This window comes from Schistocerca serialis, chromosome 1 (assembly GCF_023864345.2).
Source record: "Schistocerca serialis cubense isolate TAMUIC-IGC-003099 chromosome 1, iqSchSeri2.2, whole genome shotgun sequence".
Taxonomy (NCBI): domain Eukaryota; kingdom Metazoa; phylum Arthropoda; class Insecta; order Orthoptera; family Acrididae; genus Schistocerca; species Schistocerca serialis.
In genome coordinates, this window is record NC_064638.1 from 155,665,560 (window position 1) to 155,737,648 (window position 72,089).

At 40.9% G+C, this 72,089-nt stretch overlaps 2 protein-coding genes across 2 annotated transcripts; both read right to left on the reverse strand.

The window, feature by feature from the left end:
* Window positions 1-539: 539 nt before the first annotated feature.
* Window positions 540-2,538, reverse strand: LOC126464753 (protein YIPF3-like). Its single transcript, XM_050096256.1, has one exon. It carries the CDS (start codon window positions 2,481-2,483, stop codon window positions 1,791-1,793), a length of 693 nt encoding a protein of 230 aa, XP_049952213.1. The 5' UTR covers window positions 2,484-2,538; the 3' UTR covers window positions 540-1,790.
* A 156-nt stretch (window positions 2,539-2,694) lies between these two features.
* LOC126464737 (mediator of RNA polymerase II transcription subunit 9) lies at window positions 2,695-12,587 on the reverse strand. Its single transcript, XM_050096255.1, has 4 exons — window positions 12,368-12,587; window positions 11,699-11,804; window positions 4,753-4,894; window positions 2,695-2,832 (listed from the first exon to the last, which is right to left on the reverse strand). The coding sequence occupies exons 1-3, from the start codon at window positions 12,469-12,471 to the stop codon at window positions 4,757-4,759; spliced, it is 348 nt and encodes a 115-aa protein (XP_049952212.1). The 5' UTR covers window positions 12,472-12,587; the 3' UTR covers window positions 2,695-2,832; window positions 4,753-4,756.
* Between the last annotated feature and the right edge of the window lie 59,502 nt (window positions 12,588-72,089).

Below are 72,089 nucleotides of genomic sequence, written 5' to 3' on the forward strand. Positions count from 1 at the left end.
TATCATCTATAAAGACAGCTTCTGCAGGCCATAGCCCAGTCTGTTTACTGCAGCCAGATACTTTTCGGATGCCGCTCTTACGACCTTTGCTAAAAAAAACCTGTTTATGAACTGAGTATTAATCCTAGCTGAACTTCTGTCAACTCAGTTATCAGCGGTTCAAGTGTATTTTGCTTTGTGTTCAGTAAAATAGTTATTTAATGTAACAAGCATCAAAATATTGGACTTGAACTAACATGGACACACCATGGAATGCAAGTTAACAGCAAATGCATACATTCAAGAATTGCTGTTCATGTCATCAGGAAACCCAATCTTTTTCCTCTTAATGAATGCTGATGAATGAAAATATTTGTGCTATGGTAATCTGATCCTACACAAAAGAAGAAATTTAATAGGAAGAATCTCTTGCCATTTTTTGAGGGGTGGGGAAGGAAGTAGTTGAAATTCTGTACACCTGCCATATTCTTTAAGAGGAAGATTGGAAGGGGAGAACACTTTGCAATTATAACTGCAAATGAACATCTCACTATAGCAAATATGTTATGAATACAACTTCTGTGCTTTTACTGTTCAAAGTACGATTACGAATTAAACAGTTGACGTAATACAGTAATTCGAATAAAATCAAGTAAATTTCTTGTCTTGAAAATATATTGCTAAGATGATCATTTGCCAATCGTTCACAATTCAAAACTGAATGAACATCAAGTTCTGCAAGTATTTTATAACAAATTGATTTGGAATAAAGATGAATGCCTTCAAGAAATTTAGGTACATTACAAGTGCATACATGAAACTCTTGGGCACATTGATTACAATATTTTCAGTCTTGATATATCAACACGAAGTAGTTCTGCTATGCTACTAAGAGGTATTACATGAATCATATTTTTACAGAATTCAATTTTGGGCCAAAACTGTTGATAATACAGTAGACAACAATCTGAACATCAAATCTGTTCGGCTATCATATGCTGCTCTGACCACGTTAGGCACTAATAATGTGCAACGAGTGGTGGTCAGACTGCATATTTTGTCAAATTTAATAATATTCTAAATGTAACAATTAAATGGTCATGAGAATACAAATAAATAGTGGTAATACCGCTTGTAATATGCAACTAATTTCATGGGATCTCTGTACATGAACTTCGGAATACTTCACTGTAATGATTCACCTGTTTGACTAAACAAATCTGTGCATTTTGTGCAGTGATAACTACACAATACTTCAATTTGTTTCCATATTTTACTATAGGGCACAGTCATACCACTTTCAGCACAAGCTAAAACTATCTTCTACATTCATATTTTTCTGATGTAACAACTTATACAATACAATGAAGATATTCCACTAGTTTGGTGGTGGTGGTAACCACCACTACTACTACTCGGGATATAACTGTTCGAAGAGCCACCTTAATACAAGCACATCAGCTTCCAGTCTTTACAAATTGTTCAGCACAAGGCACTATGAAAGAATTATGTAACTTTTTGAAAGCTGAAGTGCATTCCACCACTGACACTTCAGTATCACAATCCTGTGGTCTGTATTGCTAACTAAGATTCTGCTGGGCTCCTTGAAATTATATTAATTACATTTTCAATATTTATGGCAGTGAAATTATCTGTACACACTCCTGGTAACAATGGCCGCTACATGTCAAAGACCCAAGTTACGCTTTAAATGATTTGATTTCAGTTAAAATATGGGAAAATCTGACAGGGCTTCAAATAAAATATTTATTTTATACTCAGGTATGCATAGGGGATTAGCCTTCAACACTTCAGTTTCCACCATACACAAATGTCGTATGCATGTAAACAAAATGCAGGAATACAAGAGAAAGCAAATGTAAAGTTGCTACGAGACTACACACTACTAACCGGGCTGCAGGAATACGTACTGAAACTAGCAGTACAAGTATAATTCTTAAAGAACTGAGCCCTCCAAATACGGTAAGGCACCAAAAGAAGAATATTTCACTTTCTTCTTGGTGAAAGAGAACTGGGATACCCATTGCAAGTATGTGGCCGTAGGAAGCGTAACCCATAAGTGAAATTGTTTCCATCAGTGACAATGTTGATCCTGCTATGCAGACAGAAACATATGCTGCTGCTGGAATCAGGGCTGTGTATAGCAGAAGAGCAAGAATTGGAGATGGTGCAGATGATGCTGTCTGTAATACTTTAGCTGAATGCCCTGTGTGAAGGAGAGCCGCTAAGATAAAAAATGCTAAACCAGGCCCCAAAAGATCTGGAGGGGGCAGGCGTGAAGTTGGAAACAGTGAGTGTAATATACGGGAAATTAGTTCCATTGGAGGCACAATCAAATGTGTTTTCAGCCATTCTTTCAGTGATTTATCATGGTTTTTCTCAAGATTGTCTCGGCCCAAATAAATCACAGAACAGGGCTCCTGTGAGCCCTGCATTCTTCTAGGTCGCATCAACAAGAAGAGAAAAAATGAAAATCCAAGCATACAATGTAGAAGAGAGAGTCACAGACGTGCTGTACAAGGACTGTGTATCATCCCTCACTTTTTATTTTGTTTTTTCAATTCATCAGCCTTTTCTTTAAATTCTTCTTTTGCATCTTTTAGTTCAGCTCGGAATCTAGCAATGAAAGATCGCAGACTATCTTTATTCACATTGTCTGCCACACGAGAGTTCGACGCAGCTAACTTTCCGACATTGAATAGGTACACAACTAGTTGAGCCGCCCTTCTGACAGGGTAGGAGTCTGCTATTCTGTTCACAAGCTGTTCATTGTTGGCCAGGTAACGTATGACCCAGCGTAACACCATTCTCTGGCAACTAAATTGTGTGCACCTGAAAGAAAAGAAAAATTAATTACTTTTACTTACAGAATCATTATTTATTCTCATTCTTCTTACATATAGAGGGTGTTCCATTTATTTGATGAGAGTATGTGCAGGATTTTGTTTGCTGGCCAGTGGAGCTGCCTAGGCTAGTCAGATGGGTCCTGTGTCTCTCTGTTCATGCTGCACTACAAGTCTTTTAGGTAAGTGTCATGCAAACAGTGGGAAAAAAAAGTGAAGTCTGCAAAAGCAACAATGGCAAGACCAAATTATTTCATCCCACAAAAAGTATTTACAATTCATATGTCGGTACGGAGTCAGCTTGTATTGCCCTGAGATTGTTTGGACAAAAGTTTCCAGCTCATTATGAAATTCACAAATTAGTGAATAAAATCCGTGAGACAGAAGATGTTCCTGACAAGAACTGCAAATGACGACTTAAAACAGTGCTCACATAATCTCACCTTGATGACATTGCGTACCGCCTGGAAAATTCCCCTAAAAAGTCTCTTAGCTGCCTTTCACAGCAAATGCAAATTTCTTGCATGTTTGTACAAATTGCTGTTGAGTTACTTGGGCTAAGGCCCTACAAATTAACAGTAGTGAAAGCACTGAAACCTGGTGATCTCGTGTACAGGATTAGACTTTATGCATGAAACTAGTGCACGATGCTGAAATGGATCCTTACCTCATTCTATTTTCAGATGAGGCTTGGTTCTGTTTACATAGGTATATTTATTCCCAAAAATGTCAACACTGGAGTGCCAGTAGACCTATTCTTCTTCACGAGTAACCAATTTCACAATCAGAAAATACGAGTTGTGTGCAGTTAGTGGAGACACAATAATGTGCCCAATCTTTTTACATGATACTGTTAACAGTGAAAGAGAATGAAGCTTAGCATTTCTTCTACAGGATTCGCCGAGGGCTCATATGGCCAATGTTTCTGAAGCAAGTCATGATTTGTTCCTGCTCCATGGCAATCATTGCCAACAATATCTGGGCTGCTCGAATTCCCAAATTTAACCCCGTGTGATTTCTATTTGTGGGAAGCCACTAAAGGATAAAGTGTACACAACATCCGTCACAGGAACTCAGGAATAATATTTGCGAGTCAATGTGATTTCTCCAGGAGAACTACATTGTGCGATTAATAACTTATTCAGTAGATGTCTGAAATGTGTAGAAAATACTGGCAGGCAGTTCCACTATCTCCTTGCAGGGCATAAGTGAATACAAAATTTATTTGCATGTATTTTAATTTAGTACTGCAGCAACAGATGGGTCACACGGCATCAGATTTGCTGGGCAATAGAGTGCTTGCTGCCCAACACATACTGCGCTGAGCGCATGGTCATCAGATAAATGTAAAACCCTGTACAAAGATTTAATGAAAGGTTTAACTGTCATGTTGCATTCATCAAATATGCAGTGCATATCTGCCAATTTGGTAACTATTTCTTAAAATAAATTATTTTCAGAAATGTTTGTTGGAAACCTCAGTTGTATGAAATAGTTCCCATCAACAAATTGCTAGTTTACTGAATAAACTGACAAATGCAACAGCCACTTGGGAACCTAATAATGAAAGAAAGGAAAAAAAATCAACAAATTATTTTATCACTGGCATCCATGCACACAATTTACTATATCTAAAATGTCCTTTTGACATATACTGTCTACAAACTATTCAAGTTTGAATCTCAGATGCCATTACAATTATTTTACAACTGTGGACATGGCAATAACACTAATTTATTTGTATAAAGCATCTGAAAACTAAAAAGCCATACCTGGCAGAAAACTAGAAACATACATGAACTTTGAAGCATCCTACCCAGCAAACTATATATGTATCATCTATACACAGAAACTATTCACATTATGAACTGTTAAATAAAATTCTGTTGTACAGGACAATGGTACTTACACAGTTATTTAGGAATTTCAAAAGTACACATCTCACGGTACTTCCTCAACAAGTCTTTTTTTAATTGCAGCTGCTTACGGAAGGTTTCTAATTTTTTCAATTGCTCCTCTTTGCTATACTCTACTCCTGGCAGGCGCCCAATCTGAAGTAAAAATACACTGTCAACAGTACACAGTTAGAACAAGTTACGCAACTCACTTCTTATGTCATTAATAATGTTAGCAAAGATTTGAAACTTTGCCATTAAATATAAATTTTTAAATTCCAGCTAGAAAATCAACTATGCCATCATGCATATGTCATCATCCTGTCTATGTAATCATTTGTCATCTTTTGACCACTGCTTTGTAATACTGGGTGTATCAATAACATACACAAGCCAAAAGACCTTTCCAACAATTTAAAGTTTACAGCAAATTCTTGGAAAAAATACAAACATAAAGGCAGTTACATATATTTATAGATTTTTTCAATTACCATTTTGTCTTGGTCTTATTTTCATCACAGTGAATTCCTCTCGATTGATTTTTGTGTGTGTGTGTGTGTGTGTGTGTGTGTGTGTGTGTGTGTACGCATGCTCGCTCTCTCTCTCTCAGTTCCCTCCCCCCCCCCCCCCCCACCCTCTCTCCACCTTCCTAGACCTTCCACTATTCCTTCTCAAATCCAATGATTTATTAATAATATCAAATATCTTGAAATAGACTGTCATATTCCAAGTTTTACCTTTTGTTGTTGTGGTCTTCAGTCCTGAGACTGGTTTGATGCAGCTCTCCATGCTACTCTATCCTGTGCAAGCTGCTTCATTTCCCAGTACCTACTGCAACCTACATCCTTCTGAATCTGCTTAGTGTATTCATCTCTTGGTCTCCCTCTACGATTTTTACCCTCCACGCTGCCCTCCAATACTAAATTGGTGATCCCTTGATGCCTCAGAACATGTCCTACCAACCGATCCCATCTTCTGGTCAAGTTGTGCCACAAACTTCTCTTCTCCCCAATCCTATTCAATACTTCCTCATTAGTTATGTGATCTACCTATCTAATCTTCAGCATTCTTCTGTAGCACCACATTTCGAACACACATACCCTGTCTGCAGTACAGGAACTTCCCGAAGTCTCCACATCACAGTACATTAGCATGTTAGAGAATTACAATATGAGTGTCAACTGTAAAAAGGGTCAATTCTGCTAAAAAGGACTAGTCTAATTCTGCTTGATGTGTATTCCATGCTTCATATTACCAAGGATGGATGGCTGGATGTAGGGATGGGTATCTCTATTTTAGCACACGAGGGAACAACTATTAGTTAACTTCCGATTAAATCTAGAACTATTCAGTCAAGAAACTAGAAATAACAAAATATTTAAGTCAACAAATTCCAAAATTTGTTTCTTTTATGTTGCCAGCAGTGTGTGCCAGTGAGTTTATCTCATTTCCAAAAGCAACGATACATTTGCTCCCTGGCAGTTGTCACAGTCTTCACCTAGATCCCTGTAGCCTACATTATTTGAACATTGGTATGTTGGGAGAAGCTCAAAGGAGATAAACATTTCAGTAGAAAAGTGAGAATGTTATTTTTTGTTGTGTTTAGACTGTAAAATTGTTATGAAGCAAACTCTCACTAATTGGTATCTTGAGGCTGACAGTTGTCACTATCCAGCTTGGCGTGAGGGGTACTTTGTATCTTAGATCGTAGGGGCCACCAAGAGTTACCTTTCATCAGCATGGGTATATTTGAGAGACAAATCATATGTCCCCCCCATGAACCATGGACCTTGCCGTTGGTGGGGAGGCTTGCGTGCCTCAGCGATACAGATGGCCGTACCGTAGGTGCAACCACAACGGAGGGGTATCTGTTGAGAGGCCAGACAAACGTGTGGTTCCTGAAGAGGGGCAGCAGCCTTTTCAGTAGTTGCAAGGGCAACAGTCTGGATGATTGACTGATCTGGCCTTTTAACAATAACCAAAACGGCCTTGCTGTGCTGGTACTGCGAACGGCTGAAAGCAAGGGGAAACTACAGCCGTAATTTTTCCCGAGGGCATGCAGCTTTACTGTATGATTACATGATGATGGCGTCCTCTTGGATAAAATATTCCGGAGGTAAAATAGTCCCCCATTCGGATCTCCGGGCGGGGACTGCTCAAGAGGATGTCGTTATCAGGAGAAAGAAAACTGGCGTTCTACGGATCGGAGCGTGGAATGTCAGATCCCTTAATCGGGCAGGTAGGTTAGAAAATTTAAAAAGGGAAATGGATAGGTTGAAGTTAGATATAGTGGGAATTAGTGAAGTTCGGTGGCAGGAGGAACAAGACTTCTGGTCAGGTGACTACAGGGTAATAAACACGAAATCAAATAGGGGTAATGCAGGAGCAGGTTTAATAATGAATAGGAAAATAGGAATGCGGGTAAGCTACTACAAACAGCATAGTGAACGCATTATTGTGGCCAAGATAGATACGAAGCCCACGCCTACTACAGTAGTACAAGTTTATATGCCAACTAGCTCTGCAGATGACGAAGAAATTGAAGAAATGTATGATGAAATAAAAGAAATTATTCAGATTGTGAAGGGAGACGAAAATTTAATAGTCATGGGTGACTGGAATTCGAGTGTAGGAAAAGGGAGAGAAGGAAACATAGTAGGTGAATATGGATTGGGGGACAAAAGGGAGAGAAGGAAACATAGTAGGTGAATATGGATTGGGGGACAGAAATGAAAGAGGAAGCCGCCTGGTCGAATTTTGCACAGAGCACAACATAATCATAACTAACACTTGGTTTAAGAATCATGAAAGAAGGTTGTATACATGGAAGAACCCTGGAGATACTAAAAGGTATCAGATAGATTATATAATGGTAAGACAGAGATTTAGGAACCAGGTTTTAAATTGTAAGACATTTCCAGGGGCAGATGGGGACTCTGACCACAATCTATTGGTTATGACCTGTAGATTAAAACTGAAGAAACTGCAAAAAGGTGGGAATTTAAGGAGATGGGACCTGGATAAACTAAAAGAACCAGAGGTTGTACAGAGATTCAGGGAGAGCATAAGGGGGCAATTGACAGGAATGGGGGAAATAAATACAGTAGAAGAAGAATGGGTAGCTTTGAGGGATGAAGTAGTGAAGGCAGCAGAGGATCAAGTAGGTAAAAAGACGAGGGCTAGTAGAAATCCTTGGGTAACAGAAGAAATATTGAATTTAATTGATGAAAGGAGAAAATATAAAAATGCAGTAAGTGAAACAGGCAAAAAGGAATACAAACGTCTCTAGAGGACAAATGTAAGGATCTAGAGGCCTGTCTCACTAGGGGTAAGATAGATACCGCCTACAGGAAAATTAAAGAGACCTTTGGAGATAAGAGAACGACTTGTATGAATATCAAGAGCTCAGATGGAAACCCAGTTGTAAGCAAAGAAGGGAAAGCAGAAAGGTGGAAGGAGTATATAGAGGGTCTATACAAGGGCGATGTACTTGAGGACAATATTATGGAAATGGAAGAGGATGTAGATGAAGATGAAATGGGAGATATGATACTGCGTGAAGAGTTTGACAGAGCACTGAAAGACCTGAGTCGAAACAAGGCCCCCGGAGTAGACAATATTCCATTGGAACTACTGACGGCCTTGGGAGAGCCAATCCTGACAAAACTCTACCATCTGGTGAGCAAGATGTATGAAACAGGCGAAATACCCTCAGACTTCAAGAAGAATAATAATTCCAATCCCAAAGAAAGCAGGTGTTGACAGATGTGAAAATTACCGAACTATCAGCTTAATAAGTCACAGCTGCAAAATACTAACACGAATTCTTTACAGACGAATGGAAAAACTAGTAGAAGCCAACCTCGGGGAAGATCAGTTTGGATTCCGTAGAAACACTGGAACACGTGAGGCAATACTGACCTTACGACTTATCTTAGAAGAAAGATTAAGGAAAGGCAAACCTACGTTTCTAGCATTTGTAGACTTAGAGAAAGCTTTTGACAATGTTGACTGGAATACTCTCTTTCAAATTCTAAAGGTGGCAGGGGTAAAATACAGAGAGCGAAAGGCTATTTACAATTTGTACAGAAACCAGATGGCAGTTATAAGAGTCGAGGGACATGAAAGGGAAGCAGTGGTTGGGAAGGGAGTAAGACAGGGTTGTAGCCTGTCCCCGACGTTGTTCAATCTGTATATTGAGCAAGCAGTAAAGGAAACAAAAGAAAAATGCGGAGTAGGTATTAAAATTCATGGAGAAGAAATAAAAACTTTGAGGTTCGCCGATGACATTGTAATTCTGTCGGAGACAGCAAAGGACTTGGAAGAGCAGTTGAATGGAATGGACAGTGTCTTGAAAGTAGGATATAAGATGAACATCAACAAAAGCAAAACAAGGATAATGGAATGTAGTCTAATTAAGTCGGGTGATGCTGAGGGAATTAGATTAGGAAATGAGGCACTTAAAGTAGTAAAGGAGTTTTGCTATTTGGGGAGCAAAATAACTGATGATGGTCGAAGTAGAGAGGATATAAAATGTAGGCTGGCAATGGCAAGGAAAGCGTTTCTGAAGAAGAGAAATTTGTTAACATCCAGTATAGATTTAAGTGTCAGGAAGTCATTTCTGAAAGTATTCGTATGGAGTGTAGCCATGTATGGAAGTGAAACATGGACGATAAATAGTTTGGACAAGAAGAGAATAGAAGCTTTCGAAATGTGGTGCTACAGAAGAATGCTGAAGATTAGATAGGTAGATCACATAACTAATGAGGAAGTATTGAATAGGATTGGGGAGAAGAGAAGTTTGTGGCACAACTTGACCAGAAGAAGGGATCAGTTGGTAGGACATGTTCTGAGGCATCAAGGGATCACCAATTTAGTATTGGAGGGCAGCGTGGAGGGTAAAAATCGTAGAGGGAGACCAAGAGATGAATACACTAAGCAGATTCAGAAGGATGTAGGTTGCAGTAGGTACTGGGAGATGAAAAAGCTTGCACAGGATAGAGTAGCATGGAGAGCTGCATCAAACCAGTCTCAGGACTGAAGACCACAACAACAACAACAACAAATCATATGTGCCTTGTGCTATGGTGAATTAGGTGTGTGATGAGTATGACAAGATGGTACTTAAGTCTACAGACTTCTTACCTTCTGCAGGTAGTATTGCAAACAGGATTCTCATAAAATGCCTTTTAACCATGTAAGGCTGGAGCCCTTACAGGGAAGTTAACATTCAATATGCAGATAAAAGTTAAAATTTCACAACTTTTATTAATATATTGCTGAAACAGCAGAAGTTATTGGTGATGCACTTAATACCCATGATTGTAGTTGTTCACACACTGCAGATCACTGGAAGTGGAACAGCAGTAATTGTCATGTAAGTTTCTGTAATTAACCAAAAGATCTGGAGAAATGTTCGCAGACCTTAGCTGTCGGAGACAAAATTCATAGTGTCAAATTCAGATAATTACCGAAATCAACCATATTGTTGAGGACACAGGTCTGATAAATGCCTATCTTTTCAAATATTGAATGTATAACAAAAAAATGAGTGTGTAGATGTGTCCCCTCCATGTGCATGAAGAGAGATAGGAAAAAAGCCCCGCGCGCGCGCGCCCACACACACACACACACACACACACACACACACACACACACACACACACACACACACACACACACACACACACACACACACACACACACACACACACACACACACACGTGTGAAGAGCACAGATGCTAATACTGATGTTAGTTTTAAAAATTATTTCTAAACCTACATTTTTTTTTTTCAAATAAAAGAACTTAATGCCACTTGATTTTTATTGCCTTTCAGAACATAGGAGCTAATGTAGTTCAAACCTCTACATTGCCAGTTGATATTATAGGCACTGTCAAATCTTATTAAGTGCTGTCAAATTAAAATCAAACAGCCGCCATAACGGGAGCAGGCTGTGGTTCCATTCAGATGTAACCACCACACGTTATGACATCTGGATAGATGAGATAATTCCTGTTTCACAGAACACAGTTGGTTGCTGGCAGAGCCACAAATGCACCCACAACTGAAACAGATGTAGGCCTACATGCATATCTTTCTTCAGGCTGCCAAAGGCATGAAAAATTATGCAGTGAAAGATACACTCTGGAAGGAGGATGTTGCAATGTTTTCCAACAAAATCAGTGAAGGGTAGCCTTTGTCCAATTGGCAGAATGACAACAGGAACTACCTTGCAACAGAGTGATCCCATACAACAGCATTCCTGGGCATTTTAACTTTATGGCATGTTTTACTTTCTGCCATGTGTTCATAGTGCTACGATTTGACTGTGGTTCCACACTTCAGGAACTCGACGAGCAGAGGGGCCCTCCACTTGAAGAGGCAGTTCATAGTGACTTACCAGAACTTGTGTGAACAGCTCCGGATTTCTTTGGTGGGACAGTGTGGGAAGTTTCCACTGTTGGCTTTGCTGTTTGCCCCGAGTCTGTCAGATACAAACACGCTGTTGCATAACACCACCTTCCCCCCTCCACCTCCAATTGGATGAAGCCTACACTCCAGCAATTTGGTTGTAAGCTTGGATCCTTCACCATCCGATTTTCACATCTTTGGTGAGCTGAAGGAAGATGTGTGAATGTTGTTTCAGTCAGATGAAGAACTGCAAGGGTGAGTGCAGTTGTGGATTTGTCACCAGCCAGCCATGTTCTACAAACAGAAACTCATCATTGCATCTAGAGATAAATATCTTAACATGGTGTGGTACTTTTGGATGGAACCACTTCATGGTCCCGAGGTGATGGATGTTTGGTTTTCATTTCACTCTCTAAAACATTTACTACAGTGGGTAATTTCAATGTTTTGAAACCATATGCAAAATAATGTCACTAAATACAAGACTATATGAACCCACTTCGACATAAATAACAGTATAAGTTTGCAGAGTGTGTGAAACTTACCTGAGCTCTTGCTTCATCAAACTTCTTATGTAGTTCCAAAATTTTTTGGCTTATATCTTGAGATTCTCTTGTTTTCTGTGTCGAGTCATGAGGATCACGTTCCACACTATAAATGCAACAGGTATTAAATTCACTTCGAATGGTTTTATGGGTCAAAAATGCAAACACTTATAATCAACAACTTTTGCTGTCTGCACGAACATTAAAGTAATGTGTGTTAAGATAGTAAACACTCATTGTAATGAGTTGCAGCATTACCGGTACAACAAACTGCGTTTCCTATGTACAGAGCAGCGTTATTCTCCACAATCTCCGTACATGATTGGAACCGGAAGGAATCCTAACGCGTGGTACCCCTGTAATGCACTTCGCAGGGACTTTGTCGAGTATGTATTTTTATGTTGAAAACATTACGAAACATTAACATAATGTCAACAAACTTCGTTTCTACTAGATGAAAAACACAATTCGAGGTACATTCGTTATTCAACTCAGCTATTACTAAAGATACTTAGCCCTATGCTTAAATCAACAAGAAATTAGCATATAGTATTTTTCCCCACTCAACTGACGCTTTAACATATTAGCCATGTCAACACCTTTAGTAATTATCGCGAAGGCTGAAAAAAATTCTTTTTTTCCGCTTTTGAACAGAAGTGAAAAACTAACCTTCTAATAATATCGTATATAAGTGGTAAGAAATCAACATCAACGTCATCGACTGTCAGGCTAGTTGGAGCTGCAATTGAACCATTTTGCTCTATCGCTTCCATTTCACTTAGTTTTTAAGAAACGAGCCATTATTTAGTACTACTTTCCTTAAACACTTCCAATGTAGCACAGTACGCAGCCAGCCACTATCGCAGACGATAATGTTTTCTCAGATGTTGTTTATAGAATGCACTATGTCAAAGATTACTTTTAGTAATTTTTGTAAACTACACAATTGTCTTTGTTAAGCCCCGTCCACACGCAACGATATGTCTGCGCACATCACATCTGCGCAGACAGATAGTTGCGTGTGGACAGAAGATTTGCACCAACCTGAGGTGTGTGCAAACCTGGAAGTTGGAGTTGGAGGTTTGAGCGAAACCTCTCAAATCTGTGGGTTCAAACCACATCTGCGCAGACGAGTTGGAGCGTGTGGACAGGAGATCGCCGCAAATCTGGCGCGAAACAGCTTTTTGCTCAGTCTAGTGTTTGTATTTGTACGCACAGGGCATTAAAATGGCTGATACTCGTCAGTGTTCCTGAGAGTTTGTAAGTTAATTCATTGAAATATATAGAAACCACCCATGTTTGTGAAAGATTAAAAGTAAAGAATATAGTGACCGAGACAAAAAGACAGCAGTATACAATGCTCTAATTGAAAAATTGCAAACAGAGGAACGGTAATAAAAAAATAAATTCGTTGCGAACTGGCGAAATTATTTGCGGATGGATGTCGAAACTTATAATTATCTCTTAAAGCTTGTAACCCCTCATAAGAAAAAATACTTGTATGAGAAGGGCAATTTGTACTCATGAACGGCTGGCGGTAACATTAAGATTCCTAGCAACAGGAAGGAGCTACAAGGATTTGGAATTTTCAACTGCAGTATCGAAACAAGCGTTGAGTAAAATAATACCCAACACATGTGAAGCTATTTACGCTGTCCTGAAGGATGAGAAGATGAAGGCAAGTAAATTAAGTCTGTCAGCGAACTGTTTACCGAAAAGAGTTATCCAAAGTTCAGAAATCTAGTGTCAGAGTAGATCAAGTATACCAGCCAACGTTATGGTATTTTGATGTGCTTGGCTTTCTTAGTGATCAAGAAACGCCAAGACCAAGCAGGAGTACAATTGAAGATGAAATTGGTGTGTCAATGTGCCAGGAAATGGAACACGAGGTAATGTAAAACAAAACAGGTTCGCCCTGCAACTCTCGCAGTAAAAATGTAGGTGAGAAAACTGCTTTCGCCTTAGCAGCCACTGTCTACACCATTTTGACCGCTTTCTCTGTTTCCTGCGGTTGGTCTGAATGTTTTTTGCAACACAAGTTGCGAACACAGACCTCAACAGAACTTCCTCCATTTCTGTATTTCAAAATAACTGAATTAAATTTTTGACGTTTATGGGGAGCGTAGTCGCTTGACACTGATATTTCTTTTCTACACCGACAGATGGCGGGCGAGTAGTAGATTGGGGTTTGTGTCGTGTGAACACACCACATTTGCAGCGATCTTTTGCATGTACAGACATCTGCGCCAATGTCTGCGCAGACAGATCGTTGCGTGTGGACCGGGCTTTAGTTTATTACGTGACTTTGGTCAACTTAAATTTATTTACTTCTTATGATATTTGTGAAAATAAATTGTGCTAATATTAGATATCTCCTTCAACAGCTTGCTCATTGTTGAAGTACGGCATACTACTTAAATCACAGACATACATATATGTCTATGACTTAAATGCACAAAAGTGTACGTCGGAAATTTCTGTAGCAAGGGCCTCAAACATGAGAGACAGATCGCTTCATAGATGCCACACGTGTGTGGCATATCGCAGAGATGCATCGCGTATCCCATGAAAGTCTGTCATGGGATCCGTGCATGCAGTACAGCTGCCAGGCTGAATCCAATTTGCGTATAAACAATTTTATCATCAGCCTTTGGCAAAATGAGTTTGAAAATGAAAGAGTTTTATAATGAATGCAACTGAAATACTGAAAAATCAACATCAGACTCATTGAAACGACTTGTTAACTACCCAAAGGTTTAGAGAATACTACAAATTAATTTACGAAGATAAAATTGTGTTTTACAACTGGTAATCGATTGTTGCGGATCTAGATGCAACATTAAAACTAAACTGTGACTTGTAAGAATCCATTAAAAAGCACATCCAACAGCTGAATAAAACAAATATTAAAACAGTAATCACTTCTACTTAGCATTAACTGCACATAACACTGCACTTAATGATATTTTCTGTTGAATCGGAGGCGCTGTGCCCAGACTACGTAGCAACTAGTGATGCGACGGTGGTGTGACAACAGAAGCAGAAGTGTAAACAGATGTCAAACGCAAATTTGAACGGAAGCGGATGCAGAACTGTATATATTAAGAAAAAAGTAACAACTCTTCATCAAACACTATTTTTTATTATATTAATGCTAAAAATCCATCAATGGCACATTATATTTAACAAAAAATACTTATGCCGCTTTTTCACCTTGCAATCTATTTAGACTCTCTTCATATATGAGGCCAGCTCCACTGAGTGATTGTGCACAGGCTATGCTACTGGGAGGAGCTGACAAATAGTGGTGAGCTAGTGGTAATAAATAATGTTACGGGCTTGCTTTAGATTTCCACCATATTAGCGGATTATCTTTTAGAGAAAGTCTTCTTTCCTTTTTGTACTGCAGTAGGTTTAATTCTAGCATCAAACGCAGATTGTCGTTTTTGTTATTCGTAGTTGGGTCTTGCTGATATTTGTTCATATTTAATATGAATTACAATGTTTGTAACTATGTTTCTAATTGAGATTCTGTAATTGAGCCACAACTTGTCGAAGGTTGCTTTTCAATTTCAAATAGCTATCTTTTAGAGGTAGTAGGTGTGCAGCCATCTTGCGATGAGTTTGGATCTTTGGCTTTTGTCATCATCAAATTGGGACCCAACTAGCTCTGTGACAGTGCTGTTGAAAATTTTTGACTTGTATTGTGGATCTAAGTACGTCGCAATTGTGTACTTATCGTTTTTGGTCAGTTCTCCAAAACTTATGCTTGAATTCAGTTCATAACGTAATTGTCTTGTAGAATTTTAGAATTGTTCTGAAGTGTCACTTTTTCTTTCTTCTTGCTGTTATGTCGTCACAATAACTTGAATTAGCGATATGACTGATGATACGCTCACTTGAGAACTGCTTAAGTTCCTAGTAATTTCTTCGAATGGTTTCATTACTTCTACAAATTTTTAAACATTTATCCAGTCTTCAGTGGAGATCTTTGTTGATTTACTTATTGATTGATTTATTGATCTATCTTTGGGCATTTTTCATGGAATTGATGTCGTTATTTTACACACATTATATAATTACAAAATAAGTCATACATTTTTAACATTCTGAATGAGTAAATATGTTTTATACTGCACATGTTTAGTAGTCATTAAACATACATGTGTCATGCAGAATGACAAAAGGAGATACTGTATGTGTAACACAATACACATGCTAAGAAAAACATTTTAACAAATATAAATGAGGCAGGCTTCATACATGTTAACCATTGGGGAGAATGCATTATGTAAATAAAGCACAACAGTGTGGTACAATAACATTTTCAGAAGAACTTATGTAATAGGGTGGTCATGTCATACAGCAGTTAACTACTGAGTAAAAATACATTATGTAAATAAAGCACAATCACATGATACAATAACATTTTCAGAAGTGCTCATGTAATATGGTGGTCATGTCATACATCAGTTTTAATAGATTAGATCATTTTTATTACATACTTTAAATTCTTCTATTGTATAGAATGCTTTTTGTCCAAGCCAAGTAATATTTTTGAAGACATTCAGTGATACACTGTGTGCTGTAGGTGGTAGCATGTTAAATAATTGTATCCCTGTGTATGTGTAATTGTTTTGGGTTTTTTAAGCCTATTAACTGGGATGTCCATCATCTGCCTTTGGTGTGTGTCATGGCTATGTACAGACGCGCGTAGTTTATAGCTTTCTTAGTGTTCCTTTATGTGCACTAAGCAACTGAGAATAAACAGTGATGTAAGTGTCAGTATTTTTAACTCTTTGAAATAGTCTCTAAATGATACATGGTTTCTCACTCCAGCAATTCACCTAATGGCCTTTTTCTGCCAAAGAAAAATTCTTTTTGCCCCAGAGGCTTCGCCCCATGACAGCACTGCATACGTGAGGTGGCTATGAAAAAAGGCATAATAGGCTTTTAGCAGTAGCTCATCCATCACACAAGTCCTGAGCTTAGTTAGCAGATAGGTGACTCGGGATAACTTTTTGCATACATAATTGGTGTGAGTTCCCCATGTTAATTTTGGGTCCAGATGAATGCCAAGAAGCTTAACTGAGGAACTACAGTTGTCATTGTTACATAGGCTGAATAGAATGTTTATAGTTAATTTGTAATTCATTTGCTCCGAACCATACACTGGATATTCTGAGTTGTTCTCCACTTTTGTGCTTGAATATGTCCAAGGCCAAATCTACTGTAAGAAAGGTGGTGTCGTCTGCATACAATATGGACTTATAAGGCATCATATTGGACAAATCATTTACATAAATTATGAAAAGCAAGGGTCCACGCACGGACCCTTGTGGCACACCTCGTGTTACACCCAGTGTGTTTGATTTGTTTCTGTTAAAATGTACTATTTGTTTTCTCTCACTCAGATAAAACGTACTCAGGGATAGTACTTTGCCTTCAAAACCATACAAGCAGAGCTTATTTAATAGAATTCTGTGGTTGACAGAATCGAAAGCTTTACTTAGATCTACAAGTGTGGCATTTACAGAAAGTTTGGATTCGAATGCAGACGAAGTGAAAGAAATAATATTTTCCACTGCCTTTACAGTTGATAACATAGGTCTGAATCCATATTGAGAATCAGTAAGGAGGTGGTTGGCAGATAGATGCTTATGGATTTGGAGTTGCATGCAATGCTCTATTACTTTCGATAGAATAGGTGTAAGAGAAATTGGTCGATAATTACTTGGACATGACTTGTCTCCTTTTTTGTGTAGTGGTGTGACCACTGTCATTTATAAACATGTTGGGAAACAACCACTAGTAAACATCCAATTTACAAGTACACAGAGTGGAAATGCTATTATATCTCCAATTTTTTTAATTACAAAATTAGAAAGACCATAAATGTCTTCTGCTCTTGAACTTCTTAACTTTGCAATTGATCTCATGATATCACTTAACTGGACCTCTTTCCATTCATATGTAGGAGGAATGTGTTCCAAGTGTCATAGGAAAGATACAGCTCCTTTAGGTCCTGTTGATGTTTATTATTTGACTCAGCTGCAGCAGAGGAACTTATGTCACAAGCATTAATGAAATAGGCATTGAACTCATCTGGTGTGATATTCACATTACAGTCATCACTTTTACAGTTCTTACTTCTCCCCAGTTCAGTCTTTACAACATTCCGTGCAGCTTTACATTTGTTGTCAGAATTATTAATGTAATTGTCATTTGCCTTACACTTTACTAACCTGATTTCTGATCTGTATTTACTCTTTTACTTAATATAACTAGCTTTGTCTGCATCATGATTTTTATATTTATCATAATAAATCATAACCAATGCTCTAAGTCTCTGCAGAGTGGGTGTGAACCACTTGGGTGTAGAGTCATGTTTTCTGATTGTTGCCATATTTCTTTTCAGAACTTTTGGACAACAGGTCTTAAAAATGTCTGCGAGTATATTGATGAAAACTGTAAATGCATCCTCGACACTTTCACTATCAACTAGGATGTCATTCCATCTAACCATCTGCAACTGTGTCCTGTAGTTGTCAATATTTCGATCATACAGTAGCCTGATATGCTTTGCTTTGGGGCAGTTAGATATAGGTTTATTGATTTTTAATTTTAACCATATCCCCTCATGGTCTGAAAGAAAATAAGTACTGAACAACCCTAGCTAATACAGACCTTTTTCAACATTGGTGATATCATTATTGAGACAAGATAACTGCCTTGTTGGATTGTTATTAATGCAATATAGATCATGTGATCTTAACATATTCTGTAGATAAAGCTGCTTTGATGTCTTTAGTCTTATACCAATGTTTATGTCTCCAAATATTAATATTCTATATTTGCTTAACTTGTCAAAGTGTAAGATCATTTTTTCTAAGACTTGTGTAAATAATTCACTGTCACTATATGGAGTATGGTATACTGACACTATTATGAGTTTTAGTGTTGGAAGTAGCATTGCAGCAGCTTCAAGCACATTCTCTATACTCTATTCAGCAATATTAAAGACACTATATTGCAAATCTAGATCACTACTAATATAAATTGAAACTCCACCACGCTGTTGTGTTTTTCGACAGAATCCTGTAACTAAATCAAAGCCCCATGGTACATACAAATCCAACTGACCTTAACTTAGCCAATGTTCATTAACACATTGTATGGTGGTTTTGTTCTTTCCTAAGAGAATACTCAAGTCATCAATTTTATTTCTTAAAGACATGATATTTATATGTATGAATAAAAGGGATTCATTGTTACATGATGGTAGGTCTAAATTGTTCTGCAATTGTACATCAGTTTGTGAATTTGCCTTGTGAAGTCTTCTGTTACTTGGAGTTGGCTTACTCACACATGCTGCTAACTCCTTGTTGATGCTGGATCCAGGCGCTGGTGATGCAGATTCCCTGGAGCTAACCATAAAAAATCGTTGCTTCTCTTTGGTAGCTTTCTTGCCCTAGAGGACACCTGTACTGCAGTTTGTTTCATGCTACACATGGTCTGGCTGCTTTCTTTTTGCACCACCTCAGCAGAGAATAAAGATGTATCACAGTTAACATTTGCAGGTTGTGTGTTGGCTTTTGCAGACATCCTCCTCTGTTGGGAGTTCTGGCTGGGTAGTAGTCCTACTGCATACCATCAACTGTGTACTTTGCCTCAGATCCGATTTAAACCCATTTTCTGAACTGGGAACTGTTTCATTACCTCTGTTCTATTCCATGTGCATTTACTGAAACAGCAAGGCTTCTACACAAATTAAGTTTTCCTCTTGCATTGAGATGTAACACATGTTTTATGTAATCATACCTCTGTAAAAGATAGTTGATATCCACTACTCGGACTATATCACTCATAACATCCATTAGAATGCTATTGAGATTAAATATAGATTTGTTCAAGTATGGCTTGTCATATCGGTATGGTATTGTTCATAGTATCAGCTGTGCATGGTTCATCACCGAAATTAGCTTCTGAGCAGCAGCACTGAAGTTTCTTCTTTGTTGGTTAATGTCATTAGCACCTGCTACAACAATCACTGAATCATTCATTGTGAAGTCACCAGTGAGTTCAGTTGCTTCCTTCACAACATCTTCAAAACATGCATTTGGTTTAACTATCGCTGATGCTTTGTAGTCCAAGGTTAACATCTCTTTAATGACTGATGCACAGACACGTCCATGGCTATCGGTCAGCATAAGTATTTTATTACTACACTTCCACTTCACTAATTTGTTTGCCATAGTTTTGATATTCTTGGGAGTTCTACTAGTTTTATCCGCAACATTTTTAGTCGTGGTTGTGAAGTGGCCGAAAGTTTTCTCTATCATATCAGCTGTGCGTTTAGCAGCATCGTTTACGTTGTTCGTTGACGTACAGCTATTTTTTTCCTTGGCCAGTTTGAAATTATGCGAGCAATGTTTGGTAGCACCTTGCAAATTACACTTCTTTATTGTTTCACGTTCATTAAGTCCATTTTTCTCCGATAATACGTCATATTTATGATTCAAAACTTCTATCTCATCCAGTAGTATGGAAATGACAATGTTTTTGCTGTCGACATTTTCTAGTTTTAGACCTAAATCATTTTTGCAGCACTGGCGACAGAGCCAGATTTTTCGCTCCGAATTCGCCTTTGCACAGGTCAGATGATAAATGGTCTTGCATTTAATGCACTGAATGCCTTTAGTCGCAGGCTTTGTGCAGTAGCAGTGTTTTGGTTTCAAATCCTGAATTACACACGCTTGATTGTAAAACTACGTGGAAGGTGAGCAGGCAATCTCATCAACGTGTTTTCTTATTTCCGCATAGTTTTCCACTGCTTTTTTAACGATATAATACGATATGCACTTACTGTCGCAATAAACTTTGAGTTTTTCACAAATCACACACATTTTATCACAATTCTCAATCATATTTGTGGAGCTAAGACACTCAAAATTTGTTCCAGCCGCCATATTGAAACCATTAATTTTGTGACTAGATTTGAACATGCATACAAAATTAACGAATCCCCAAGCTTTGAAAATCCTTCCATAATACAGAACATGCTATTCTAGCTGGAAATTAAATTAAGAGATAGGATTTTCATAAAAACAAAACACACAATACTTAGACTAAAGATAAACCATTAAATTAAAATTCATTTATATGTATTATATATTTACCATGTTAGGCAACCCTGAATGACAGATAAAGTATGTTGATTAAGGTGTGCCCTTTGAATTTTTGCCAGATCGGTTTGTACAACCAAGGAATGATTGAAATGGGTGATAACTTTTCTGAATTTAGCAGTAAGTTGTAGGAGCCACTCCTGTGATTCCACAGCAACTCAAATATAAAGTCCTATCTGATGTATTGCACAATTCACATCATCAAAGCCAAACAGCTGCAATGCTTTAAGCATGTTAGATCCATGATCATGAACAATGCAGTGCACTGCTTGGTGATTTATGACCCATTCTTGGAGTATCGTTTCAAATTTTGTCGACATTATGTCACCTGAATGACGTCCAATCATGACTTCAAATTTCAAAATTATAGACATCTTGTGAACATCCTTTGAAGTATGTTGAGAAGTCAAACTAAGTTATGAAGTTACAGACTATAGATCAGACCATATGTCAGTTTTCAAGGGTATTTTCTTCAAATAAATTTTTGATTTCTCTTGCCAACTTATTGTACAAGATATCACTCAAATATGAAGTAAAAAAATCATGACCTTCCAATTTATACTTTGGAAGAGCATAATTCTTTACTCTGTGAAAGCAGGTATCCTTGACAAAATTAAATGGCGAGTTTGGAGGCCAATCATTTCAGCAATCACACAATCGATTTGTTGAGATTTTAGGTGCGAGGAATCCCCATAATCACTGAGCTGCAGACTATGTTGCAATATGAGCTGTTGTTTAGCGTCTTTGGCCAGAGTAAAAGAAACCTATAACAATGACACAATAAAAACAGTAAAATACCCAAGAAATGAAGTGCATAAAAAGTCATACAAAAATAAAATTTCAACTTGTTAAGTAGAGCAAATCAATAATTTGCAGTATGCCATGCTAAAGCGACAATCGTAAAGGAAACGTTTCTGAACCAATTTATAAATCACGCTGCAGTTTCTCAATAGGGTGTTACTTTATAAATATTGAACTTTGTTCTTCATTTTCCATACTAGGTTTTGGTAATTTATTTGCTATCATTAGCATTTATTTTAGAACTGATGATGTAAAGAAGTTATGGTCACATGGTACGCAATATGGAGAATAAAATGCAATAAATAAACATTCTACTGAATGTATGCAATGTGATTGGTATTGGTTCACATTACAAACAATTATGCGAGTACCATCACTCCTTTATAATTAAATGGAAGAATAAAATTCTTAGAAACGTTTTTACATAGAGTATGATAACTTATGAAAGTGCTCACCTCAAATTGGATGAAGGACAGGGACGTAAAAATAGTTTAAATTTCGTGCAGTGCCGCCAACATACACTCGTGTGCAGCTCATGTGCCACATTGGCGTATTTATTCCGTGTCACAGACTTATATGGTTAAATCGGTAAGTGCTGGCAGCAACGAGAAAAGGCACCTTATCTATTGATTTGTGCCAACGTGACCTGAGCAGAAGTAAGCGTGGCGTGAGCTCTGTAAAATGTTATAGTAACGTGAATCATTCGGAAAAAACAACTTTACTCCAGCAGTGGACAGAGCTCACCCTATAATAATGAAACTATATTATTAGTACTGACAGCATTATTGTATAAATATTGACTAATCTTTTGTTTTTACGCCTCCACTGGAAGCTTGATAGTTTCATCTAAATTCTCAAACTCTGCAAATTTATCGACATGTAATGATTTAAGATGACTCTTCACTGTAGTGGTCATGCGCCCTTTTTGCGGATATACTTTGTCACAGATTTTGCGTTTCTCACTCAGATCATTAATTTCAACAAAATAATTACAAAGAAGACTTGTTTTTGGTTTTATTATTGCACTCGTAACTAACGTTACACCACAAAACTGTTCGCTAGAAAGTACTGTACAGTAATATTACACAGCAACACAATGTGGACTGACAAGCGAGAAAACGCCGTACTTTTGCGGCAATGGACAGGGATCACTGCGTAATAATCCAATAAACGCAACAATCGCTACGGACAAGTGTCGGCTTAATCGTATACGCCCCATCCAACGAACTCCCATCTTCGCAGAAGCTGCCGCGTTCGGTCAAGAAGCGTGCACATCAACAATCTCGTCATTGTTGAAAGTTCCGATAAACTTCCTATATAAAAATGCGGAACTGGCTGCAGAAGCGGGTGTGAATAAATGGTCGGAACTTCCGCAGAAGCGGAAGCAGAAGTCTGTCGCATCACTGGTGACAATGGTCCATGCACAACTGCTGGCTGTATATCAGAAACAGCCTTTGACGTCCATTGTGACTGATCTGTGATGATCGATGGAGCAGCTGGAGCGTTTTTCGAGTCTGTGTTTGTGTAGACGAGTCTGTACCAGCGTAGGGCGCACAGAAAGCTGGTTTGAGCCTGTCGACAAGGTGGTAGTTGGTGTACCTATCACAACAACTTTGAATGTTGTGTCCTCCATACTGATGACACTGTAAGGTCTATCACAGGGTGGCTGCAGTGGCTTACGTACTGTATGATGCCTTCCAAAGACATGATGGCACTCCCATTGCTCGTCAAAAACAAAAGAGAGACGGGTCTGGTGATTCCTTGGAGCAGCGAGGCATAGTTGCCAGCTTTGTGTATGCAGCTTTTGTATGAAGTCCGGCGGGTCTACGTAGTCGTCTGGCACCTTGGCAAAGGACTCGCTGGCTAGTCGTAATGGCCAGTCATAAACACGTTCTGTATTCATGGCTTTCAGGTCTTCTTTCATTGATACATGGAGATCCAGGGAGACGGTGGGAAACGTCTCTTTCCACCGCTGTTGGTGGTGCATGCATTCAACTAAACCATTCGTTGGCCGCTGGTAAGCAGTAGTTCTAATCTGCTTCATACTCAATAGGTCGGCCAGTGCTTTGAACAGATACGACTCAAACTGTCTTCCTTGGTGTGCTGTAATTAGTAGATGCACACAAAAATGGACAACCCATCCCCGGAAGAATGCAGTCGCGACCGTTTCGGCGGTAATGTCGGCGGTCGAGAACACCTCGCACCAGTTTGTAAAACAGTCGATGACTGTAATGTACTAGGTCTATCTCTCTGATGGTGACAGAGATCTTACAAGTCTAGATTGAGGGCAAAACGAGCCAAGGGATGCAATAATGTGCCAGCTAACTTTATTCTGTTGACAGGCCACGTTTTGCCGCACACATTTCTTGCAATCTTTTTCCATGTGTGGCCAGATAAAAGCTCACTCCGCCGTGTTGGTAGTGACTCATACTCCATGGTGCAGCCTGTTGGCGGAAATACCTGATTGTTGTGCTGCAGTGAAAGTTTCAAAATCAGCTGCACCAGTGATTGCTTTGATCTGAGAGAGTATCAGCTGGCACTTTAATTTCTTCTTCAACATCAACGATAATAAAACTTCCTAGCAGATTAAAACTGTGTGCCCGACCAAGACTCGAACACGGTACCTTTGCCTTCCGAGGGCAAGTGCTCAACCATCTGAGCTACGGAAGCACGACTCACGCCCGGTCCTCACAGCTTTACTTCTGCCAGTATCTCGTCTCCTACCTTCCAAACTTTACAGAAGCTCTCCTGCGAACCTTGCAGAACTAGCACTCCTGAAAGGAAGGATACTGCGGAGACATGGCTTAGCCACAGCCTGGGGGATGTTTCCAGAATGAGATTTTCACTCTGCAGCGGAGTGTGCGCTGATATGAAACTTCCTGGCAAAGGTCCCGTGTTCGAGTCTCGGTCGGGCACACAGTTTTAATGCGTGTGACCTCAACCATGAACAGTTGAAATCTGTAGGCAGTATCACAAAGACTACAAGGCATTCAGATAAATTCATATAGTCCAAACGATGTGCAGACAGTGGTCTGAGCAATGTCGTCTGGAACCACAGGTGTCTGGTAGAATGCACAAACTAAGTGAAAAGATGTGCTTACTATGGATATTGAAAGTAAAATCTTTGATATTCGATACTGGATATTGATCTGAAATAGTTCTGATATTGAGCTTTCTATAATTACCACATAGATGCCATCCATTATTCTTATTTACAACCACATGCAGTGGAGATGACCGTCTACTGCTCGATGGATGACAGATTCCTTGTGCAAGGATGCACAAGAATTGTTGCTTAACTATCTTCAGTCTCAGCCTGCCCAGCTAGCTGTGCAGTCTAATCTGCTGCTTCCCCAGCTGGAAGGCATGCCGGTCCATGGCACGAATCTGTTTGGCAGGTTAGTGTCGAGGTCCGGTGTGATGGACAGCCTGTGGATGGTTTTTAAGGCGGTTTTCCATCTACCTAGGTCAATGTGGGCTGGTTCCCCTTATCCCACCTCAGTTACACTGTGTGGGCGATTGCTGCACAAACACCATTTATACCTATGCATACACCATAATTATTCTACCAAGCAAACAGTCTGGTATGAGAAGTTCCCAGGGGGGTCAAATGGGGGCCGAACCACAAATAACCCTGGGTTTGGTGTGGGGTAGCGGTGGGGTTGGTGGACGCTGTGGCCTGTTGTGGGGTTGTGAACCACTGAGGGCTATGGTGGGATGAAGCCTCTCCATAGTTTCTAGGTTCCCAGTTCCATACATACATATATACATCTTCAGTCTCTGGGTTATCAAGTGGCGTGGTTGGAATGGAGGAGCGATGGTCCTGGTGTAATCAATATATAGTGCACCATCGAGTGCCATACAGGTACTAGTGTGTGAGTCTGGCATATGATCTCTCACAACTGTCTGCAGAGCTCCGTGAATGGAAAATCACTGGTAATCATCCGTACGGCTGTGTCTTCCACACAGTGCACTTGCCCTTGGATTGCTAGGCTGGTAGTAGTGCCAAGAAGGCATCAGTGATGGTGGACAGGTAGGAGTCCATAAAACGATAGAACATTTGCTCTGAGTACAGAGTGCATCACGTCTGCTACAACGAACTACCATTCAAATTTACGCCATAGGCCTAAGTTTAACACTAATGTGACATGATCATAAGTTGTGATTGTAGAACCATTGGCAGCAAAAAGATAGCGGCATCACAGTTGTGACATGGCAGATGAGCAGATGGATAACCCGACAAATTAGCATCTGTGTCTACCAAAAACTGTAACTTTTTTCACGTTCTGTTACAAGCAGTTGATGGATGCCATCTGGAGAGCCAGCGGCCATCATCACTGACTTTCTGCTGAGTTTCCCTGTTTGCACAGCAGGCTACATTTCCACACCCCAGAACCATATTTTCAGTTGCACCAGCAGACTCTTGCTGATGCAGATGAGTGGCCACGCTTTTCTGGTTAGTGGTGGCAAAGAGATCGGTGACTCGTAATCTGGGTTTGTAATGCAGCAACTGGCACAGTGATCACGGCAGCCTGTGGTTGTTGCACGGTGACAGTGTTATCGGCCTGAGGCCATAGACAAACTGTTGTGATCCACATGTATGGATACATTTCTGCTATGCAATCCACAGTTCGCGCGATTGTATCTAGACCATTGGTGCACACTGTCGATATCTTCTGCGCATCAGGTGCCAAGCTCAGAATGTCGTCACAGACTGCATTGCTCACTAATTTATGCAGACGGCATAGTAGCTGCGATGTGGTCCAATTGCCTAGCTCTTCAGTGCGGAGTAGCTTCTGCAATGTCTTTGCCTCAGACTGCTACAACCAGGTTATCAGGGCATTCTTGATGGTTGTGTAACCGTCACTGCTCGCTCATGATGTCACAATGTCTAGCACCTCAGTGAGTATATCTTCATTGAGTGCAGAAACTACATAACTGTATTTCATGTCGCCTATGGTTATGTGTGCTAGAATAAACTGACTTTCTAGTTGCTCAAATCACAGCAGAGGATTCTGTTGCCAAAACAGTGGCAATTTTACTGTCACATGATTAATTACTGTACCAGTAGATACGCCATCAGTTGGTGGCAGGTCTGACATCGTGGAATTACGGTGAACTGGGATGCAGAAGATGCACAATATGGTTAACATGGACGTTTGTACTTAGCGTGAGGCGGCACGATATAAAGCGTTAATCGCTGTCGACTTTCACGCCAGTTACCATCAGAGATCACGTTGGGGTCACCAGTTGCTGCAGGGCTACATAAATTAAGTTTAGTGCAACATAAAAAACTAGACGGTAAGTCACACGACTCTGTTAAAAAGTGCATTCAGTGATAGAATGAAACATATATAAAACAAAGAGAACACATAAGTCAGTGACTGCAGCAAAATCATTAAAAAAAGCAATCGCTTTTGTATAGCTCTAGACTGCACATAACGCTGCACATCATAATGCTAATAAAACTAATTTGTTTTTGTTTGTGTACTTGTGTGAATGTGGTTACCATTTTTTTTATCCAAATTAGTTCATCTATGGGAATGAGGAAGCATTGCTTTAAAGCCCACATTAATTATTATTGTGTTTAATAACATTAACTAAAATCATTGTAATTCCTTCAGTAAATTAGTATGAGATAATGTTTCTCTCCTTAAAAGCTGTTTTTGGTCCAAATTTTTCTTTTACAGGTATTAGTAGACTCACGCAGCACAACTATGGCCGCTGCTAAACACAGCAGTTCAGTTCCCATTGCTGGATTTCACCACGCCATGGTGCTTGTCATACTAGTTAAAACTGCTTGACAAACTGTTCGTGTGTGGCGGCATCGAGGCGACCGATGATTTTAGCGATATCGCAGGCAACGGAGCGCTGAAATCCTCCGCTCATATGCGGGGGTCATTACGTAATATGCTTCGGATCTACCTCGTGAAGTTAAATAGTGTGCCTAAAGTGATTGTTTAAATATGGACAACTGTAGAGTAGAAATATCTTTTTGCTGTTTGTAAAGCTAGAGAAGTGCTAAATGAAATGCATTTCGCTATGAAAGATCCAGTGCATGAGGCACCCACCAACAGCTGTACAGTTAGTCATGCTTTTTAGCAGTCAGGATATCTCTGTTTCACTTAACACTTTTGGTTCAAATGGCTGCTGCTCCAACTACTTGCATTACATTGTACTAAAAATAAGTTTTATTACCTCTGTGATTTCTGGTCATTATTTCACCTGTCTTTCCAACTTCCTACAAGCTCTTATGCTTGTGATTATCCTTTAATCACGTTAGCTGTGAATAGAGCATCTGATGACAGTGATTTAAGTTGAACAATGCAAGATCGATACAAATATCTTGACATTTCGAAGTAAGCCTGCAGTACCGAATTAACACTGTTTGTTTTTACTTCTTATTAACACCTGATTTCCTTCTGGCATGATCTAAATTTAACCAGAGCATTAGATAAAGGAAAATTCTTTGTTATTTAAGACTGGTTTAAAGTTATTCTGAAAAACACTGTTACTTTGTACCGGCGCCAAAACTGAAATTTTACTCTGATAAGGCATAGTTAGTACATTTTCATTTTGCCAAGAACTCAGTAAGAATAGGAGTAAAATGTTGCAAATACACGCATCAAAAAAGTTTTGCATCACCCCAGTTCCCAGAACTCCTGAAGACAGACGTTGACTGTGGATATTGTATCACAGGCACAGCCCTCTGACTGTTCAGAGATGTCATTAAACCCGCCAAAAGATGTAAACAACCATGCATGAGCAGCGCCTATTAGAGGGATGGGGCCCGACAGCCGATGAGTTCCAGTCATTCCACCAGGAAGGAGGTACATAGCTCGTGTTGTCTGTAGTTCAACCATACATAGACGGTCAATACCGCGGTTCGATCGCCTCCGCATTGTTACTTTGTGCCACGAAGAGCTCTCAACAAGGGAAGTGTCCAGGCGTCTTGGAGTGAACCAAAGCGATGTTGTTCGGACATGGAGGAGATACAGAGAGACAGGAAATGTCGATGATATGCCTCGCTCGGGCCGCCCAAGGGCTACTACTGCAGTGGATCTACATCTACATCTACGTGATTACTCTACTATTCACAATAAAGTGCCTGGCAGAGGGTTCAAGCTGCCTCTCTACCGTTTCACTCTCGAAAGGCACACAGGAAAAACGACCACTTAAATTTTTCTGTGCGAACCCTGATTTCTCTTATTTTATCATGATGATCATTTCTCCCTATGTAGGTGAGTGCCAACAGAATGTTTTCGCAATTGGAGGTGAAAACTGGTGATTGAAATTTCATGAGAAGATCCCGTCGCAACGAAAAACGCCTTTGTTTTAATGAATGCCACTCCAATTCATGTATCATGGCTGTCATACTATCTCCCCTATTTCGCTATAATACAAAACTAGCTGCCCTTCTTTGTACTTTTTCGATGACATCCGCCAGTCTCACCTGATGCGGATCCCAGATGGCACAGCAATACTCCAGAATAGGACGGACAAGCGTATTGTAAGCAGTTTCTTTAGTAGACCTGTTGCACCTTCTAATTGTTCTGCCAATGAATCGCAGTCTTTGGTTTGCTCTACCTACAATATTAAATATGTGATCGTTCCAGTTTAGGTTATTTGTAATTGTAATCCCTAAGTATTTAGCTGAATTTACAGCCTTCAGATTTTTGTGACTTATCGCGCAATCGAAATTTAGCTTATTTCTTTCCATACTTATGTGAATAACTTCACATTTTCCTTTATTCAGGGTCAATTGCCACTTTTCGCACCATACAGATATCTAAATCATTTTGCAAGTCATTTTGATCATTTGATAATTTTACAAGACGGTAAATGACATCATCATCTGCAAACAGTCTAAGACGGCTACTCAGGTTGTCTCCTATGTCGTTAATATAGATTAGATTAGTAATTGTTTCATAGATCACGAATACGACACTTCGTAATGATGTGGAACGTGTCAGGTTAATAAAAGGTGTCTATACAAGATATTACATTAACAGAATATTACTTAATATTTTTTTTGGGTGGGGGATGGGGAAATTACTCACTTACTATATCCAAAAATTCATCTAATGAGTAGAAGGAGTTGCCATTCAGAAATTCTTTTAATTTCCTTTTAAATTCTATATGGCTATCTGTCAGACTTTTGATGCTATTAGGTAAGTGACCAAAGACTTTTGTGGCAGCATAATTTACCCCTTTCTGAACCAAAGTTAGATTTAACCTTGAGTAGTGAAGATCGTCCTTTCTCCTAGTGTTGTAGCCATGTACACTGCTATTACTTTTGAATTCGTTCGGATTGTTAATAACAAATTTCATAAGTGAATATATATATTGTGAGGCTACAGTGAAGATCGTTAGCTCTTTAAATAAGTGTCTGCAGGATGATCTTGGATGAGCTCCAGCAATTATGCTGATTACACGCTTTTGTGCAATGAGCACTCTTTTACTCAATGATGAGTTACCCCAGAATATGATGCCATACAAAAGCAGAGAATGAAAATAGGCGTGGTAAGCTAATTTACAGAGGTGTATGTCGCCAAAATTTGACAGGCTCAAATAGCATAAGTAGCTGAACTCAAACGTTTCAGCAGATCTTCAGTGTGTTTTTTCCATTTCAACCCCTCAACAACGCATACACCTAGAAATTTTGAATATTCTACTGTAGCTACCGATTTCTGATCGAAGGCTATATTTATTAATGGTGTCATTCCATTTACTGTGTGGAACTGTATATACTGTGTTTTGTCAAAGTTTAATGAGAGCCCGTTTGCAGAGAACCACTTAATGATTTTCTGAAAAACATCGTTTACAATTTCATCTGTTAATTCTTGTCTGTTGGGTGTGGTAGCTACACTTGTATCATCAGCAAAAAGTACCAACTTTGCATCTTCATGAATATAGAATGGCAAGTCATTAATATATATTAAGAACAGCAAAGGACCCAAGACCGAACCTAGCGGCACCATTTTCTTGATTGTTCCCCAGTTTGAGAAATCACCAGTTTTTTGCATATTATGTGAACTGCTTACTTCAACTTTCTGCTCTCTTCCAGTTAGGTATGATTTAAACCATTTGAGCACTGTTCCATTCATACCACAGTACTTGAGCTTATCTAAAAGTCTCCCAATATTTACACAGTAAAAAGCCTTTGAGAGATCACAAAAAATGCCAACGGGTGACTTCCGGTTACTCAGAGCATTTAATATTTCATTAGTGAAAGTATATACATCATTTTCCGATGAAAAACCTTTCTGGAAACAAAACTGACATTTTGTTAAAACTTTATTTTTACAAAGGTGTGAAACTACTGTACAATACATTACTTTTTCAAGAATTTTGGATAAGGACGTAAGAAGAGAGACTGGGCGGTAGATGTTGACATTGGACGTATCCCATTTTTTATGCAGTGGTTTAACAATGGCATACTTCAGTCTATCTGGGAGAATACCCTACTTTAGAGAGCTATTACAGATGTGGCTAAGAATCCCACTTATCTCTTGGGAACAAGCTTTTATTATCCTACTGGAAATGCCATCAATTCCATGTGAGCTTTTGTTCTTGAGAGAGTTTATTATCTTCCTAATTTCAGAAAGAGAGGTGGGTGGAATTTCAATTGTATAAAATTGTGTGAGTAAGGCCTCATCAATTAACTGCTTTGCTTCTTCTAATGCACATTTAGATCCTATTTTCTCCACAACATTTAAAAAATGGTTGTTCAAAATGTTTTCGACTTCCGGCTTGTTGTTTGCCAAGTTTCCATTCACTTAGATGGTAATGCCGTCATCCTGTACTCTTGGTTGCCCTGTCTCCCTTGTAATAATATTCCAAATTGTTTTGATTTGATAATCGGAGGTATTAATCTCAGATATGATGCATATGCTTCTGGCCTTTTTGATAACCTTTCTTAATGTAGCACATTAGTTTTTATAATATTTGGCTGTTTCTGGGTCATTATTCTTTCTTGTTGTTAGATACAGTTCCCTTTTGTGGTTACAAGATATTTTTATTGCTTCAGTAAGCAAAGGTTTTTTGCATGGTTTCTTATAATTAGATTTAACTACTTTCTTGCGGAAACAGCTTACAAATCCTGCTACAAGTGTATCATGAAATAAGTTATATTTTAAATTAGCATCGGGTTCCTTGTACACGTCATTCCAGTCTAACTGCTGAAGATTTTCCCTGAAATTTCTCGTTGTTGAGTCATTAACTGAACGCACAACTTTGGAGGAAGGAACAATAGACGGCCTTAACACTTCCTTGGGGAACGCTCTATGACTTTCCGTCTATTACTACGAACTGTGACCTTTCTGATGGGAAATCACCAATCCAGTCGCACAATTGAGGCGTTACTCCGTAGGCACGCAATTTGACATCCCCTGTCGATAGCACTTATTACTTCATGAGTATAAAGAGCTAGCTGTGTATCACAAGAACGATATTTTCTGAATCCTTGCTGACTATGTATCAATAAATCGTTTTCTTCGAGGTACTTCATAATGTTCGAATAGAGTATATGTTCCAAAACTGTACTGCAAATCGACGTTAGTGATATAGGCCTGTAATTCAGCAGGTTACTCCTACTTCCCTTTTTGGGTATTGGTGTGGCTTGAGCAATTTTCCAGTCTTTAGGTACGGATCTTTCTGTGAGCGGGTGGTTCTATATAATTGCTAAATATGGAGCTATTTTATCAGCATACTCTGAGAGGAACCTGACTGGTATACAATCTGGACCGGAGACCTTGCCTTTATTAAGTGTTTTAAGCTGCTTTGTTACACCGAGGATATCCTACTTCTATGTTTCTCATCTTGTCAGGTGTTCTTGATTGCAGTTCCGGAATATTTACTTCGTCTTCTTTGGTGAAGGAGTTTCGGAAAACCGCGTTTAATAACTCTGCTTTAGTGGCACTGTCATCAGTGACTTCACCGTTGTTATTGCGCAGTGAAGGTATTGATTGCGTCTTGCCACTGGTGTGTTTCACGTATGACCAGGATATCTTTGCGTTTTCTGCCAGATTTCGAGACAGAATTTCGTTGTGGAAATTATTAAAAGCATCTCGCATTGAAGTAGACTCTGTATTTCGAACTTCTGTGAAACTTAATATTGGGGATTTTGCATTCTTTTAAATTTGACATGCTTTTTTCGTTGCTTCTGCAACAACGATCTGACCGTTTTGTGTACCATGGGGGATCAGTACCATCATTTATTAATTTATGTGGTACATATCTCTCAATTGCTGTTGATACTATCTCTTTGAAAACATTCAACAACTATTCTACACTTACATGATCAGATCGGAAAGTATGCTTTTGTAACCATTTATGCTTCGAGTGGGCTCATGAATTAATTGTTCAAAATAATTTTCTGAGAAAGCATTCAGTACAATTTCGGATGATGTTTTATGCCTGCCGCCGGCTTTAAACGTACAATTTTTCCAGCATATCGAGGGTAGATTGAAGTCACCACCGACTATAATTGTATGAGTGGGGTACTTATTTGAAATGAGAATCAAGTTTTTTTTGAATTGTTCAGCAATTATATCTTCTGAGTCGGGGGGCTCAGTAAAACGATCCAATTAATAGTTTAGTCCTATTGTGAGGTATAACCTCTACCTATACTTTTCACACGAACTATCTACTTCAATTTCGCAACAAGGCAAACTACCTCTGACAGCAATAAATACTCCACCACCAACTGTATTTAATCTATCCTTTCTGAACACTGTTAGATGGTTTGAAAAAATTTCTGCTGTACGTATTTCCGGCTTTAGCCACCTCTCTGTACCTACAACTATTTGAGCTTTAGTTCTCTCTATTAGGGCTTGGAACTCTGGTTCTTTCCCAACACAGCTACGACAATTTAGAACTACAACACCAATCGTTTCTACAACTACCTTACTGTGTTTTACCTGCCCACTTTTAGACGGACGCCCCTTCTGTTGTTCCCTGAGACCCTCTAACGTCTAACCTAAAAAACCGCCCAGTCCCTTCCACACAGCCCCCGCTACCCGTGTAGCCGCCTCCTGTGTGTAGTGGACTTCAAAAATGGCTCTGAGCACTATGGGACTTAACTTCTGAGGTCATCAGTCCCCTAAAACTTAGAACTACTTAAACCTAACTAACCTAAGGACTTCACACAATGCCCGGAGCTGGGTTCGAACCTGCGACCGTAGTGGTCGCGCAGTTCCAGACTGTAGCGCCTAGAACCGCCCGCCCACTGCGGCCGGCTGTGTAGTGGACTCCTGACCTATTAAGCGGAACCCGGATGGCGCAAGTCAAGGAACCTGCAGCCTACACGGTCACAGAACCGCCTGAGCCTCTGATTCAGACCCTTCTGCACCAAAGGAACACAGTCGGTTCTATCGACGATGCTGCAGATGGTGAGCTCCGCCTTAAGACCGAAGCAAGACTGGCAGTCTTCACCATTTCCACTAGCCGCCCGAAATCAGACGGAATCTGCTCCGATCCAAAGCAACACACGTCATTGGTACCGACATGAGCCACCACCTGCAGATGGCTGCACCGTGTACAGCTACCTACGGATTATGGCTCAGAGGAACCCTGACAGCACCGCCACCATGCTGAATAATGCTTTTCGTGCAGCCACATTACGTCGTGTTACGATTCAAACTGTGCGCAATAAGCTGCATGATGTGCAACTCCACTCCCGACGTCCATGGTGAGGTCCATCTTTGTAACCACGACACCATGCAGCGCGGTACAGATGAGCCCAACAACATGCCGAATGGACCGCTCAAGATTGGCATCACGTCCTCTTCACTGATGAGTGTCGCAGACAATCGTCGGAGATGTGTTTGGAGGCAACCCAGTCAGACTGAACGCCTTAAACCCTCTGTCCAGTGAATGCAGAGGTTTCCTGCTGTTTTGTGGGGTCGACGTACGCCGCTGGTGGTGATGGAAGACGCCGTAATGGCTGTACGGTACGTGAATGCCATCCTCCGACCGATAGTGCAACCATATTGGCAGCATATTGGTGAGGCATTCGTCTTCATGGACGCGCCGCCATCGTGCACATCTTGTGAATGACTTTCTTCAGGATAACGTCATCGCTCGTATAGGGTGGTCGGTATGTTCTCCGGACATGAACCCTATCGAACATGCCTGGTATAGACTGGAAAGGGCTGTTTATGGACGACGTGTCCCTCCAACCACTCTGAGGGATCTACGCAGAATCGCCGTTGAGGAATGGGACAATCTGGATCAACAGTGCCTTGATGAACTTGTGGATAGTATGCCATGACGAATACAGGCATGCATCAATGCAAGAGGACGTGCTACTGGTTATTAAAGGTACCGGTGTGTACAGCAGTCTGGACCAGCACCTCTGAAGGTCTCGCTGTATGGTGGTACTACATGCAATATGTGGTTTCCATGAGCAATGTTGATATCTATTCCAATTTTCTGTATAGGTTCCGGAATTCTCGGAACCGAAGTGATGCAAAACTTTTTTGATGTGAGTACATAGTCATTCTGTGACAAGATGCAATAAATTTGAATACTGGTACCAGTTTTCTCAAATTTGAAAAAAAATTATACAAATATTAAGCTGTGAATAAATAAATTTGTTTGACTTAGTAATGGAACTTATTTTTATACATTTTAATCGCTAGTGAAATAATTATTTTAAGAGGGGCTTATATGTTCCTCTTAAAATAGTTATAGAACTATAAGCAAGAACTGAAATTTAAAAACATGCCCCGATTCAGCGTCCATTTCAAAAGCCAGAATCCAATTTTTACAGTAACATGCGAAATTTTAATTAACTTTGTCATGAAAGTGTTAATGCTAGATGAAATGTACATTAAAGCGTACATGGTTTTTAAAATGGGCAATACTGTTGGTATATCTTCAGGCTACATCAGCACATGTTTTTGTGAGTCATACTATTTTGTCAGCGAAGGAAGAAGTGTTTATTTTGCCTGCTGTTGATGTGTTAGAGGTCATTAAATGTGACATAGAAGGATTAGTGGTGTATGCTTATATCATTTCAGGGATAACGTTGAAACAAGAAAATGAGAGTTTTCTGAATTTAAACAACCACAGACAATATGTCACTGAATTTGTTCTTGAAATTACACTGATAACAGAAAATTGTGTGAATATGTTCTACTCTGATGTGCATGTTTCAGTGTTTTGTGTAAAAAGATTATTTAAGAATATGTGAATGTTTTCCTAAACAGCTACTGCACAGTAAAAGATTTTCCAGGTATTCCTACCATTTCACACCCACGAGAATCTCTCGTTTTTTCGAAATTCTGAACAACTATGTTTACAAATGTGTTTGTCATATTGTAAACGCTATGTACCAAATAAATGTTTTTGTCTCTTTTCTACTGAAACAACTATATGTTATTCATCTGTTAACTAACCTCATTCAAATATTAACTCAAAACGGCCTAATTTCACAATCCACACACAATTCCTTTGGCGTTTGCTGCCTTATCTTATGATCCTCGCTATTCTGTAATACAATGATACAATAAACGATGTATTGGAAACATCAATGTGCTTTCAATATATCGTCATTACATTGCCCCCGCCATCTACACATTGCCTAAAATAACATCGATATATTTATTAATGTCCACCCCTATCGTTGTCAGCCAGTTCAGATTTGTGGACTATGTTTGGAAACTTTGTGACATAGTGATTGTCGTTTTGCATCTGAGAAACGCCGTGAAATAATCATAGTACCTCTCAAAGACGTGCTGTGTCAGTTATTGTTGATTGTCTCTGACACTGTCTCGACTTGGCAGTGAAAATCTTCTGTGATGGTCCATCCAACTATCTAGACTTAGGTTATTTGTGGTTCTCTCCAGTTGATTACGGTGAATGTCTAGATGGCTATGCTATCCAATCTCATGTTACATATCTAACGACCTTGGCTTCGAACGGACATTAAACTCTGGTCTCATTTTCTCCCTTTGTGAGGCTGCCCACAGTGGATGCGCAGCTCGCATTCTCTTATTCGTGAACAGAACCAAAAACTGCTCATAATACTTAACAGGAAAATGATAATCGTGTTTGTATTTGCATTATAAGTTTGCCTTACATTGTCGTAAATTATTACAGTATGACAATTTAACGTATACTAGACGACACAATATAACATGTGCATAGTATCTGCAGAAGTGTTGTGTCACACAGAAGTGCCATCGAATGTACTATATGAAGGCTATTCGCCTGGCACTGACGCTGTCCAAACTGTGATCCGCGGGGCATAGAAATTTATTCTGTCAGACTTAAAGTGAGACTGTTTAATGGCAAACTGCGGTTAAGATTGTTAAATGCATAACAAGACAGCTATCAGTTCCTGCTGCATCCAGAAGTCTTGTTCTGTTGTTCTGTGACTGATGTAACTGCAAACCTTGACGTTAATAAGAAATGTCAATATTTCTGTCACTGCTAATAAAGTGTTTATTATTAATTGTCTACCTGTGAGCCTGTTCTTTCCATGTGAGCTCATACCGAAAATGGCGAGGAGGATGTGATCAAAAATTGCAGGCTTGGATCAAAAGTTCAGTGTTTCCGTCCCATCAGTCCCTAGTGATGAGTTTCTCAGTGCTTTTCCAGTGAACTTTCTCATAGCTCCCATGGTAGATGGAACTCATCAGACAATTTTCAGCTATTTAGTGCTGTAACGTTCAATTCCTCTTACAGTATGTTCACCGTAAATACAGGTAGGAGACCACATGTTCTGTCTTTATTGCAACGTATGTACCAAACACAAGAACATATATTGGCGAAGGTGCCATAACACTGGAGGTACGCAATAACATTAGCCCAAATTGCATCCATAGTCAATAATGAGTTCCAGACAGGACTGCCACAGCTCCCCATTTCTGACATGGCAATTGAACCTGGGACAAACTCCAATCCACATCTGAATCTGCATTTCATCACACAAGGGCGCTCAGGTGTACTCACCAATGGGCTCCCTTCTTCACTTCTTCGGATACCGACGTTCCTTGCCTACTTCTCCAGTTGCCCACAGTAGTCGAATCTCACACCCTGCCCAGTGTCACGCTAAATGCCTACTCGGTTCCTGTTAATACATTTTGTGCTCATGCACATACTCTACACTCTGTGGCGTCATTTCCGGCGATGAAGAAATAATTGCCAGTCGAATTCCAGGTGCAAATCTACACCACACATGTTCTATGCCACTCCAGGACTCTCTGCCAGTCCTCCCTCTTTCGCCACAACTTTGAAGGCCGGAGTTCTTGCACCATCACAGGGCCAAGATACACCCTTCAGGCACAATGCTCCCAAATAATTCCATTACAAGATGCTCTCGCACTCCTGTTCATCCTCTGGGCACAGCACATAGGAAACATTCCATTATAAAAAGCTTGAAAAGCATAAAGCCACTCCCAGCCTCACATTTTTCATTTTTCTGATACGCAAACCACATCTGACACAGGTTAAAGTCTTGTATAGGTCGATCAATTCATTGCTTTTATTCAAATGATGAGGATTATGTCCGTGATTGTATAGGTCAAACCATCTTTATTACTCTACTTTCTACATGGTAACTGGGAATCTGTGTATGGATGTATTGTTTTCGCTTACAGTCCGAGGCTGTGAATAGCTAGCATTAACAAAAAGTGAGGGGCAGTGACCACCAAACCCTACCGTGTCACTCCCAGGACACACTTGGAGTTACTTCCAAGCAGGATGCTGAAGAAGGAGTAAAGGGCTCCTGACCGCCCAAAGCAGATACTATGGAACTGCACTGCCTTTCCGGTGTCACCTTATTCTGAGAAATCTGGAAAGCAGAGAACCGCTCATGGATCCAGCGTTTATCCTAAAAAGATAGCCTGCAGCAACTAACTCACGTTCCGCAATAATAGAGAATTCATAACGTCTCCCTTTTGACAATGCACTTTGAGCAGAGGGCATTGTGCGTTGGCCAGCAAGTTCGTGGAAGATATGTGGGATCAAGGAAAGCTTTTGTATCCCATGGTTCCAAAAGTTACGACTTGAGTGTTCTGAAAAAGACAGCTTTGAAGTGGAGGTCATTGACTACTTTCAAAAATATTTTCAAGAGCAGACCGCAGATTGGCAGTTAAGGAAATGGGGCTCTGATGTAGACCCATTTTCTTCTAATTTTCAGTGCGAGCGGAAGAAACATGAATGGAGGGTGATTCTGATGCACTACCTCATGGTATGTATTAAAAACATAAAAATTACAGTACAGAAAGCGCCAGGGGAACATTTTGCTCATTGGTGGTTGGTGTTTTCCAAAGGAGACTGTGAGCAAAACAGCCAAAAAAGACGTGGACTCTATATACACTCCTAGCGGACAACACACGGGTGCCGGCCGCGGTGGTCTAGCGGTTCACGCGCTCAGTCCGGAACCGCGCGACTACTACGGTCGCAGGTTCGAATCCTGCCTCGGGCGTGAATGTGTGTGATGTCCTTAGGTTAGTTAGGTTTAAGTAGTTCTAAGTTCTAGGGGACTGATGACCACAGATGTTAAGTCCCATGGTGCTCAGAGCCATTTGAACCACTTTTTTGAACACACAGGGAACTAACTTCTGTTTGGTAGCAAATGTCTCTTTAGATGGTAGACATGGAAGTAGACGGATGGAGTTCACTTGCAGAGCAGACAGGGCCGAGACTTAGGTGGAGAATGGCTGACTGCGTTCAGATTTCTCACTGCCAGTGGGGAGGCTGATTTGGTATACAAGCTTCAGCAACATCTACCTACCTGTGACATCGTATCTCCTCGTCCATACACGCATAATGATGAGAATATCAAACAGCATTAGCTGGGTAGTGTGAAACGGAGTAAAATGTTTGTTAATGTTTCAGTAAATTCACGCTCGTTTTTTTGTGACTGGGTGGACAGATTCAGTTGAATGAAATCTTATTTTCTCTTTCTGGTTCGACCATGTAAACACTGTTTTCATTTCGTAGCTATGTTGTACAGTATTAACAGTCAGGAAGTTGAGTTTCACTAACCCATCTTCCCCGTTAAATCATCTTTGCCAACCGTACCATTGCCTGCTATTACTTAGTTTCATGTCTCATTCTAATGTTGTTGTATGTTTCATTAAGAATCTTGTAATGTTCTTTATCAGTCTGTGCTCTCTAAGAATATGTAATAAATATTGGGATTTATCTGAGCCAGGCTTTTGATTTCGTAATTAGTAAATCCCTTTCATGAAGTTAGTTAGCAGTAAAGCGTGGGAATAGTATTGCCTAGAATTCAATTCTGTTGCGGCCTTTTTCATTAATTGTGTTAATTAGGTCCGCTACATAATTTTATTTGATTTTCACGGAGTAATCTGTTACTCAAAAGGACCACCCGATGCAGAGACTTACATATCTCGCATAAACTGGCTTCGCCCCTGCCAGGATAGAATTTACTAAGACGATTTTTTATGATACAGTCAATAAACCTTCGATTATTTTGTATATTTTTATTGAGTTTTTTTAAACTGAAATTTAACATCGATAATTGAATGCAATCAGGAATTCAATTTAATGGCGCGAATATTTAATATATATTTTTCTCCTCCAGATTTCATAAAGGTTTTTGTGGATTCTGCCCCACTCGATGTTGACCTACCAGTATTGTCATTGGGGTTCAAAATTTTGGAGTTATTTTATGCATTTGAAAGTGGGATATTGAACCATAAAAAAACTTCTGCCTTACGGTAGGTCTCGTCATGGGGGAAGCCTCGTCAGAAAGGTCCACCGCATGAGCGTCTAAGGAAGTGATTCCAGTGGTGGTTTCCCGTTGCCTTCCACTGACGATGATGAAATGATAATGAGGGCAACACAACACACGGTCCTTGAGCGGAGAATATCTCCGACCCAGCCGGGAATCGAACCCGGGCCCCTTGGCGTGACAGACCGCCGCGCTGACCACTCAGCTATCGGGGCAGACATTGTACCATGAGCTGCATATTTGAATTTAGTTTCGATGTCCAACTTTTGTGTCGTCGGTTTGTTGTCAGTGAATGAAACCTCTAAGTTATACCAGATTTGAAAAAATACCAGCGAGAAAGGATCAGATAGAAATAGTGAAGACAGATCATGGTAGAGAAAAGATCGTAGTAGACAGGGAGCAGACGATATTTCATACTGACGAGATAGCGTTTAGTGACAGAGTATCCAGGACAGAATTAGCAAACTGTATAGAAACAGAGGGCAATAGAGGTAGCGTTGATGAGGAAGGGGACACGATGGCATCATGACAAATTGATGGGATCGTGACAATTAGAAATTATGAATTGGAGGATAGTGTCAGGGTGGATAACACCCCACAGAGAGATATTGAATTGAGTCTGGTCACCCCATCACCACACGGACCATCAGAACCAAAGAATGTTAACCTCAGAAATTCTACAGTTTTTAAAAAAGATAGATGAGGAGGCAAAACAGTCAAGGGAATACATGAAGAAATGTCCAAAGGATATGTATCAGGAAATAAAAGACTCAAGGTAGAGAGGGAAAAGGAAGAAAGGTTTATCAAAATTAGCAATGCAGGCAGGCAAAATAACAACACAGTTAGATCGAATCCCTATATTTCAGAAAGATGTCAACGATGTACAAAAGAAGCAAGAAGAGCAGGAAAAATATGAGTGAGAAGATCGAAAGACATATCAGTGATATTGGAGAAAGGATTGAACACTTGCCAGAAGAAATAGAAACGTAACTATATGAAGCTACAAAACAACTACAGGTACGAACTGTACAATTGTGGAGGAAGGAGTCAGGAAAATACATGAAGGTTTGGATGGAAGGTATTCTGTAGCAACTGTGAAATCTGCAGAAGCACAGGAGCCGCTTGCGTTTAAAGAAAAGCAAGAGGTGCTAACATAAAACATAAGAATGAAACCTTAGTGGGAGATTATTGTGGACTCAGAAAATGCAGCATAAGTGCTGCGCTGGCAGGAAGAAGCAAACGTTGCACACTATTACACCCAACTCAGAAGACGTGATATTCTTGAGATGAGTAGTAGCAGATCACAAGAGAGATTCAGTCAAGAATTTTATACCATTTTATGAGGTGTAGAAGAAAGTGGAAGACCATTGGCATAAGCTATAATGAAAGCATGAGAGAAACAAGAATTTTATTATAAACAGCTTCTCTCAGTTCACAAATTACAAGCGTACAGGGAAAATGGCAAGACCTCACATCCTAAGGCAAAGACTGGACATTTCGACCAATCACCGCTACCATCATGGCCATGAGGCACAAACTGAAATTAGTCTGAGGCTACCACAAAGGGGAAACCGCGGTAAAGATGAGATCTATTGCGTTAAATTGCACTTCCTACAGTCAGACTAAGGAAGCATTCCTACCTAACCAGTTGTTGTTCAAAGGCAACACAAGAACGAACTAAACAAGAGATCATAAGAAGTGGAAAGTTAGAACCATCTGGAAAAATAATTTCTCGATTTGCCATGTAGTCCATCTGAGATTATTAGGTTCTGTTATATGAAACTGTCTACATGTTACCAGCAAATACTTGTGAGATATTTGCAGTGAGGACACTGTTCCACGAATCAGAGTTCGTTTTAAGAGAGAACAATGTACACGAATGAATAAGAGAAGTACTGTATCAGTTTGTGGGAGAACAATGTCACTCTCATGAACACAGGAATAACAAATTCAGTATCTAAGGAGGACAATTTTAACCACACCCACCGAATTGAGGAGCCTGGTACCATTATAGAAACAACAGCAGAAACAGGCTCAGGCAGAAGTGGGCTGAACCAGAGAGGAGCAGGCTGCAGGCTGAAATTATTGAAAGAAAACCTCCCAATCCTAGGGTCAACAACAGCAACGCAGGCAATTAGTCATTGCAGTGAGCTGCGACAGACACAGGAATGATGGCAGAAGGATCTGTGCATTATCTCAGAACCTGCCAGATGAATATGACAGTATAGGAAGACATAGTGGAAGTTTTGTAGTGTCGTGCATCCTGTTACCACGGTTACAATAAGGAATACGCAATTAAAGGGGATCCTGAACAGCAGTAGTTAGGTTTCTTTCATTTTGGATACATCCTTCCGAAAACGTGTGGAGAAAAATCAGTGGCCAGTATTGTCATCAAAGAAGACAAAAATTAAAAGAACTCTAGTCGGAAAATCCAAGGAGATTAGCCAACAGATTTAGTTGGAATTCATTTGTCAAGGACACCCATTATGATGAAATTCCTTGGCTGTACAAAAGCTGGCTATTGATTTGATAATCAGAATGAATGTCTTGAATGACAGCCGAGATGTTCTTCGCCTTGGATGTGGCGAAGCTACGTTACAAAAAGGAACGTAGGTGCAGTATTCAGTTTGAAGAGTGGGTAGTTTATACACAAATACCTGCAAGTTGTCTAAAACTTTGTATGGAAAATGATGAAAACGAGACAAGAGGTATAGCAAAACATCAAAGAGAAGGTACATTCACTGGCACATATCGATCCATGTGAGAGAGAACAACTGGCACAATATATTGCAAGAGAATGCAGTATTTTCACCTAAACCTGGCACGATGAAGAATTTCCAATATACGTTCGAGGTGAAGACACATCGGAAATTTTTTGTGTGACTGTACATAATCCCAATGGTACAGAAGTACAAAGTTTTCCAAGTAAAGAAAGACATTAGATACTGGTTTAATCGAACTTTCGTCCTCACAATGCAACAGCCCTATGCATGTGGTGAAAAAGAAAGATGGCACAGTTCACCTTGTTCTCAACTTAAGACAAATATCATCATCATTTCAGGAACAGATAGGACAGAAGAAATTGAAGAACTCCTCCAGATATTTCACTGCGTTACTGTCTTTTCGTCGACTGATTTGCAATCGAATTTCTGGCAAGTCGAGTTTGAATCATCATGCCGACAGTGCACTGCCTTTTTTGTATTCAGCAGACGTTATCAGTTTAAATGCCTACCTCTTGGATTAAACATTTCTTCAGCAGCATTCATCGGAAATCTGGAGAGCATTCTGGAAGAATCATTGCGACAATGTGAAACAAAGTATGTTGACGATCTTCTAATAGCAGAAAGCACTTGGAAAGGACACGATACCACTTTGAATGCACTACTCGGCGCTTTATGAAGGCACAGCGTCACAGCAGACATCGAGAAATCTTGTATTGGGTTCATGCAGGCTAAATTCTTAGGGCACGTCATCACAAGACAGGACATTTTTGTAAGTACTTTCAAACTTTGGAAACTGTAGCAGCGCCCCACTCTGTGAATCAACAGGAAAGAAGACACTGTGGACGTGAGATACAGAAGCTGAAGGCGAATTTCAGACTCTACAGAGAGCAGTAATAGCTGGGCAGTACTAACACATCCAGATTTTTCAAAGGACTTTTGTATGACAACTGGTAGCACAAAAACTGGGCTGGGAAGACAGAAATATAATAAAGGAAACCATAGGTTTTTGGTATTAGGATACTTTCAAATTCGAGCAGAATTACTCCGTAACAGAGCTGGAAGTGCTTGCAGTGGTCTGTGGCTTCCACAAGTTTCTTTGTTTCCGGTTTGGACGCAAAATCAAAATTTGTACCGACCACAAGACTTTGTAATTTTTGTTAACAGCTAAATTAACTCATGAAAGACTTGCCAGGCGGTGCCTATATCTGCAAGAATACGAGTTTTCGATGCAACCACAACGGAGAGGTATCTGTTGAGAGGCCAGACAAACGTGTGGTTCCTGAAGAGGGGCAGCAGCTCTTTCAGTAGTTGCAGGGGCAACAGTCTGGATGATTGACTGATCTGGCCTTGTAACACTAACCAAAACGGCCTTGCTGTGCTGGTTTTTCAAAAAAAAAAAAAAAAAAAAAAAAAAAGGTTCAAATGGCTCTGAGCACTATGGGACTCAACTTCTGAGGTCATTAGTCCCCTAGAACTTAGAACTAGTTAAATCTAACTAACCTAAGGACATCACACACATCCATGCCCGAGGCAGGATTTGAACTTGCGACCGTAGCGGTCTCGCAGTTCCAGACTGCAGCGCCTAGAACCGCACGGCCACTTCGGCCGGCCGTAATTTTTCCCGAGGGCATGCAGCTTTACTGTATGGTTAAATAATGATGGAGTCATCTTGGGTAAAATATTCCGGAGGTAAAATAGTCCCCCATTCGGATCTCCGGGCGGGGACTACTCAAAAGGACGTCGTTATCAGGAGAAAGAAAACTGGCGTTCTACAGATCGGAGAGTGGAATGTCAGATCCCTTATTTGGGCACGTAGATTAGAAAATTTAAAAAGGGAAATGGATATTCAGAAGGATGTAGGTTGCAGTAAGTATTGGGAGATGAGGAAGCTTGCACAGGGTAAAGTAGCATGGAGAGCTGCATCAAACCAGTCTCAGGACTGAAGACCACAACAACAACAACATGTGTCTGGGACAACAGACATACTGCAGATGTGCTGTCACTCTCAACGATTGATGCAGTAGAAGAAGTAGATGATGAGTTAGACGAAAACCACTTCAGCCTATTTTGTCTAAACAACATGGTGTTCAAAAATCATGTGACCACATCAATGAAAGAAATTGTCAAGGACAAAATGTGAATCCTGCATTTGTTGATACCTAAAGAACAAATGGAAAGACAAGAACCAAACTGCTCTTGGACAATATTATCTGTTTAGAAAGGGAATTCTGTTTCGGTGACAGGGTGTAAACGATTATCTCTGGGTGCTGTAGACATCTGAAAGATTCTTAAATAACATCATTTGGTGCATAAACTTGAGCTATACTCATTTCGGTCAAAAGAAGTGCTCTTTGAAGTTAGAAGCGATGTGCTTTTCTAGCAACATGGAGAGAAGAGTATAGAAGTTTTGTCATTGTTAAAGGAACTTCAGAAGGCCAAACCCTCCACACAGTCGAGACAGGCGCCAATGTATCCTACTGTGCTGAAAAACTTACACCTCGCAGCAGGACCCCTTCCTTGGCGAAGACGATGGTGAAGATTCCATGTAAGGATTTCCGTGCGGTGAGCATTATTTTGGACAGTGGGCCGTAGTTCACATCAGTGGATGTCACTGTTGAGGAAGGATAGGATCAAGTCTATATACATTTAGCGTACCACCCATTGTCAAACCCAGCTGAAAGAGTAATTAGAGAACTTGGGAAATTCTGCAGATTTTATTCTGCAACGTAACATTCGTCATGGCATGTACTCCTAACTGACCTTCAGAACATGATGAATGAGCTCCCATACATTATCACACTGCCTCCACTGATCACTGTACTGAGAAACCAACAGCCACAAGAGCGCTTGAGGGAGTTAGTACATTTCTCCCCACGTATCTGGTTAAAATATAAAGAATTCATGAAGTTCGCATTTTGAAACATCCAATCAGCCCCAAGTAAAAGCAAGAAGCGCACTGATAAGAAGACCACGGTGCACCAATATTAGTGGGCCGCAAGGTTCTAGTAAAGTGCAATGGGCTGTCAAACAAGTGGAAGGCATAGTGCAATAAGTTCTTTTCAATGTACAACTGGGCACTGTGAATCAGATGGATTGTACATGCAAATGTGTTCGGACTTCAGAGCACGAAGTCAAGAAGATCGTATGGGATACACCACATCATCATCATCATCATCATCATCAGCCAATTCAATCATTAGATGATGTGGCCTCTTCGAGTCGTGGATTCAGGTAGGCTTTCAGAAGTCTTCTTCAAGTGGGACGGTCTTGGGCAGTTCTCTGCCGAGTGTTACCAGCGATCTTCTTGATGTCTTTGTCCCATCTGTCTGGTGGTCTTCCTCTAGGCCTCCGGTGCTCTCTCGGACTCCACTCCAGTACTAGCTTCGTCCATCTGTTGTCTTTTCTTCTTGCAACGTGGCCAGCCCACTGCCATTTCAAGGAACCTACTCTCTCTAAGATGTCATTAACCTTAGTCACAGACCGAATGTCATGTGCCCTTTTCCTGTCCTTTCTTGTATAGCCCAGCATTGATCTCTCCATGGCTCTCTGTGCTGTCCTAAGTTTCCCTTTTGTGAATGAGTTCAGTGTCCATGTCTCGCAGCCATACGTCATCACAGGAAGAATGCATTGATCAAATACTGCTTTCTTCAGATTTACTATAGAACAAGCTGGATTCCGAAGCAATTTTAGCACTATTGACCACATTCTGATTATTAGTGAAGTGATAAGCAGAACGAATGAATACCAACTGCCTCTCTGCATTGCCTTTGTTGACTTTGAAAAGGCATTTGACTCCGTTAACCATGTAGCTGTCCTCCAAGCTTTGAGTGAGCAAGGAGTGGGAGCAGCATACATTGAAGTGCTCAGGAAAATCTACGAGAATTCTTCAGCTTATGTTAACATCGGCGAATCAAGAATTCCGCATCATGAGGGGTGTCAAGCAAGGCGATCCCATCTCCCCAAAACTGTTCTCTGCTGTATTGGAAATGGCTCTGACAAAGCTGAGCTGGGAAGCTAAGGGAATTAGAATTAATGGAAGAAGGCTTACCAACTTGAGATTTGCTGATGATATTGCCTTACTGGCCAAAGACTTCGCAGAGCTCCAGATCTTGCATCGGAATGTCAGCTGGTTGGCTTGAACGTGAACCTTTCCAAAACAAAAGTAATATCCAACAAATGGGTCCCAGATGGAGATGTGAAAGTCAAGGACAGTTTACTAGAAGAGGTCAGTGAATATGTCTACCTTGGCCAGATTATAAATATGAAGGGAGACATAAGGCCAGAAATCTATCGACGCATCAAGCTTGGCTGGCAAGCATTTAGGAAGAATTCAAAAGTATACACCAAATCACTAATATAAAACTTTTCATAGAGCAGGAATAGTGTAGAAAATATGGGGCAACACAGATAATTTGTTTTGAAGATGTTATGCTGGTACACAGAGTGGTATATTTGTTTTTCGATTTTCGTATTTGCTTGGAGCAATTGCGTAAGAATATCAATAGTTATCTGAATTAGTAGCACTGTATGTTGTATGAGATTCAAAGAGAGAAAATTAATATGTTGTGGAAAGTTAAATTTTGACCAGTAGACTCTGGCAGTTTTCTCCTGTGAACACTTATTTCATGTTGTGTAGATTAGAGTGTAATATCTGGTAACGTGTTCTCTGTAAATAAATATGTGAAGATGATGAAAAGAAATAGGAGCAGTTATGAGAGGAGTATAATTGTGTAAGATGTTGTGACAAAATGTGTGCCGTTCAAGTGCATAATATGAGGGATCTCACAAGGAAGTTGAAGAATTCTGGGGAAGAAAGACGTAGTGGTGTAGTATGAGATGATTTTCACTTGAGTTATTAGAGTTGTGGGGCAGGTTTTATTTTTATGAAATTAAATATAGAGATGGTATTTGAATTTGTAGTTATTCTTAGCTGGTAGACAGAACTACAGTGATGTAATATATAGTTTTGTCCACACCAGAAGAGCGTCAGGACACTATAGTGGAGTGACTCTTATAGTTAATGTCCACGCTAAGGAAGCATCAGGACCACGTTGAAAAGTGAGTTGAGGATTGTGAATTTGTCCAACGTTCCAACGTTGAGAATACCTATGGGGCTTTGTGAGAAATTATTTGGGGACTTTTCTTTTACATTTTATGTTTTGGAGCATGGAATACGCAGCTATTGGAGTTTCAGTAAACAAGTTTCTTGACTTAGACGTTTCAAAGGAGCAGTTACGAACTGAGATGATCCAGTACCTATATCTTATTTTAAGGTGACCAGCCATCCACAACAAACCTCACTAATAACATGACACACATGACTCGTATGGAAGGCTGTTTGAAATTTATTGTGTGTCTATTTTCTGTTTGAGTAGCGGAACATGGTCTAATGGAGACTGAGAAAACAGTAAGGAAAGCATCACATGGATTACAGGAACATGAGAAAACATTGATTATAAATGGGACTCTTGTATAAAAAAATAAGAATGTACAGAATATTTTTATTGCAATACGACCTCACGTGCTTATAAACGAGAGAAAAGGGAATAAGCACTCTAATAAAAATTTAGGTATTATCATAATTTCTATGAATTTTTTGTTGTCCCGCGTATAAGTTGAAAAGAGAAGATGTCATGTGTAAATTTCCGTGTAAAGTTAATGTTCACGGGTCAAGTATGTGCTGCATGTGTTCAACGACAAAACGGAAAAGACAAATGTTTAATGAAGATTATCGATGAGGTCTTGGCCAAGAAGAGAAGTAATAGGGAGTGGAAGAAGAAGGAATAAACAAGGAAACAAAGAGAGGCAGGCTAGCTGACTGAAAGTAGAGACACTGGATGGGTGAGAGTTTCATATTCTTCTTCACTTTGTTTATTACATGAGAGGTGACACAAGTATCAGATGGAATATTATTACCTTAAGACTGTAAATATATATATATTTGCAGGTATGGAAGGAGGAGCGACGCATGTGTTCAGTAATGACTAATAAATTTAACAAAATGACCTAATAGTCTATAAATAACAGTCAAATTTATCATACGAATGTAGGGCTGCTTTAAATGGATAGAAATTTGTTCAGTTAAAACAAAGGGAAACTTAACTACTTTACGAATACGAGGATTATATTTAAAGTAGATCAATCAAAATAATTTGCGGTTTCTAATTACATTAGAAATTGTAAGTAAATTAATTAGCGTACAAAACATTCAAAGAGCAGTTAACTGTGGAGCGATAACCCATAAAGAGAAACTTAAAAAATTACCATTTGTGTATAGAATGTAAGTTAGGATAACGTTGCAATTCCTGGACACTGAGTACTGTGCAAAAGGCCGATGGAGAACGCAAGTAAAAGCTATGGACTTGGTCGACAACTGCAGGTGAACGGAGAGCTTATGAGATGATAGTGCCGTTCCTGGAAACGCAGCTGGCAGCAGCTTGCAGCCACACAGAGGCGAAAGAGGCAGAACAGAAAGAGAAAGGAGTATAGAGGATGTGCCGCAACAACTTCCGCTCGCTCTTCTGGTGGACTCTTCATGTGTATTGCTGTTCTCAATGTAGTGGAGAACCACACATCAGGATGTAGAGTCTGGTACTCGGTCGGCTACACCAAGCAGAGCCGATACAAAACAAACACTCGCTCTCTCCTGAATAGTGAAGAAACCCAGATGAAATGCAGAGATATTAAGAAGAGGAAGTCTGTGTCTTGCCTGCATCTTGACGCAAACCCCCACACACTATCACACTGATGTTGACCTTAACCTGGCTCACCCTTACCCTGAGAGTAGGAGCCCTGGTCAATGATAGCACATTCTGACGAACGTATCTAACACCATGCATGGGGATGCATCTACGATCACAGTTATCGCACTATGATGTGAACTTCGTTTTGTGTCGTGTTTATTCTGATACTCGTATGCCAGTGTCCACGTACTCGCAACTTGTGTGCCAAATTCATATATATCACAGATCTTAGGCCATATTACGTTTTTTGTGTAATACTGTATAGTTTTTGGATATGTCTATGATGGACAAAACAAAAATACTCTTTACGATTTTTATTTATTTCTTGTGGTATAGATATATACCAAACAAACGTGTGGTTCCTGAAGAGTGGCAGCAGCCTTTTCAGTAGCTGCAGGGGCAACAGTCTGCATGACTGACTGATCTGGCCTTGTAACACTAACCAAAACGGCCTTGCTGTGCTGGTACTGCGAACGGCTGAAAGGAAGGGGAAACTACAGCCATAATTTTTCCCGAGGGCATGCAGCTTTACTGTGTGGTTAAATGATGATGGCGTCCTCTTGCTTATAATATTCAGTAGGTAAAATAGTCCCCCACTCGGATCTCCGGGCGGGGACTAATCAGGAGGATGTTGTTATCAGGAGAAAGAAAACTAGCGTTCTACCGATCGGAGCGTGGAATGTCAGAACCCTTAATCGGGCGCGTAGGTTAGAAAATTTGAAAAGGGAAATGGATAGGTTAAAGCTAGATTTAGTGGCCGGAGGAACAAGACTTCTGGTCAGGTGAATACAGTATTATAAATACAAAATCAAATAGGGGTAATGCAGGAGTAGATTTAATAATGAATAAAAAAAATAGGAGTGCAGGTAAGCTACCACGAACAACATAGTGAACGCATTATTGTAGTCAAGATAGAACCGAAGCCCACGCCTACCACAGTAGTACAAGTATGTACACTAACTAGTTCCGCAGATGACGCAGAGATTGATGAAATGTATGATGAGATAAAAGAAACTATTCAGATAGTGAAGGAAGACGAAAATTTAATAGTCATGTGGGACTGGAATTCGATAGTAGGAAAAGGAAGAGAAGGAAAAGTAGTAGGTGAATATGGAATGATGGTAAGGAATGAAAGAGGAAGCCGCCTGGTAGAATTTTGCATAGTACATAACTTAATCATAGCTAACACTTGGTTCAAGAATCATGAAAGAAGGTTGTATACATGGAAGAGGCCTGGAGACACTGGAAAGTTTCAGATAGATTGTATAATGGTAAGACAGAATTTTAGGAACCAGATTTTAAATTGTAAGACATTTCCTGGCTCAGATGTGGACTCTGACCACAATCTATTGGTTATGAACTGTAGATTGAAACTGAAGAAACTGCAAAAATGTGGAAATATGAGGAGATGGGACCTGGATAAACTGAAAGAACCAGAGCTTGTAGAGAGTTTCAGAGAGAACATTAGGGAACGACTGACAAGAACGGAAGAAAGAAATACACTGGAAGAAGAATGGGTAGCTTTGAGAGATGAAACAATGAAGGCAGCAGAATAGCAAGCAGGTAAGAAGATGAGGGCTAGTAGAAATCCTTGGGTAACAGAAGAAATATTGAATTTAATTGATGAAAGGACAAAATATAAAAACGCAGTAAATGAAGCAGGCAAAAAGGAATACAAATGTCTCAAAAATGAGATCGACAGGAAGTGCAAAACGGCTAAGCAGGGATGGCTAGAGGACAAATGTAAGGCTGTAGAGGCTTATCTCACTAGGGGTAAGATAGATACTGCCTACAGGAAAATTAAAGAGACCTTTGGAGAAAAGAGAACCACTTGTATGAATATCAAGAGCTCAGATGGAAAACCAGTTCTAAGCAAAGAAGGGAAAGCAGAAAGGTGGAAGGAGTATATAGAGGGTCTATACAAAGGCGATGTACTTGAGGGCAGTATTACTGAAATGGAAGAGGATATAGATGAAGATGAGATGGGAGATACGATACTGCGTGAAGAATTTGACAGAGCACTGAAAGACCTAATTCGAAAGAAGGCCCCAGGAGTAGACAACAATCCATTAGAACTACCGATAGCCTTGGGAGAGCCTGCCCTGATAAAACTCTACCATCTGGTGAGCAAGCTGTATGATACAGGCGAAATACCCTCAGACTCCATGAAGAATATAATAATTCCAATCCAAAAGAAAGCAAGTGTTGGCAGGTGTGAAAATTACCGAACTATGACTTTAGTAAGTCAAGGCTGCAAAATACTAACACGAATTCTTTACAGACGAATGGAAAAACTGATAGAAGCTGACCTCGGAGAAGATCTGTGTGGATTCCGTAGAAATGTTGGAACACGTGAGGCAATACTGATCCTACGACTTATCCTAGAAGATAGATTAAGGAAAGGCAAACCTACGTTTCTGGCATTTGTAGACTTAGAGAAAGCTTTTGACAATGTTGACTGGAATGCTCTCTTTCAAATTCTGAAGGTGGCAGGGGTGAACTACAGGGAGCGAAAGGCTATTTACAATTTGTACAGAAACCAGATGGCAGTTATAAAAGTCGAGGGGCACGAAAGGGAAGCAGTGGTTGAGAAGGGAGTGAAACAGGGTTGTAGCGTATCTCCGATGTTATTCAATCGGTATACTGAGCAAGCAGTAAAGGAAACAAAAGAAATATTTGGTGTAGGAATTAAAATCCATGGAGAAGAAATAAAAACGTTGAGGTTTTGCCGATGACATTGTAATTCTGTCAGAGACAGCAAAGAATTTGGAAGAGCAGTTGAACGGAATGGACGGTGTCTTGAAAGTAGGATATAAGATGAACATCAAACAAAAGCAAAACGAGGATAATACAATGTAGTAGAATTTAAATCAGGTGATGCTGAGGGAATTAGATTAGCAAATGAGACACTTAAAGTAGTAGAGGAGTTTTGCTATTTGTGGAGCAAAATAACTGATGATGGTCGAAGTAGGGAAGATATAAAATGTAGACTTGCAATGGCAAGGAAAGCGTTTCTGAAGAAGAGAAATTTGTTAACATTAAGTACAGATTTAAGTGTCAGGAAGTGTTTTCTGAAGGTATCTGTATGGAGTGTAGCCATGTATGGAAGCGAAACATGGACGATAACTAGTTTGGACAAGAAGAAAATAGAAGCTTTCGAAATACGGTGCTACAGAACAATGCTGAAGATTAGATGGGCAGATCATGTAACCAACGAGGAGGTACTGAATAGAATTGGGGAGAACAGAAATGTTTGGAACAGCTTGACTAGGAGAAGGGATCGGTTGGTAGGACACATTCTGAGGCATCAAGGGATCGCCTGTTTTGTACTGGAGGGAAGCGCGGAGGGTAAAAATCGTAGAGGGAGGACAAGGTGTGAATACACTAAACAGATTCAGAAGATGTAGACTGCAGTAGTTACTCTCTGGACTGAAGACCACGACAGCTGGTATACGTATTTGTGTATCATTGACCTTAAATAATTCTTTTTATTTAAATGTGACTTGTTACTTGATTCACTTAAATACACTTTTTTATTCCTAAATAATGATTTGCTTTTAACAGAAACGCCTTTATATATATATATATATATATATATATATATATATATATATATATATATATATATATATATATATATATATATAAACAAGGACACACATAAAAATGAAATTTCATGACATATTATCGAACAATCCTGATGACATGTTTGAACTAGTGAGTATTTCAGGACTTTCTTTAATAATGAATATGACCTCCAGTTACATTTTTAATGATGTAAATTCTCATACCGAGTTTGCCTTTTTTCTATTGAGAATTACCATTAATATACCTCATTTGAATGTGGGTCTGCTTGTTTGCTGATGTATATAAACATATACAGGGTGTTTGGGGAGCAAAGGTTAATATTTTAAACAGTGATAATAGAAGTAATTCTGAACAAAAAATGTTGTATGAACATATGTCCGCAAATGATTCGTTAGGGAGGTATGGGTTTGGAAAGGAACTTTAATTCTGCAAAACTGATGTGCACAAGGGGAACGTATACGCAATAGAACTGGACTGTTACGTGATTTTCTTGAAAACAATGTTACAGAGAAGTACAGTTATGTTACATATTTTTACATGATGTTTATTTATTTTGCATTTAGTACATAATGCATTACAACATGCATGCTACATGTATTCAGTTGAAAAAGTCGTACCTCGTCTTATACAAACGGCTCTAACACTTATCGTACCGGTGTTGTACTGTTCACAGAACACGTTCGAATATCTCAGCATGAACGTCAATGCACTTTAGCGCTCTAGCGATAACATGTTGTGTCGCTTGTTCAGTTGCCTGTGGTTGATTCCTAACCAATTCAGCGACGAAGCGGTTCATCTCGTGTATTCACCTTCACTTTGTGCGTCTTTGATTTCATCCAACCCCGTAAAAAGAAATCTAAAGGTGTAAGGTCAGGTGATCTTGGAGGCCAGCACCGCCACGGCCAATCTAGCGATTAGGGTAGGTGCGGTTGAGATGGTCCCTCAAAAAAATGGTTCAAATGGCTCTGAGTACTATGGGACTTAACTTCTGAGGTCATCAGTCCCCTAGAACTTAGAACTACTGAAACCTAACTAACCTAAGGACATCACACACATCCATGCCCGAGGCAGGATTTGAACCTGCGACCGTAGCGGTCACGCAGTTCCAGATTGTAGCGCCTAGAACCGCTCGGCCACCACGGCCGGCATGGTCCCTCACACGTAAGGTACCACGTGGAGGGGCACAGTCATGTTTAAAGTACATTCCAGTTCGCCTGGCTAAAGGAACGTATTCCAATAGTTCCACAAATGAATTTTCCAGAAAATGCAGGTCCCTCTCTCCCGTAAATCGCTGATTGATAATAAATGGACCTATAAAAAATTACCCATCATGCCGCACCAAACATTTATGGCAAAACGAACTTGGAAATTGCTATCCACTGAAGCGTCTGTATTTTCCCGTGACCATCGATGATTATTGTGTGTGTTGTTTATTCCATGTCGTGAAAACTGGGATTCGTCAGTGAATAGTATATATGGAAGCAAATGACTGTTCTCAATTAGTCAGTGACAGAACTGAAGTCGTTGGGCATTGTCTCCAACATGGAGATTTTGGATACGCTGTATGTGATATGGATATAGGTTTTCCGCACGTAATGTTTCCTATACACGTGTCTGTGGGACATTCATACGCAGGGACACTCTTCGTATGCTCGTACTGGGACTTCGCTCAACACTTGCGTTAATTTCTTCCGGTTCTTGTAAACTTAGTTGACGTGCACGCTCGGATGAAAACTATCTACTTGGAAGAGAGCCTGTTGCAAGCAAAGTGATAAACATTTTGGCAAACACCTTGCGATCAGGTAACCATCGAGTCGGAAAGCGCCTGTGGTATTCTTCTCTTGCAGCGGTAGCACTACCATCGCAGAAGCCATAAACATACACCGTATCTGCGAATTCCTCATTACTGTAGACATGTGGCATTGTTAGCAGCGCTTGCATGAACGCAGTTAACACCATACACTACACAGTTAACCTATCCGTCGCCGGTACACTATACAGTGCGGCTTACACGGCACAAATGCGCAAACAACGGGTGATGGTACTACGTGCGTCACATGACAAGAATTACTTATACTATCACTGTTTAAAATATTGACCCTTACTCCCTAAACACCCTGTATAATTCTCCGTTCGAACAGAAGTCGAATGGTACCGACCAAACACCGAGTCATCCTCAGCTGACAGGGGCCACTGAATGCAGATATGGAGGAGCGTGTGATCAGCATAACGCTTCCCCAATCGTTGTTAGTTTTCGTGACTGGAGCCGCTACTTTTCAGTTAAATAGCTCCTCAATTGGCCTCACAAGGGCTGAGTGCATCCCATTTGCCAACAGTGCTCGGCATATCCAGACCGTCACCTATCCAAGTGCTAGCTAAGCCTGACAGCGCTTAACTTCGGTGATCTAACGCGAAGCGGTGTTACGAGTGCTGCAAAAGCCAAATTCACGTTTTATTGTGTTTCACGTTAAAGATGTGTGCATGTGAAACTACCTGGCCGATTAAAACTGTGTGCCGGACCGGCACTGGAACTCGGGACCTTTGCCTTTCGCGGGCAAGTGCTCTACCAACTGAGCTTACCCAAGCACGACTCACGCCCCGTCCTCACAGCTTTACTTCCGCCAGTACCTCGTCTCCTACATTCCAAACTTTACAGAAGCTCTCCTGTGAACCTTGCTGGACTAGCACTACTGAAAGAAAGGATATTGCGGAGACATGGCTTAGCCACAGCCTGGCATGTGTGCATGTACTCTGTCCACGGTAACTGCAAGTGTGGGTGGTTGGGAGAAAGATAGCGCTCACAGTATAATAAGTACCCGTATGAATGGATTTTTATGTTTAAGTATTAATGAATAGAATTAATGAGCAATTCATGGGAGTTACTAGTGAGATGTGTGGATGTGTAACAGAGGAAAAAATTTTAAAAGTATTGTAAATACTAGCATGAATGACTAAAGATCAGTGCAAAATTGGTGGCTTTTGCACGCTAGGAATAATCATGTTTATATTTGTCATTGTAAAGAGAGACAAGACGACTTTAAATGAAAGCCTTCAGCGAGAACTTCTAGCGAAAGGAATGATTGAGTTTAAGTGGTTCCCACAAGTGTGTGGGAACAATTTCTATGTTTCTATAGACTGACAAAGAAACCATGTTTCCTTATCTCTTCAGGTCTAACTTTCAACTTATGTGAAAGATTTGATTGTTGGTGTGACACCACAGTCCTTAGTATAACACAACCGCAAAAATTTTCGAGACAGTCTGGATGTGATGAAAAGCGTCATTCCCAGGTGACACTGACATGCAAATCGCATTTGATACCTATGAAACTAATGTGTATGCCAATCAGCATTGTCGTAATCCACGTCATTTGAATCGGAAGTCAAATGACGTGAATTACGACAGTGATGGTGTAGGACAAGCTATCTTTATTAATATCTTTCTATCTGGTAACTGGAAATGGGCACGAATGCGGTATTTTCTGTTACATGCAGGGACCGTGAACAGCCAGCGTTAAAAGAATGCGAGGTGCAGTAATTGGTACACCGTGCCATGCTTTTCTAGGAGGACCCTAGCGGCAACTTCAAAGCAGGAGGCCGACTGAGGGTAGAGGGCTCCTGACCGACCAAGGCTGGTACTCTGGAGCTACACTGTCCTTCTGGCGCCGCCTTCTTCCGAGAAATTTAAAAGTGGAGAACAGCGCTTGGACCCAGCATATCCATACATATAATAAAAATTGATGTACGACTATGTATGTGCGTGTGTGTACATGTTTCACATCTCCCCCTAAACCAATGGGCCGTTTCAACCAAACTTGGTACAAATATTACTGTCAGCCAACAATCTCTGTTGGGATAAGAATCACCTACCTATCATAGTTCAGGAAATATGACCTCTTAAACAATGAGATGCGTGAAAAATTGCCGCATCGTGCATGACGTTTAAATTTATTATTTCTGTGCTACTAACTCTATTCGCAATAAATTTCGTCGTCAGTATCGACTTATGCCTTTGAATGTACCTACACAAATACATCATTGTATGACACATTGTTCAAGAGATATGACGTCACAGAGACTGACGTTTAAATTTATTACTTCTTTGTTCATGACTCTATGAGCAACACATTTTGCAGACAATATCCGTATATGCCGCTGAGTGTGCTTGCAAAATTATGTCGTTGCTTGAGACGTAGATTAGGAGATATGACGTCATGAACACTGAGTTGCGTGAAAAACTGCCATTTAAACGTCATGCATGACGTTTAAATTTATTACTTCTTTGCTACTAACTTTATTCGGAATATATTTCGCAAACGATAGCGACATATACCGCTGAATGTACCTACACTAATACATCGTTGTGCAACACATGGTTCAAGAATAATCCCGTCATAAGTACTGAAACGCGCGAAAAAATGCCGCATCATGCATAGAGTTTTAATGCATTTATTCTTTACTACTAAGACACTCCCACAGTCGAGTCAACTTACATAAATCCCTGACACCCGGCAGCGCTCTTCGCTGCTTTCAACTGCGAAACGCAAACGTTTGCAGGCGAAAACAATAGCCGTCTATAGAGCGATGAAGAGGCGTTGCCAAAGAGGCATTTACAAAATCGCGTCGTAGTCACATGAAGCAACTATACTTCTACGTTTGTACTTGATGCATGTTTCTTTGTGCAGCTGTTTCATAATTTCAAAGGTGATTTCACGAATACGTGGAAATGATGTTGTTTCGATATTACTCTACACACACAGTACAATTTTCATTTCGGTTTCTGATAGGAAATTGGCAAAGTGAATACACGGGCAATGCCGGACTTGTCTGCTAATATGCTAAGAAGATAACGTGTGGCGACTCGTCTCCTGAAGTAATGTACGTTTTACAATATGTCCCTTCAGCAATACGCTTTTTGGTTGGTCAGCAAGTTCGTGGAAGGCATGTAGGATGAGGAAAAACTTCTGTATCCCACGGTCACAAAAATTACGACTTGGGTGTTCTGAAAAGAAAAAAAACCAGATAAGCACTAGTGGTCACTGACCGCTTTCATAACTTTTTCGAGCGGCTATCGCAGTTTGGTAGTTAAGGAAACGAGGTTCTGATATGGGTCCACTTACTTGTAATTCTCACAACAGTACGAGCGGAAGACAGGCGATTGGAACCCAGTTTTGACTCAATACCTTATGGGAGGGGTACCCGTGGTCTAGGGGTAGAGTCTTTGATTCATAATCAAAACGTCTTCGGTCCCGGGTTCGATCCCCGCCACTGCCTAAAATTTGCTAAATAATCAGCATTGGCGGCCGAAGACTTCCGGCATAAGAAGTCAGCCTCATTCTGCCAACGGCCTTGTTAGAGGGCGGAGGAGCGGATAGAGGTACAGGGCACTCTCTTGTCCTAGCGGTGGGAAATTGCCCCTAAAGGCGGAAGAATCAGCAATGATCAACGACATGAGGATGCAGAAGGCAATGGAAACCACTGCATTAAAGACATTTAACGTGTATCCACAGGACATGTGGCCTGTAATTGAAGAAGTGTCATGATGATCTCTCCATTGGCAAAAGATTCCGGAATAGTCCCCCATTCGGATCTCTGGGAGGGGACTGCCAAGGGGGAGGTTACCACGTTACCATGAGAAAAAGATTGAATAATCTACGAAAGGATAACGTTCTACGAGTCGGGGCGTGGAATGTCAGAAGCTTGAACGTGGTAGGGAAACTAGAAAATCTGAAAAGGGAAATGCAAAGGCTCAATCTAGATATAGTAGGCGTCAGTGAAGTGGAAGGAAGACAAGGATTTCTGGTCAGATGAGTATCGGGTAATATCAACAGCAGCAGAAAATGGTATAACAGGTGTAGGATTCGTTATGAAAAGGAAGGTAGGGCAGAGGGTGTGTTACTGTGAACAGTTCAGTGACCCGGTTGTTCTAATCAGAATCGACAGCAGACCAACACCGACAACGATAGTTCAGATATACATGCCGACGTCGCAAGCTGAAGATGAACATATAGAGAAAGTGTATGAGGATATTGAAAGGGTAATGCAGTATGTAAAGGGGACGAAAATCTAATAGTCATGAGCGACTGGAATGCAGTTGTAGGGGAAGGAGTAGAAGAAAAGGTTACAGGAGAATATGGGCTTGGGACAAGGAATGAAAGAGGAGAAAGACTAATTGAGTTCTGTAACAAGTTTCAGCTAGTAATAGCGAATACCCTGTTCAAGAATCACAAGAGGAGGAGATATACTTGGAAAAGGCCGGGAGATACGGGAAGATTTCAATTAGATTACATCATGGTCAGACAGAGATTCCGAAATCAGATACTGGATCGTAAGGCGTACCCAGGAGCAGATATAGACTCAGATCACAATATAGTAGTGATGAAGAGCAGGCTGAAGTTCATTAGTCAGAAAGAATCAATACGCAAAGAAGTGGGATACGGAAGTACTAAGGAATGACGAGATACGTTTGAAGTTCTCTAACGCTATAGATACAGCAATAAGGAATAGCGCAGTAGGCAGTACAGTTGAAGAGGAATGGACATCTCTAAAAAGGGCCATCACAGAAGTTGGGAAGGAAAACATAGGTACAAAGAAGGTAGCTGCGAAGAAACCATGGGTAACAGAAGAAATACTTCAGTTGATTGATGAAAGGAGGAAGTACAAACATGTTCCGGGAAAATCAGGAATACAGAAATACAAGTCACTGAGGAATGAAATAAATAGGAAGTGCAGCGAAGCTAAGACGAAATGGCTGCAGGAAAAATGTGAAGACATCGAAAAAGATATGATTGTCGGAAGGACAGACTCAGCATACAGGAAAGTAAAAACAACCTTTAGTGACATTAAAAGCGACGGTGGTAACATTAAGAGTGCAACGGAAATTCCACTGTTAAATGCAGAGGAGAGAGCAGATAGGTGGAAAGAATACATCGAAAGCCTCTATGAGGGTGAAGATTTGTCTGATGTGATAGAAGAAGACGCAGGAGTCGGTTTAGAAGAGATAGGGGATCCAGTATTAGAATTGGAATTTAAAAGAGCTTTGGAGGACTTACAGTCAAATAACGCAGAAGGGATAGATAACATTCCATCAGAAATTCTAAAATCATTGGGGGAAGTGGCAACAAAACGACTATTCACGTTGGTGTGTAGAATATATGAGTCTGGCGATATACCATCTGACATTCGGAAAAGCATCATCCACACAATTCCGAAGACGGCAAGAGCTGACAAGTGCGAGAATTATCGCACAATCAGCTTAACAGCTCATGCATCGAAGCTGCTTACAAGAATAATATACAGAAGAATGGAAAAGAAAATTGAGAATGCGCTAGGTGACGATCAGTTTGACTTTAGAAAAAGTAAAGGGGCGAGAGAGGCAATTCTGACGTTACGGCTAATAATGGAAGCAAGGCTAAAGCAAAATAAAGACACTTTCATAGGATTTGTCGACCTGGAAAAAGCGTTCGACAATATAAAATGGTGCAAGCTGTTCGAGATTCTGAAAAAAGTAGGGGTAAGCTATAGGGAGAGACGGGTCATATACAATATGTACAACAACCAAGAGGGAATAATAAGAGTGGACGATCAAGAACGAAGTGCTCGTATTAAGAAGGGTGTAAGACAAGGCTGTAGCCTTTCGCCTCTACTCTTCAATCTGTACATCGAGGAAGCAATGATGGAAATAAAAGAAAGGTTCAGGAGTGGAATTAAAATACAAGGTGAAAGGATATCAATGATACGATTCGCTGATGACACTGCTATCCTGAGTGAAAGTGAAGGAGAATTAAATGATCTGCTGAACGGAATGAACAGTCTAATGAGCACACAGTATGGTTTGAGAGTAAATCGGAGAAAGACGAAGGTAATGAGAAGTAGTAGAAATGAGAACAGTGACAAACTTAACATCAGGATTGATGGTCACGAAGTCAATGAAGTTAAGGAATTCTGCTACCTAGGCAGTAAAATAACCAATGACGGACGGAGCAAGGACATCAAAAGCAGACTCGCTATGGCAAAAAAGGCATTTCTGGCCAAGAGAAGTCTATTAATATCAAATACCGGCCATAATTTGAGGAGGAAATTTCTGAGGATGTACGTCTGGAGTACAGCATTGTATGGTAGTGAAACGTGGACTGTGGGAAAAAAATGGTTCAAATGGCTCTGAGCACTATGGGACTTAGCTGCTGTGGTCATCAGTCCCCCAGAACTTAGAACTACTTAAACCTAACTAATCTAAGGGCATCACACACATCCATGCCCGAGGCAGGATTCGAACCTGCGACCGCAGCGGTCACGCGGATCCAGACTGTAGCGCCTAGAACCGCACGGCCACTCCGGCCGGCCTGTGGGAAAACCGGAACAGAAGAGAATCGAAGTATTTGAGATGTGGTGCTATAGACGGATGTTGAAAATTAGGTGGACTGATAAGGTAAGGAATGAGGAGGTTCTACGCAGAATCGGAGAGGAAAGGAATATGTGGAAAACACTGATAAGGAGAAGGGACAGGATGATAGGACATCTGCAAAGACATGAGGGAATGACTTCCATGGTACTAGAGGGAGCTGTAGAGGGCAAAACCTGTAGAGGAAGACAGAGATTGGAATACGTCAAGCAAATAATTGAGAACGTAGGTTGCAAGTGCTACTCTGATATGAAGAGGTTAGCACAGAAAAGGAATTCGTGGCGGGCCGCATCAAACCAGTCAGTAGACCAGTAGACTGATGACCAAAAAACCTTATGGGAGATATTGATGACATGAAAGTTAGACTGTTGGTAAGTGCCAAGCGAACTTTTCCCCATTGATTCGTGATGTTTTTCAAAGGACACCCCGAGCGGAGCAACGGCAAGTGATGTTCGCTCATGCATAAGCATGGGAGCCAACCGTCTACTGGCTGACATCTTTCTGGCAGCAGATGACTCTTAGACGGCAGACTTAGAAGCAGACAGACGTAATTCTCTTGCAGAGTAGACCGGGGCGAGACAGGTGGAGACAGACAGACTCTACTCAGATTTCTCACTGCTGGTAAGGAAGCCAATCTGGTGGACGAACTTCTGCAATATCCGTCTGCAACGTGCAATCTACTCGTCCACAAGCACATAATCGTGAGAGTATCTAGCGGTATCAGCTGGTTAGGGCAGAGCAGAGATTGTTAATGTTTCAGTAGATCCACACTGTCTTCTCATGACTAGATGGACAGACTCAGTTGCATGTAATCTCATTTTCTCTTTCCGGCACGACCATGCAATCACTGTTTATAGTCTTGGCTATGTTGTATTAAATACGCCAGGAAGTTGATTTTCACTAATGCAGTTTCCTATTATTATTTAGTTTCATGTCTCATTCTAATATTTTTGTTGTGTGTTCCATTAAAAATCGTATAATGTCCTTCGTCAATTTGTGCGCACTACGACTTTGTAATAAATATTAGGAATTACCTGGGACAAGATTTTGATTTCGTAATTAGAAAATCCCTTTCACAAAATAATTAACATTAAGTATGGGAATACCGGTACCAGGAATTCAACGCTAGAGCTGCCCTTTCCTTTAATAGCGTAACTTTTATTAGGCATTTGGTTTCGGGGAGAGATCTGTCGCTCAGCAGACCCAACTGCTGCAGGTCAACTTAGGACTCACACTGGTATTTCGCACACTCTCGCACTACTACAAGCCATCCAGGCACACATTCAGATCATTCCGTTATGAAGTTCAGTTGAACTGTTGGCTTAAACACATCACTTCCCTCTGGCACCATTACAGGTGTACAGCCCCTTTTTGACTGGACTACCTCATGAACATCCTGTTTCAATTCCAGTCTTTAAACCGACATGGCAAAACGTAGTAAGTCATCCGACAGTCCATTCCCTGCAACGCTCTAGTCTGGTCAGCTCTCTACATATCCTCAAGTGGATGATGGCTACACCGGCGACAACGGAATTGGTGTAATGTGGCTGCGATTCCACACCAGGCCTAAGTAACCCACTGGAATTCCTCGCCCCCCCCCCCTCCCTCCCTTTCCTCTCTTGGGTATCGAAACGTATGAAGTGGGTCCACGCCAGTCTGTGTCTCTGTTGGCAGTGGCATTTGGTCTTCCTGCAAAGATAATTATTAGAAGATCTGTCAACACTCTATGCCACAGAGTGTACAGAAAGCCTTCTAACACAAACAGGTATTTAGATGCCACTTCACTCCGCCACCCAGCCCTGAAGCAAGCAATGCTCAACTCTCTGACTTCACGTGTCTTCCATATCAGCGAAGACAACAGCTTTTAATCGGAGTTGGATTTTATAAAGAAAATGAAGGCCAATGGCTACGATAGTGTGTCCATTGTCACGGCTTTTGAAAGGGATGTTAATTACGCTAATAGGAATGGTGAAGAACCGACTTCTCACTTTATTAAGCTACTATTTGTTTATGGGGTCACAGACTAATGAGCAGAATTCTATGAAAAATGGTACACAGATCTCTTCCTTCAGTGAAAAAAAAAACTTTTGCCAACACAAAATGGATACACGTGATTAGATCTTCACTGCGGGTGTCTATGGAATAATGTCTGGCTGCAGCCAAGTATATTAGACGAAACGGGAAGGACTGTAAAAGAACGTATTAAGGAACGTGAACTCCACGCATGGCTAAAACAAAGTATCGGAACGTCACGAGAACTGACATTGATATTGATTTCAATAATGTACAGATGCTGGCTAAAAAAACCAACATTTGTAGAAGAAAATTCCGAGAAGCGATCGAAATTTCTAAGAACGATTCTAACTTCAATAGAGAGGACCACATAGACTTCCAGCTTTGTGGCTTTCCGCCATCAAGGAATCACACTTTCCGTGATCATCATAATGATGTCTGGTTTGAGGGGCACTCAACTGCGCGGTCATCGGCTTCTGTACAAAGTCCCAATTTTTACACAGTCCAATTTTTTCTCAGTCCAATCTAGCCACTGTCACGAACGATTATGATGATCAAATGATGAGGACAACACAAACGCCCAGTCCCCAGGTAGAGAAAATTCCCAATCTGGCCGGGAATCTAACCCAGGACCCCGCTATCCAGAGGCAGCAATGCTAGCCACTGGACCACTCACTTTCCGTGCCTGTTTCGACTCTATTCAACAACAGTGGCACTCCAATAACAGGAGGAAGAATCTTAACCAATAACTCTTCTTCAGAATACATGTGGTAAAAAAAACTCTTTCTATCTAATGACGATGGCCCACCAACAGTAGTTACAAAACTTTATCCAATAACCCACGTCTTCATCATTGGTGTGGGGGACTTCACTTACTAAGATGACAGACTAACAATGGTAGCCACAGTGCATCACAAGTGTAGGAAAAATCTCCCTTTATAGGAGAACATGACACTGGTCCTTGGGAGTGTTCAGTTAACCGTGGACACCACAAGATCTTGAAGATCCCAGCAGTGGGATCGAGAAGTTGATCGTGGCCTAATAACCCAGAAGATTTTCCTGCACTATACTGCAATTTTCTCTCCTTACAGATTTGCTCCAGATGGCTCCACCCAAACCTGTCCCAGTTTTTTCAGCTTAATCTGGGCTGCCCACACCAGCAACTGGCAGATTTGTTTTATCTCAGGTGCAGATGAAGGATTCAAAGGCCTGGCTTCTGGACGATGTCTCTGGTCACCCGGGATGTAACTTCCATGCATCTCAATGGCGCCGACATCTTTCTCCAATGGGGAGGAAGCAGGCTGGGTCATCGAGGTTTACCAAAGTGGCTCTGTCATCTCTGCCCTGGAGGGGCAGGGATGCTGGGTCCCACATAGTCACCTGGCACTACAGCTACCCAGCACATACCTGTGACTGGCAGGTGGCCATGCACCCATACCATTAGCAACTCTGATCAGAGCTAGCTCATGAGCCAGCAATCGAAATGCTGCCCAACATGCAAAATGCACATGTAGTAACATTCTGAACAGAAACGTCAGTAGGCTGGTTTGTTGTCAAGGGGACCTTCTGCAGCATCCACTGAAATGTTTGGCACTGGACGCATTACCAGCAGTGCGAGTATCACCATAAACAGCACTACAGTTGCAGGCACTATGTTACCTCTGCAAGTAATGTGCCTGTGAGTGTCGGGTGAATAGCCTTGTACTGGGCAGATATTTGGGGCGCTTCTAGGCCGCTACAAAAGCAGTTCAGTTTGTTGAACTGACCAAGGATTGTAGTGTCTAGGAATCTTGTCTACTCAGTTCATTAGACAAACAATCAAACAACTCATATTAATGAGTTTTATTACAATAAGAACCAATATAATACTTAACTTTGAAATGTGTCGGAAGCAAAGGGCGTCATACAAAATAATCAGTCTTTTTCTCAATAGACAATCAAGTCTGCACTACGTAGAGAGTACTAATGACAGAGCTATGATGCAGCGGTTAGCAAGTTGGTAGCGTTGGTGCTGCTATCGAAATGCCTAACATTTACGCTGCTATCCAAGTGGGTCTCACCCGTCTGGCGCAGCGCTTATGTCCTCTTCACATAGAGGCCACTGCTGCCGCGTTGTCGTCCCGGCGGGAGGTCCGGTCAGCGTGCGACTGGCTGACTGCTTCTCACAGCCTTTTCTTCCCTGTCTTTCGCGACTTTACGCCGCACTATTCCCGGACCGCCATCGTATACGGGGCACAACAACGGGAAGGGGAGGGGGGGGGGGGGGACGGAGACAGGAGTGTGGACACTCTGATGGACTGGAAGCTGTGGTAGGACGGGAGAAGGCGGAGGAGGCGAAACCTCCGTCTCCAAGGGTTCGACCTGCGGTATCGTGATGAGCCCGTGTGGCAGCTACTGTGGCCGCACTGTCCTCAGAATCCGTGAATCTGGGGAAAGAGATACAGAGGGATCACCGTGCACATGACAGCGGCGAATTTGATTGTGATGTCGGCGCTGCAGTCCGTCAGGGTCTGAAATGGGATACATGTAAGCGCGGTGCACATGACAGTGGCGAATTTGATCGTGATGTCGGCGCTGCTGTCCGTCAGGGTCCGAAATGGGATACATGTAAGCGCGGTGCACATGACAACGGCGAATTTTATCGTGATGTCGGCGCTGCAGTCTGTCAGGGTCTGAAATGAGATACATGCAAGCGCGGTGCACATCACAGCGGCGAATTTGATCGTGATGTCGGCGCTGCAGTCCGTCAGGGTCTGAAGTGGGATACATGTAAGCGCGGTGCACATGACAGCGTCGAATTTGATCGTGATGTTGGCGCTGCAGTCCGTCAGGGTCTGAAATGAGATACATGCAAGCGCGGTGAACATGACAGCGGCGAATTTGATCGTGATGTCGGCGCTGCAGTCCATCAGGGTCTGAAATGGGATACATGTAAGCGCGGTGCACATGACAGCGGCGAATTTGATCGTGATGTCAGCGCTGCAGTTCGTCAGGGTCTGAAATGGGATACATGCAAGCGCGGTGCACATGACAGCGGCGAATTTGATCGTGATGTCGGCGCTGCAGTCCGTCGGGGTCTGAAATGGGATACATGTAAGCGCAGTGCACATGACAGCGGCGAATTTGATCGTGATGTCGGCGCTGCAGTCCGTCTGGGTCTGAAATGAGATACATGCAAGCGCGGTGCATATGACAGCGGCGAATTTGATCGTGATGTCGGCGCTGCAGTCCGTCGGGGTCTGAAATGGGATACATGTAAGCACGGTGCACATGACAGCGGCGAATTTGATCGTGATGTCGGCGCTGCAGTCCGTCTGGGTCTGAAATGAGATACATGCAAGCGCTAAGTCGACGAAGGACCATGCCTCACACCCACGGTCTGCTGCCGCTAAAAACCCTGAAAAACAAAATATCATGCGGCGCGAAGTGATACTTGCGGCCTTCCTTCGGTGCTGGATGCTGAGGAGGGTGGAGCAGATGGAGCAGCGTCTGATGGCGGCGGCTGTGAAGCAGTTCCGTTGGCGATGGTCCAGCCCATGGATGCAAATGGTAGGAGGCGAGAAACAGTTGCAATACTTGATCCCTGGTGTGTGCGAAGCGAAGTTTGGCCATCTGCTGCTTGAAGGTTCTGACAAAACGTTACGCTTCACTGTTTGACAGTGGCTGGAACGGTGCACTAATTAGATACTGTATGCCATTGCTTCCACAGAATGTTTCAAATTCATTTGACGTGAAACGAGGGGTGTTCAAATGGTTCAAATGGCTCTGAGCACTATGGGACTTAACATCTATGGTCATCAGTCCCCTAGAACTTAGAACTACTTAAACCTTACTAACCTAAGGACAGCACACAGCACCCAGCCATCACGAGGCAGAGAAAATCCCTGACCCCGCCGGGAATCGAACCCGTGAACTCGGGTGAGGGGTGTTGTCCGAAACTATGACTTCAGGCAAACCTTCGAGGCAAAAAATAGAGGACAATGCCTAAATTTGTGCTACGTGATGTGAAGTTCATTGGCACAGCAAAAGGAAACTTGCTATAAGGATCTACCACAATCAACCAAGGAATTGTAAGGCTTTATAGGTTTGCACGTAGCCATACAGTACGTAACACGCACTCGCCAGCCGACCTATCTTGGAATGCTGACATTTTGCTTGGTCAGTAGACATGCGTCCGGTTGCAGTGCGCCACAGGGAGTAAGCCACTGGTCACCGACGGTAGCACGCCATATAGCTAGCGCGGCCTTGGGCGCGAATATGACTCCTTTTCTTAGCCCACCTTGGAGCCTTTCGCTAGGACCGTAATTAGCCAATGTTAGGAAGTCAGACACAGTGATGATGGGTGCGCGTAGCGTGAGTGTTTTATAGCTAGCCTTTTGTTAATAAACTGCTTAAACTTACTTCTCGGTGTTCGCATATTTCCGTACCTCAACGACCCACTGCTTACAAATCCTGACAAATACTTCGTGTAGTTATCATCCGGGGGCAACAACACAAACAACCTCTTTACAGAAGTGGTGTCAGCGTAGGTATAATTATGGAAAATCTACAGTCCTGAAGAGGTGCAGCACAACGTGAACTTCGAGCAGTAGCAGCATGAACATCTTCCGACTATGCGGGGACGTCCAATGCTGGAATTCAGGTTGGTCTACTCCAGTTTGGCTAGAATACGAAAGGCAGTGGTGGATTTTTATTTTACACATGAGTGACTCATTGGCCTTAAATTAGACGAAATGCCGCAATCCAGTTAGAATAACGTTGTTGATCTACAACTGTTATTGACTTATTGGCCTTAAATTAGATAAAAAGCCGCAATCCAGTTAGAATAACGTTGTCGATCTACAAATTGTAGTTGATGAACTGCAAGAAGAGATTCGGCAGTTAAAAGCAAAAAGAAGCGATCGTAACATTCCGAAAGACTAGTCAAATGATAGTTCATGCAGTACAAGTACAACTAAAACCTACGAAATCGTTCTTCAGATCGTACTCATAGGAGCAGCAGTACTGACGTCATAGGAATGGAACGCCCAAACGATGCATGAGTTCAAACCGTCCGAGCCGATGTTCAAATTGATCAGCCTCAGCAAAATTCCCAAGGGAGCAGGAAAGACAATCTACGTTGAAGTTAAGTCACCCCAATGCAAGGAAGGAACTTTGTTATTAATTGAGCGATCCGAAAAAGGTGAGTTACTGGATACAGTGCATTGTTATGTTGCTAGAAGTGTTGGTGTCGCTACAATTGTAAGACAGAATGTCGCAAAAGTCCCGGTAACAATAACTAATCTGAGCAATGAGGATGTTGTTTTGCCACGAGGACCGAAAGTTGCTAAAGTGTCGAGCGTAAGTAAAAGTGACGTAATACAGATTCCAGATGAGGTAACAAACGCAGCCGTTATAAACACAGATTTTCGTAACAGTACCGCAAAATTGCAACGAGGAGACGAAGTTAATAATGAACTGAAGTGCAAGATTTGGAAGAAGAGAGAACATTTGACAGCTGATGAACAGAAGATTTAACGCCTGTTTTGTTAGAGTATGCAGATTTATTCCGAGAATGTGCAAATTTACCTGTCACTCATTTAGTTCAGTATCGTATTCATACAGGGATTGCAGCCCCAATCACACAGAAACCTTACCGAATACCATTCAGTCAAAGAGAGTTGGTAGAAGACAAGGTTAAAGAACAATCAGAAGCCGGAATTATAAAACCAAGAGATCCTGCAGGCCCACTGTAGTGTTCGCCTGTTGTAAAGAAGAAATCAATTTCTGGAGGACCACAGTTCCGTTTTGTGTTGATTGGTGACCTTTGAATGCTGTGACCACACCCGAGTCCGCAGCTCGTGGTCGTGCGGTAGCGTTCTCGCTTCCCACGCACGGGTTCCCGGGTTGATCCCCGGCGGGGTCAGGGATTTTCTCTGCCTCGTGATGACTGGGTGTTGTGTGATGTCCTTAGGTTAGTTAGGTTTAAGTAGTTCTTAGTTCTAGGGGACTGATGACCATAGATGTTAAGTCCCATAGTGCTCAGAGCCATTTGAACCATTTGAACCACACCCGACATTTACCCTTTACCAAATTTAGCGGAAACCTTGGATTACTTGGGCAGATGTCGAATTTTTTCAGCATGTGATTTAAGAAGTGATTACCACAGCAAAACGAGGATAATGGAATGTAGTCGAATGAGATTAGGAAATGAGACGCTTAAAGTAGTAAAGGAGTTTTTCTGTTTGGGGAGCAAAATAACTGATGATGGTCGAAGTAGAGAGGATATAAAATGTAGACCGACAATGGCAAGGAAAGCGTTTTTCAACAAGAGAAATTTATTGACATCGAGTATAGATTTAAGTGTCAGGAAGTCGTTTCTGAAAGTATTTGTCTGGAGTGTAGCCATGTATGGAAGTGAAAAATGGACGATAAATAGTTTGGACAAGAAGAGAATAGCAGCTTTCGAAATGTGGTGCTACAGAATAATGCTGAAGGTTAGATGGGTAGATCACATAACTAATGAGGAGGTATTGAATAGAATTGGGGAGAAGAGGTGTTTGTGGCACAACTTGATTAGAAGAAGGGATTGGTTGGTAGGACATGTTCTGAGGCATAAAGGGATCACCAATTTAGTATAGGAGGGCAGCGTGGAGGATAAAAATCGTAGCGGTAGACCAAGAGATGAATACACTAAGCAGATTCAGAAGGATGTAAGTCGCAGTAGGTACTGGGAGATGAAGAAGCTTGACAGGATAGGGTAGCATGGAGAGCTGCAGCAAACCAGTCCCAGAACTAAAGACCACAACAACAACATATCACCAGTTAACAGTGCATCCAGATGATCAAGCAAAAACTTCATTTGTAACTGTATCTTCGTATGCCATTTGGACTTTGTAATGCTCCAGCTATATTTCAGCACCTGATGGATTCATTTTACGAGGGCTCACACCAACACAAGCACTTGTTTACCTTGATGACGTAAAAATTTTGGTGAAAACATGAAGCAGCTTACTGAGAGACTACAAGCTGTTTTTGAGCGTACAGAAATGCTAACCTGACTTTGTCAATAGATAAATGGCATTTTGCACAAAACAAAGTTAACTACCTTGGTCACGTTATAACCAGTGAAGTGTTTGATGTGATCCAAAATTAATTGACGATGTAAAGAATTTTCCTGAACCACAGAATTTGAAAGAACTACAATCATTATTGGGATTGTTAAATTTCTACGGACGATTTATAGCAGGTTATGCGAACACAGCACGTCCAATGACACAGCTGCCGAAGAAAGTAGCCACATTTAATTGGTCAACAGAATGCAAAAAGGCAATGGAAGAACTTAAAACTGCTCTAACCACAGCCCCAGTGTTAACCTATCCAGATTTCAGTAAACTTTTTATTCTTTCATTAGATGCATCCAATTTTACCACAAGTGCAATCTTGTCTCAAGAAGTTGATGGTCAGGAACATCCAATCTCATTTGCTTCCAGACAATTATACAAAGCAGAATGTAATTATACTATTACTAAGAAGTAGCTTTGTACTTTGGTTTTTGATATAACACATAACAGATGTTTCTTAACAGGAAGAGAATTTACAGATATTACAGATCATGCCACACTTTAAAATGGTTATGGAGCTTAAAGGATCCAAGTTCCAGGTTAACAAGATGGGCATTAAGACTGAGTGAGTACCAATTTAACGTTATTCAAGGACCTGGTAAACAACATGTGATTGCTGATGCAATGAGTCGAAAAGTCAATGTTTGTGTTACGAGAAGAAGGGTTAAAGGCAGCTCAAGAAGAAGATCCACAATGCAAATTATGGAAAAATGATCAACATTTTATCGAAATACGTGGATTATTGTACAAAATCACTAGTAAAGGAAACCGCCTAGTTATTCCAGAAAGCCTGAAAGAGCAAATCATGAGATAACAGCACGATTCTTTATTATCAGGACATTGCGGTAAAAAAGCAACAAACGTTAAAATAGCTTAAATATTTTGGTGGCCGAGCCGCAAAGCTGACGTTTCCGAGTTTGTTTCACAATGTGATTCCTGTAATAATGTAGGAAAAAGTAGAGCACCATTACAACAACTGCCAGAGACAAGTGAACCATTTGAAAGAGTAGGACTAGATGTTGTAGGACTGTTGCCTAAGAGTAAAGATGGAAACAAACACATATTGACAATGTTAGATAATTTCTCTAGATACCTTCTCATGATACCAATACCTGATTAGAGCGC

Excerpts from the sequence above, each read along its gene's own strand:
- LOC126464753 (XM_050096256.1), bottom strand. The coding sequence starts at position 2,483 with ATGCTTGGATTTTCATTTTTTCTCTTCTTGTTGATGCGACCTAGAAGA.
- LOC126464737 (XM_050096255.1), bottom strand. The coding sequence starts at position 12,471 with ATGGAAGCGATAGAGCAAAATGGTTCAATTGCAGCTCCAACTAGCCTG. Across the intron at positions 11,805-12,367 it reads ATATACGATATTATTAGAAG|TGTGGAACGTGATCCTCATG; the intron begins GTTAGTTTTTCA and ends TTGCATTTATAG. Across the intron at positions 4,895-11,698 it reads TTGATGAAGCAAGAGCTCAG|ATTGGGCGCCTGCCAGGAGT; the intron begins GTAAGTTTCACA and ends TTTTTACTTCAG.